Source organism: Trichoplax adhaerens, genomic scaffold, assembly GCF_000150275.1.
Source record: "Trichoplax adhaerens TRIADscaffold_2 genomic scaffold, whole genome shotgun sequence".
Lineage (NCBI taxonomy): Eukaryota > Metazoa > Placozoa > Uniplacotomia > Trichoplacea > Trichoplacidae > Trichoplax > Trichoplax adhaerens.
Window position 1 is genome coordinate 953091 of NW_002060944.1, and position 60948 is coordinate 1014038.

At 32.9% G+C, this 60948-nt stretch overlaps 8 protein-coding genes across 8 annotated transcripts; 4 read left to right on the forward strand and 4 right to left on the reverse strand.

The window, feature by feature from the left end:
• Window positions 1-1684: 1684 nt before the first annotated feature.
• Window positions 1685-7540, reverse strand: TRIADDRAFT_52953 (uncharacterized protein; the record flags this gene model as incomplete). Its single annotated transcript, XM_002109721.1, has 14 exons — window positions 1685-1975; window positions 3553-3750; window positions 3866-3918; window positions 4057-4135; window positions 4218-4350; window positions 4563-4594; window positions 4686-4907; window positions 4990-5232; window positions 5298-5490; window positions 5757-5839; window positions 6207-6402; window positions 6889-6930; window positions 7139-7205; window positions 7468-7540. 14 exons carry the CDS (start codon window positions 7538-7540, stop codon window positions 1685-1687), a joined length of 1905 nt encoding a protein of 634 aa, XP_002109757.1.
• A 2071-nt stretch (window positions 7541-9611) lies between these two features.
• On the forward strand, window positions 9612-15443 carry TRIADDRAFT_52954 (uncharacterized protein; the record flags this gene model as incomplete). Its single annotated transcript, XM_002109144.1, has 16 exons — window positions 9612-9664; window positions 10897-10933; window positions 11256-11357; window positions 11494-11570; window positions 12033-12144; window positions 12748-12818; window positions 12999-13104; window positions 13592-13660; window positions 13880-13961; window positions 14063-14190; window positions 14264-14311; window positions 14459-14537; window positions 14645-14726; window positions 14868-14948; window positions 15094-15222; window positions 15356-15443. The coding sequence occupies 16 exons, from the start codon at window positions 9612-9614 to the stop codon at window positions 15441-15443; spliced, it is 1344 nt and encodes a 447-aa protein (XP_002109180.1).
• Window positions 15444-21561: 6118 nt separating this feature from the next.
• On the forward strand, window positions 21562-22605 carry TRIADDRAFT_52955 (uncharacterized protein; the record flags this gene model as incomplete). Its single annotated transcript, XM_002109145.1, has 1 exon — window positions 21562-22605. One exon carries the CDS (start codon window positions 21562-21564, stop codon window positions 22603-22605), a length of 1044 nt encoding a protein of 347 aa, XP_002109181.1.
• Window positions 22606-29520: 6915 nt separating this feature from the next.
• TRIADDRAFT_8380 (uncharacterized protein) lies at window positions 29521-29847 on the forward strand (the record flags this gene model as incomplete). The annotated part of the gene is made up of 1 exon (XM_002109146.1): window positions 29521-29847. A coding segment is annotated over one exon (327 nt), but the record flags the coding sequence as incomplete, so codon positions are not given.
• Window positions 29848-32233: 2386 nt separating this feature from the next.
• Window positions 32234-33944, forward strand: TRIADDRAFT_52957 (uncharacterized protein; the record flags this gene model as incomplete). Its single annotated transcript, XM_002109147.1, has 2 exons — window positions 32234-33338; window positions 33835-33944. 2 exons carry the CDS (start codon window positions 32234-32236, stop codon window positions 33942-33944), a joined length of 1215 nt encoding a protein of 404 aa, XP_002109183.1.
• A 527-nt stretch (window positions 33945-34471) lies between these two features.
• TRIADDRAFT_52958 (uncharacterized protein) lies at window positions 34472-42943 on the reverse strand (the record flags this gene model as incomplete). Its single annotated transcript, XM_002109722.1, has 25 exons — window positions 34472-34499; window positions 34872-34969; window positions 35517-35598; window positions 36172-36219; window positions 36994-37088; window positions 37470-37526; window positions 37618-37762; window positions 37950-38053; window positions 38279-38316; window positions 38460-38565; window positions 38674-38710; window positions 38850-38911; window positions 39549-39643; window positions 39868-39951; window positions 40174-40294; window positions 40397-40498; window positions 40819-40889; window positions 41000-41192; window positions 41356-41405; window positions 41703-41782; window positions 42014-42133; window positions 42221-42315; window positions 42387-42464; window positions 42555-42693; window positions 42918-42943. 25 exons carry the CDS (start codon window positions 42941-42943, stop codon window positions 34472-34474), a joined length of 2154 nt encoding a protein of 717 aa, XP_002109758.1.
• Window positions 42944-43313: 370 nt separating this feature from the next.
• Window positions 43314-45312, reverse strand: TRIADDRAFT_52959 (uncharacterized protein; the record flags this gene model as incomplete). Its single annotated transcript, XM_002109723.1, has 9 exons — window positions 43314-43401; window positions 43515-43633; window positions 43743-43851; window positions 43990-44118; window positions 44293-44399; window positions 44482-44583; window positions 44680-44734; window positions 44998-45131; window positions 45265-45312. The coding sequence occupies 9 exons, from the start codon at window positions 45310-45312 to the stop codon at window positions 43314-43316; spliced, it is 891 nt and encodes a 296-aa protein (XP_002109759.1).
• Window positions 45313-56116: 10804 nt separating this feature from the next.
• Window positions 56117-56602, reverse strand: TRIADDRAFT_21755 (uncharacterized protein; the record flags this gene model as incomplete). The annotated part of the gene is made up of 1 exon (XM_002109724.1): window positions 56117-56602. A coding segment is annotated over one exon (486 nt), but the record flags the coding sequence as incomplete, so codon positions are not given.
• Between the last annotated feature and the right edge of the window lie 4346 nt (window positions 56603-60948).

Here is a 60948-nt window from a genome sequence, read left to right on the forward strand (position 1 = left end):
TTATTCTTAAGCGATTTGCATAATTGATAATATATTCCAATGGCCGGTCTCTAGGGAACCCCATACTTTCTCTGAGAATTAGTGAATGGATTCCAACTATAGCGTATTAGTAGCACATGACCAGACAGCAAGCAGAAAGAACTACACCACGGTATAAAAGTTATATATATTGGTAAATGAGCACTGTAATTACCATCTCACAAAGTGGATAAAATGCAAATTGCTCTCATACGGTACTCAGTACAATACTTTCTTTCCCAAATTTTTGTCCAGGAGTAACCAGTTCCATTGACCTTTTTTTGAAGTAGTCTTGTCGTGTAGTTACGCCACCAAATTGCGCCATTAGATCTTCGAGAAAGATGCAATTTACTGTAGTATAAAGTATCTGATTTTACATGATGCCAATCAAAATGATGAAAAGTTCGTCAAATCTTACTAGATAAATGTGGACAGCATGACCAAATCTTTATTTACTCTGGTTCTGGCATAACCAACATGGAAAGAATTATGCGCCATGGATAAGCGATTACTGTGGTAGATGCCTTTACTAATTAGGAATGGACTCCATTAAGGACTATTAATAACTGTCATGAGTATGACAATTGCTTCATTATCTGGATGCTTATTGTACTTTATAAATCTGACAATTATCATTGCATAGTCCTATATAATGATACTTTTGATGAACTACTTTCACAACAAGAGATTGCCCATGCAGTCGTAGATGATTATAATTCATCTAATTATTCCATGAAACACAGTATTTGATTTAGTATAGTAGATATTTCTGTAATAAAACCTAAGGAGAGTTAGCAACTACGGATTATTTCCTTTAAGGCTTTATAATTATAGTCACTTAGTGAAAGATTATGGATGTTACGGATATCTATTTAGTATAACCAAATATACTTCAGCCCTCTTTTATCGGGTGGGGGTTGGGATTATAAGTTATTCATAACTGGTGACCGTTTGCGTTGACGGATTATTTTATAGCTCATACTATGTTGTACTGTATAAATCTGATCATATGCAATTTCAGGAAGTGAAATGCTATATTTTATGGACTAGATAAAATAAATCATTAGTTTATACAGTACCATGCAGCTTTCATATAAGAATGTTTTGGAGGGCGTATTCAGTTACGAGAGATAGAGTATTGTAAATATCGTGAACTCCTAAATATTGGTGCATTACGCGTATTTCCATCGCATTATTAATTTTAGCCCTTTTAAATTAATACAGTATACTATCATTACACTATTATCGAAGCACAGTTTCCTGCTTAAACTTTACTTCCTGCTACTGTCTAGAAGTGGTAGCGGACACAATCGATGGCACACTGAGAAAATGTACGGGGTTAAATGCTAAGCGAGGAGCGATTGATAAAAGCTAACTATAATTTGCTAAAAAAAAGTGCTGATTATTGTCTAACAGGCATAGAAGCAACGCTAATGGTCGTCAATATTCTAACGACTAGCTTATATAGTATTCTAACGAGTCTTTTCCTTCTTTTGAGTATTTAACAACAATTTTTGGTACAGTACTGGTACTAGATATGAGAACACGCATATTCGGCAAAGAAAAAGTACGGCGCGAAAGTATTGTTTTAATTTCGGGATTACAATATAGTTTGAGGGATTTTTATCAATAGTAGCCGAAGCTTCTTGTTCTGATGGAAAATTAATCAAGGAGATTTTTTTAGTGTAAATCTATCAACTTGAGCTTCTGGAAGCTGACAGGTTCCTTCATTATCTGTACGATTTTGTATTACGAAAACTAAGAATGGTCGTTCCAATTCATGAGTATCACCGTGCATGCTTTCATTCTTTTCTTGCAGTGCTTTATGCGATTCATTTAAATGTCGCTGCCGAATACTATGCACCAGCATCACATCTATATTCAAAATCGAGATCATTTTCTTTACAGTTACAGGGATAACAGTTGCATCAATTGAAGCAAAATTGGAGCAATACAACTATAATAAAGACACCATCAGTTATTGAAGGGTTTGGATAGATTGAAAATTCAATAAAATAATTCTCCAGATTCTATTTTTTCAGTGCGTAAATAATATTATCACCATTTTTGACTGAAACTCAAATTGGTGAAAGTATTGCATGTTAAAGTTCATTTATGATATTCCTTACAACAGTATTGATTCCGTTTGAATAAAAAATATCCAACATATTTATGTTCTGGAATAAAGGTATCAACAAAATTTATAGTAAAAAAAAAGAAAAGATAATCATTCTAGTACCGAGAATTCGATAGCTATTGTTCACTATCGTTTGTCGCTCGCTTTATTCAAGACGGAAAGGATGCATTTAAACCCAAGTTCAGATTCCTGTATTGACTCGATATTGCAGATTCCAGCTATGATTTTAAGATTCTGATTCTGAACGGCCGTCGTCTTTTCGATTTTAAGATCAAATCAATGCTAGACATGATCATTATTAAAGTTCAGCCTCAAGTTATCATCGATATCGAAGAGTTACACAGCTTTACCTATAGAAATTATTTAATTTAGGTAAAATTATAGCGGTACGCTAGAGTCTGGCTTTGTAGCTAATGTATGAGACGAAAAATCAAGCGGAAGTACTATCCTACAGGATATTAGTCAACGTCATATCTTGAAAGTAAATAGTAGTGATAAGCGAATATCAATACGACACTAGCTGGATTACACGTCATGAAATATCTGTATTCTCTTGGTATTAAGAGTTATTATCCAATGATATTACTATATGGCGAGTTAACGCTCAAATCGCGGCTACTTGTATAGGAAATCGATGATGCTAATATAACAGAGGTTGCAGGTGAATGTTTTGTATAAATGAATTATATAGCAGGTGAAATGCTGTCCAAGATAAAACTAAACCTTGATATCACTCATGTTAATTAATACATTATAATAATTCAACGAACTCCACAGTCTGGCATAAATATTAGTTTAAACTTCCTGCTGTCTATTTAAAGCATAGCTTGCGAGAAATAAAATAACAAGCGAACATTTTGTAATCTATAAACTTCATTCATATAAAATATTTTTCAAGTTAACTTTGATGTTATCATACTACAGTAAGCAAGGATAAGATATCATTGTTATATTGTCTTATGATGTCCATGTTCAATTGTTCATGTTGTACTGTATATAAGTATATAATCTGGTTGAATATAAGCAATAATTGATTGCTTTGATTCGATTCATGTAATTATGTAGAATACTTTATGACAACGCTATAAAACTAAGATAAGATACAAATTTTAGAGAATAGCTTAATGAATCATAATTGACTTTTTATTGACAACCTTTCGCTATCAATAGCAATTATTCAATTCTACCTACAATTTATAATAGTGGCCATACACAGATTTAATTTGTTATATGAAATTTCCAATACGTAGGTTAATACTTTTAATAACTGACGCAATTCATCAATTAAGTGGTTGTATTATACAGTATTAAAATTAATGGACTTGAAACAATCTAAGACTTGGCAAAAACTGATAAAAATCTTGAGATTATGATTTACCCCATATCCAACCCCGTACCAAGCCACCAATACCACCGCTTTTCTTTTGTTCCATACGATGATCCAAAGATGGAAACTCCACGTAATTATTAGCAATGTCAAAGAAAAGAGGTTTACAAGGGATAGGTTCGAATTGCGGCGGAAATTCAACTAAATTTGGCTTGTCCGTCAATGTCGAAGGATCCGAATAATAAACATCTAATCTTTCGCTAAGAGGCTATGTGAATAGTAGGCAAAAAGTTTTAATTAGCAAAGTTACCAAGGTACTGTAAAATATCAGGAAAATAAAAATAAGTGCAATTCATATCGAGGACCAACACACTAATTCATACCTGTTGGCGTAACTGCTCGATCGACTCAATGGTACTTCCTTCTAAATCGTCACCTGGATGGTGATACGCGAATATAGCATTTCATAATGTTGAGATCATTAATATTCCTTACTTAAGTTAAAATCTTAAATATAATCATTCGTATTAAGTTATTAATCTTGCGCTACCGACGCTTACGCAAAAAACTGTACCTGATAGCAATTTTGCATGAGCTACACACTTTTGTCCACGCGCCATAGAAATAAATCGTTCAAGCCGCTGTAAATATAACTAGTGAGGATAATGGCTTATGATTAGAGATGGTATTAGAGCGATCCTGATTATCAAGTATTTGCATTGACAAGATTTTTACTTGGGATTTCCTTTCTTCGCATTCCTTGAATCTTTCAATAGCATCACTACACCGAGTTATAGTCTTTTCAAATAATGCCATAGCTTCGTGCCACTTATTAGCAAATACATAGGTCAATCCAACGTGGTAACACCTATATCCATCCAAAATAAATAAACGTAATTTATAAGATTATTGTTCCAGTTGATATAACTCATAAACTATGCAAAGTAATCACATTCCTAAAGGCCTTGAATGCCTGCGTTTCTGCCATAATACTCGACGCTAAAGTTTCATCATCTTCAACACCAGCAAGTTGCAATTTGTCTCCTAAAGTCTGAGTTAGAATATTTAAAGTATGCATACTTAGCAACTGTAGATGAGTATATCTTATCAATCTAATGCAAGATTAAGATAAGAGAAATGTCAATTAATCATTTCCGAATTCATAAAGGTAAAATTTTCGCTTTCATTATGGTAGTGCAATACCTGTAATGCAATATCATACAGCCTAACTAAATCGTCTGGTTTAGTCGGTTTATTTTTCGATTTACTAGAACCAGTACTTTCAGGTAGTTGCATACGCTCTTCCAGAGAATCAGCCATGACAATATTTCTCTCAATCGTTATGCAATATTTAAGGTGTGAAACGTATGATAAGAGGTCAAGAGCCTGGGATTCCCCTCTAGAATGAAAATTCTTTGCGGATGCCTAAAACGATGATTTCAATATCAGATATGTGCTGTTGGTTTAGTAGTTTAACTACTATTCTATTCTAAATCTATTAACCTACCGATGCGTCTGATTTTAGCGAATCTTTAAGTATTTGCAAAGCGTCTTTGCACTCCATCAAGATACCGTCATAGACATCAATTCTACTGTCATAATCTGTGGCTCTAGCCAATTCTTCCGAAAGACCATGATAACGGAGAACCAAAACACGAATTTCTTCAGAGACTATGGGAAGTTTCTTACCAAGCCATATCACTTCGTGAAGGGTAGCCGCTTGTTTTTCTCTTAATTGAGTAATAGTCCGCTGAAATAAACAATCAATGATTTCAGAGAAAGTTCATGCTTATGTCAAAGTACTTGCAGCCTTACGTTAATTTTAGCAGCTAATAGATCTGAGCCGCCAGGAGCATTCTTCAATTGCATTAATTCTTTAACATCAGCACTTGATTCATCTAAATTAAACAGGCAGTAGCGAATATTTGGTGCAACTTCGTTAGCACGCTGACTGTAGGTTGCAGCTTCACTTTCTATTAAAATTCCAGCCAATTCTTCATAGATTTTTCTAACAATTTCGTTGATTAATTAATTAAGCAATGAGAAGATTACTCCTGTGCAAGAAAAACTTGATATCGGCGATAAATAAGAACTACTGTACAACATGGATGACACAAAGAATGATTACTCCTATCGGCCAGCAAAATAGTTATTCTTAATCGTTAATTTCATTAACATATCTAATTGTCATGTAAAGGGTATAACGTAATGTCCTTGTAATTAATAAATCCTACCAAATTCATATTAAAAGCAAGAACTATCATTTCCACTTACTTTGCACGAGAGAAGAGTTCATATGACTTGTCCCATAATTGTAGTTCAAAGTTTAGGTTAGCTGCCATCCATGAGTAATAAGCCTACAAGTTTAAAACAGAAAGCTTGACTTTGAATAGTGAACAGGTTATACGAGGGTATGAAAATGCTCCCATAGCGGATTAGTCGCTGTATGTTAAGAATAAAGAATGTAGATCATCTTCATATTCCTATTTAAGAATCTGAAATGTAGTAATTATAATGATGTATGGCATTGAATATGGCCACTATCAATCGTGATCATGTACTGTAATATCGAAAATTATTCAATATGTATTCAATAATACGTCCAATTGAATCATAACTAGGCATGGACAAATTCTTATAAGACCGTTATCCTGAGGAATTAATACTGTAGTATCGTTGAGCAGCAAGACACTTCTTTTGATGATGGACGTGAAATCAGTTTACCTGAGCTTCTAGTTTGGTGCGAGCATCGTAGCCTTCATCATCGCTTAATTCGTGTAACATTTTAGCATAATAAACTGCTTTCTTCATTCGGCGAATCAAATGGAATCTTTTTCGTATTTCAGTATTGGATAACTGCTTCAACTCCATAGCATAACTCCAGGCGCGTTCGGCACACATTAGCGGCAAGTAAAGGTACCTAATTATACGATGACAGTTCATTGTAGTGAATTGTAGAAATGTTACTTTACTATGAGTAGGGCTTTCACACAATATTATAGATAACTACAACGGTGCAGCAATGGTAGTCATCTTTGATCCAATTCAGTCGGTTCGATGCGATGATTTTGGTCAACTAGTTACTACATAACGTGGTAATTTGTCAATTGGTCGTTTTACTTTCGGTTAACGACTACTATAAAATGTAGTAAGCTGTCGTGTGGCAGGAACAATTTTGTACCCGACGATCGTGATTGATGAACAAGTAAAACTATTTAATTTTAGTTGTGACTGAAATTTCAATGCATCCAATCAATAATATGCGGTATCCTATCATCCCAACTATGAGCAGAATGTATCGAATATCCTATTGACAACGTTTCCATTTGATCATTTGATATACGCTTGGATATTAGCTTTCATTCTGTATTGAATAAATGAACGCAGTAGCAGAGCATCATCTTACCGAACGTCTTTGGATGCAATTTCCGTGGTTATTGCCTTCTTCCTAAAATGATGGCGATTACCATTGACAAAATGTAACGATTTCCTAAGCCTCCGTATTCTTCTACTGCAGTATTGCCTAGATAAAGAGTAAGACATAACCATTATGAATATCCATTGGTTGTATCCTGGTCGTTGGTGATTATTAAGAACCCATTGAAAGTGGCCATTTTAACAGCCTAGCATAGGTTGCTGCAGTATGATGAATGTACCTGTATCGTTGGTAATCGCCATGGCGTAAACCGTGCTGATTTTGTGCATTTTTGATGACTAACAAAACTATATAGTATATTAAAAAAGAAAATATATTGGTTAGCAGTATAATAAATGGACATGCAGTCAACAAAGTGTATCGGCAAGTCATGGAATCATTTCTGTGCCATGCCCTTTCCCTTTGCATTCGCTGACGCTATCATGAGTGAACAAGGCTGTCGACTAATTTTGCTGTCTATCGCTTGTTTCTTACTCTTTTACTTTTTTTTATTGAAGTAAAAAGAATGACTAATAAGTAAGCTATCCATTTTTAAAGAAGATTAAGCACCTTCCAAAGGAACTTTAATGGCTTCATTGGCCAAATCGTCTTGGTGGGTCTCTTCCTTTCCACCGACAGTCATGATGGATGTCGCTTTCACGTTGAAACGGAATGGTTTGGTAGAAAGCGAGTTGTACTATACTGTCCTTACTGCGCAGTCGCTGGAGTACAGTACACAGTAAGAAGTGTACTATACTGTAGACTGTACTGTTACACTGTGGGGTACAGTACAGTACAGTTGTACAGTACAGTACAGCACAGTACTGTACAGTACAGCACAGTACTGTACACTGTACAGTACAGTACAGTGTACAGGAGAGTAAAGTACTGTAGACTCCAGTGTAAAGTACTGTACACTGGACTCCTGTACAGATATTCGAACATGCGCATGCTCTAGCATTGAGATGACGATATCAGCACAAATTAGATTAACAGCTTTAGTATGAGGAAAAAAGAGTGTCCCAAAATGTGGACCCATTTTTCATACAAAGCCAAATAAAATGTGTCCAGACTTTCCGGACGCCCTCAGTACAGTACAGTACAGTACAGTTATACACTGTACAGTACAGTATAATATACTGTACAGTGGGGTGGTCTACAGTACTGTACTGTTCGGTACTACAGTATATTGTACTTGTAAAGTTCCCTCCATGTGCTTCTCTATCAAAACCCTTCCAATTCAACGTACTGTATCATGGTGCTGCCTACTTCAGTCTGTCAATAAACTGGAAATAGGCACAGCAGGTACGAGAGATGTTGCTTACTCTGATCTCATTTGTAATAGTGACGTATAAAAATGAGCTGTATAAATCAATACTCTACTGTATCTACCCCAACTTGGATGGTTCACCAACTGCATGATCAGATTTGACAGTGACTTCTACAAAACTGTACAGTATACAGTACAGTACTGTACTGTACTGTACTATACTGTACAGTACGAAGCCGTACAGTATAGTGTACAGTACAGTAGTACTGTACTAGAGGAGCCAGAATGGACCTGAGACCCGCTCCGAGCACCGTGACACTTTTGTACTGTACAGTACTGTACTATAGTGGAGGAGAAACGCGAACCTCTCCTTCTCTTGCAGTCATGGACTTACGGACTACGGACCCGTGGTAGAGCCTGTGCCCTACTGTACGGTACTGGAATGTGGAGAACAAAGGCGAAGTCGCGAACCTCTCCTTCTAGCGCAGTCACGGACTAACGGACTACGGACCCTGGGTAGAGCCTGTGCTATCACTTTACTGGAGAAGTACAGTACAGTACTGTACTGTACTGTACTGTGCTGGAGAAGGCCGAACCTCGGCCTGGATCGCAGTCATGGACTGATGGACGTATAGTACTGGAATGTGGAGAACAAACGCCAACCTCTCCTTCTCTTGCAGTCATGGACTTACGGACTACGGACCCTTGGTAGAGCCTGTGCCCTATGGTACAGTATTGTGCTGGAATGTGCAGAACAAAGACGAACCTCTTCTTCTAGCGTAGTCACGGACTTACGGACTACGGACCCTGGATAGAGCCTGTACCCTACAGTACTGTACTGTACAGTACTGTACTGGAATGTGGAGAACAAAGGCGAACCTCTTCTTCTAGCGGTTCTAGCGCAGTCACGGACTTACGGACTACGGACCCTGGGTAGAGCCTGTGCTATCACTTTACTGGAGAAGGCGAACCTCTGCCGCGATCGCAGTCATGGACTTATGGACGACGGACCTTGGGCATAGACTCTGCTACAGGCCTTCAGGGCACCGTCCAGTACTGAGTGTTCAACACCGACTTGTACACAAGGGGTCGATAAAAAAGGTCTCCCACTGCCCCACCCTACTCTCCTATACTGACAAATAGAGGACGCAGTCCTGTCCCAGCGTCGATCAAGGCAATACTGCAAGAAGTGAAGAATCTTGATCAACTGCCATCATTAATTGAATGATCAATAATATCCACTTGCTACTTTGCAAAAGGGATATCTCTCCTTTGACGACCTTCAATCAACGCTATTGCCGTCTAGGATTGACTCCAATCTCCACAGTCACTTTTTCATACCAGCTTAGTCTACAAATAGAGTTGACCGATTGTTACATATAGTATTGGTAGTGCGCTTGTTGGAAGTGAAACACTCCCCACCCCCACGGTTTAGCCAAACACCATGAAGAAACAGTTTATGAGAGCTAAACAAATTGCTAATCAAAGCATTGGAAGGTAAATGGATAGTGTAAGATAATCTTGAATAGAGCTTTATTCATTGATCAGTGGTTATCGCCTAATGGTACGGCTGTATCATTTCATGCAAAAGGAGAAGGAGGGATGGATCAACATGATACTACAAACTTGACCTTGTGTATCTTTTCTCATCTGTACTGTATCTTGACAACGATTGCTATGCACTCTCTTAATGGATTAAATGGTAGCATCCTTCCGTTACCGTAGTCATCAAATCGTTCAATATTCCTCTATTCATTCATTGATAGTCATAACCATCTCTATACAGTTGTAGAAAAGAGATGCTCTCGCTTGATCAGTTTCCTTGTTTGCAAGCACTAAACCATCAACAGCAACATGATGGTCAAGGGGATAATTCAATCGATCCAAACATCATGCCATGTACATTGTACAATTGGTGTAGCTTAGACACTATCTAAATATCTATACTTTGACCATCAACAGCAATATGATGGTCAAGGCGATAATTCAATACATGATCATCGATCAATGGATCCAAACATCATGCCATGTACAATTTGTGTAGCTTAGACTTTATGTAAATATCGATACTTTGTAATGGTGTAAGTAAAGTAATATGCGTAATATTTATAGGTGCGATAGATGAAGTTTATATCAATTCAATTAGATACATTATCCCCATAATAATACAACTATTATTATAATTGTGCATATTATTTCCTCTTAAGAGCCTAATTTGCTGTTAACAATACAACTGGCCAGTGATTGGAACTGGTTTTCTGATGGCTATACGAGAAATGCAGATGCACCTGATTCATGCATTCATAGCTCTTCGATACAAAGGCCAACGATCCCTTGAATAGTTCTTAATAATATTAACTTAATTTTCTGTTTAACTTAGAGCTACAGTTCTGTTGCACTACTAATTTCTTTTATATCCAACATAGATATCAAATTTCACAATAATGCTATCATCTCATGTCTATACTCTATAATAGTCTCACGATATTGTCTAATGAAATACGAGTACGTTCTTGGACATTAGTTTATCTATCTATCTATCTAATCTGAATGCCAATCAATCTATATTGCTAGTATTGTACGTATAATAGAGGTTATCAATTAATTATTTTTCATATAGCACTAGGCACTAATGATGCAATGCATGAGAAACTGACGTTAATCTGATGACTAGAGAAACTTTGTCCAAAGTTTTTGACTAAAATAACAATCATTTCTTATCTTATTAGGGCAGAGAAAACAGAAATCTCAGATAAACTACAACAGGTTCGTATCAGGCACTTCTAAGAAGTTCCCGTATAAAAAATTATAGTAGTAGATAGTAGACACTGTACGCTTGAAGGACAGATTATAACTTACTGATAATTATCATTCAATGAACTACAGTAAAGCATTATCATACGAAGATGCGACATGTTTCAAAATATTATTCTAACGTTATGTAGTAATCTAGTCGACTCTATAAAATACAGGATTCAACTGACTGTTTTGTTTATCTGCTAACTAATTGAACCAAATTGCCTTTTCTTTATCCATTTTAATAAATATAAGATGTCATTTGTTTGAAAAATTATTATGACGTTAATAGATTGAAAAGAAATCGGAAGCAGCTAAAAAGTCATTATCGACTGTAGTTAAGGTCTTCGTACCTTATATTAACGGTACCGGAGTTGATAAAGAGAAACGACTAGTAAGTAATGCTGATTACACAAATTATCTTCCATCAGGCTTAAGAGAATGTACTGTTATAATTTTACTATAAATAATAGGATCAATGTAATACTTATTTGCACAATCTTTTTCTGCCTGTCTATACAAAATTGTAGCGAAAGAATCATGCAAGTCATTTAGGTCAAAGTTTACAGGATTGCACTGCAAATCTTCCCAGCGATAGCGTCCTAAAGTAAAAATCTGTCGTCTTAATAATCGCTTTAATTACCTTAATGAAATATACTCTATAGCTTTGAAAGTAGCTGATCAATAGCTGATACTAAAGATATAAGTAGATCTAATAGTTAGTGTAAGTTAAAAGTAGCTATCAATATCTTCAGAGAATCATCAATAATACTTCTCAATATCAAGCAAGGATATTAAATTAATGTTGGAGACTAAATTTTACTATACCTCTACAATGACATTTAAAGAGCTTCGTAAACTGTATTAAAAGGCTAAAGTGAAGATTATTATTTTATATGCTTGATTATAGCAATAGTTTGCTGTCTCAGTTGAATAGACCAGAAATTCTGTTACACTACAGTGTGGATATCATAAATAATCTATAATCTATGGCCATAATTTCATACCTGGTAATTTATTATAGACAATTCCTTAAGCCTAATAATCATTTTCGATCGATATATTGTAGGAGTGTTGTCATGGATTTAGGTACTGCTTTAAATGAAGTAGGAAAACTACAAGTGAATGCCGAAGCAAATATAGATGAAGATGTAGTCATTCCTATCAGTAACGTATTAGAGGTATAAAATCTTCACTGATATAATACTTAGGGATAATGAAATATGCAAAAGTTTTATTTCATAAGTCACAGTTGTACACAATGAGTAATAGTATATAGTAAATATCATAGGCGTTACTATTCCATTCTAAAATGGAATCATACCATATTCACTGCATGAAGTTTCTAGTTACCTATGAAATGTGAGCAAGTGCACAATATAAGACAATGACCGGACACATTATATGCAACAAGATTGATAGTATTAAATCACCTAATTCGCATAAATTACATTAAATTTCTATCAGTTTGGTGTACGACATATTATTGATTACAACACTTTTTCCGACTACATATTATGGTCGTAAGAAATGATAGCATTCTATTGATTAATCTTCGAAATAGCAATTAAAATAGTAAAAATCGAACGATCTATTTCAATCTGTCAACGTAGGGTAATAATTAATCTACATTCTTCTCTTAAACTTGTTTAAAATTGAAACTATTCTAAATTCATGATTATAGATTGGCAGCATTAGTATGGTTATTAATAAATTTCTTAATATTCTATTTTTAACAAATTAACATGAAATCCTACTTATTATCTTGGCACCTACTTATGAAGAATGATGGCGCTGCCAAAGCCAAAAAACGATTATCCGGTGCTAGACTAGATATGGACTCAGCTAAATCGAGGTAACTCTTTCTTTCTTACACTATGCAAACTGCTGGTAGTTTGAAAATGTGAATTAAAAGAATTATTACAACAATAATTAGTGAACGTAATTTGTTTATTCATGCATTATGATATTACAGATTAATCGCATTTAGTGAAAATGTATTTTGTACTTTTCTTCACAATGTTTTATTCATTAGACTAAACAAGGAAAAGGAACGCAGCAGTGGTAGTGTCAATATGGTCAAGTTAAAGACGTTAAATGATGAATACGAAAATAATGAAAAAATATTTAACCAAGCGCAAGTAAGTCCTATAAGTACAAGAAATTACATTCTTTTTGATTTCATCTTTAGCTTTACTTCATTACCTGTACTTAAGTAACTGATCAGTAAAGTAGTGGCTATACAGGTATAAAATTCAGTGAAGAAATTATGCTTGATTTTATTCAGCTAAGCGACATGATTCGTTTCACAATATCGGAAATTCAGATTTTACCATAACCCCTAGTACTATGCATCATTTCGTTGATACGTATTAGTTAATAATAAATAATATACATGATAGGTTCTGCAAGTCTAAATTGATTCGTGATTGAGACTAATTGTACTGTATCACAGCTTAGCTATTTGTAGATTTCGTATTCTCCTTGTGATCGTTAATTACTAACCTATCGTGGTATTGATAGCATTTATTGATAGCATTCGTAAGCTCAATCAAGTATACCTGAAAGCGTCTCATTTACTCCAGCTGACATCATGTCAACTAATTATCATTTAAATTTATTTCATAGGATGGCCTAGCTATCGAACATTTGCAATTTCTCTCCAATGAAACTATGGTAGCCTCATCCGTTTTAAACGTAAATACGTATATGTTTATTAATAATTCTGTTAAATTTAATAATTTCAGCACTATTTACTAAGACTGCTATCGCACATGACTAAAATTCATGTAGATTTAAAAATCTAACGGGGACAATCGTTATTAATAGTCTTCAGTAATTTGTCGTTTAGGAGATTATGGCATTATTCACTGTTACTTATATAGCATATATTATTTTTATTATCCATTCTTGTAGTTTGTGGACCATCAAATGCTGTACCTTAAAGAAGCAATTGCTGTTTACGAAGCATTTAGGCCATCCATACAAAAATCGATTGGTAATTTAATAGTTCTGATTGTGGTCTTAGTCTAACTGCTATATTGTGCCTATTGCTTTTACCGAATACTTTTATAATGGTTTACTTTTTTGATATTGTAGAACAATCCCCTCGAAAAAAAGTATTTGGCGTCACGTTAACAGAACATTTGCAAACGTTCAAGCGTGAAATTGCAGTGGTATTGGAAGAGTGTATAAAGTATATTACCGAGAATGCAATGGAAACTGAAGTACGTAAGTTGTTATTCTAAGAAGCTCGATATTCATCAAAATTAATTGTGAATGGTTTGCCAATGTTACTAGGGTTTATTCCGAATTACCGGAAGTGCTTCTCAAATGAAATTGCTTCGGGTATCTGATTGAACTTTTGTTGTATTAATTACTTTATTTGTGTCACGAATTTGCCCTATGATGGAGCTTAGTGTCTTGTTTAAATGGAAGGCATATATTATCAAGACGTCAACTCAACAGTCAATAAATGTAACCTTTATTATACAGGCTGCTTATGATGGAGTTGGTTCTATTGAGAGCATCCTTGACGAAAGGGATTTTATTCCTGGAATTCATTCTATTGCAGGTAGATAAAATAATGTCATCATCAAGCAAAATAGTTAAATTAACATTTATCGCAAGCATAATAGGTACCTTCTAATGTATAATTGTTATGTATACAATTTACCGAAGGTACACTAAAGCAGTATTTGAGAGAGTTACCTGAACCATTGATGACTCATGAATTCTATGACGAATGGATAGATGCTGCCAAGTATAGTATAGTAGCTTGCTATAATAAAGCGTTATATATGTATCCATATTTAACTCGCTGTAGTACATATTTGTATTATCGTATATGACGATAGTCCTTGTCTTTGATCTAATTATTATACTATCACGTAAATACCACCAGGATCACTGATCCCCAGGAGCGCTTGCAGGAGTTGTGGAGGGTAAATAGAAGCCTTCCGAAAGAAAATTATGAAAATCTAAAGTGAGAATATTTTAAATTATCAGTTCCGGCATAAAATTTAGACTTTATTTCCTGCTGTTTATATTTTGATTCATACTCTTCTTATAACTATCAATGAAATTGTCTCACGACCGCTTGATAAAATCATTTTTATGGCTCTATTCAGATTTTTGATAACATTCCTAGCCACCTTAGCAGAGAATGCGGAAATCAATAAAATGAGCAGTAGCAATCTTGCTTTAGTTATGGCACCAAATTTACTACAATCTTCACTACAAGGCTTAGAGAGTCCAACGTAAGACATTAATGCATTACTAGCTGTATACTAACTAGGTTATTGCAAAAATATTTATGTAAAATCTATCAATTATTGCTATAAAATGTAAGTATTCCGTTATATCATAATATGACTACCTACTGTTTCCTAGGAGTCAAGTACATTTCAATGAAATTACATCTGCCGTACAAAGTTTAATCGATCACTGTGAATGGTTTTTTCAGGAAGACTGCGTTTAATGTTTTGTATGTGTAAACTATGCTGATATTGAATTGTGTCTATCGAGGCATTCTTTACAAAATTTCGCCTATTTTTTATGCGCTGATGGTAGTGTGCATTTGAATAAGATAATGCAATTTATTATTATTATTATTACTTAAGAACTATTACGAACTATAATTATCATTTAGACTCGAAATATTAACTGAACTTACTATATGCAGCTATCCAATATTACGCAGCAAAACTAGTGATGCGGAGTTGATTTGCTATATTACTGTTATTCAATATTAAGTCATTTTTTACAGAATTATTGCAATCATCTTCTAATAGCTTCATAATTCAAAAGCATTGGATTATGGCATGCAGATATAGCCAATTATCGCCTATAATTAAAACCAGTACAACGTAGAATATTCTGCTGCATGATTTACTGACACTCAGTATGTATATCTCATTGACCCAGATTAGCTGTTTTTACGTTATTGATATCATGTCTTTAGCCATATTGCAAGAACATAAGAATCTTTTGTGACGAAAACATTATATGACGTTGTCCTAGCAGGATGACTTACTTCAGACATTGTATGATAAGCTGTTGAAAGCAGCATTTTACTCAGTTTTCTATTATTTCAATTCGAGATAGGTACACATTTTTCTCCGTTCTAGCGTAAGGTTGCTTTGCTGATTGGCTTACGTACATCATAGCGCTATACTTGTATTTGTATTTTACCCAATTGTACTTCAGTTTTGTAATAGAGCTATTGGTAACTTGTAGCGATAAGTGATCACTGTATGATAAAATTCGTAATCTTTATTCTATTAAAAGTAAAGATTTTGTAACTCGAATGGTATTTAATTTCGTAGTGGCAGAGTAAGAGATAATATCATTACCATGCTGGAATAAATAACTACTTTCAATTATGACACTAGGCTAATTAAATTGATATCTTAGCAATAAAACTTAATCGTTGATTAGACATTCTCCTACAAATACTACCCTACTACGCATGAAGGGGCAGCATTTGAATGCCTTAGCACTAGTTTATCGTCCCAGAAACAGTCGCTTTATTTTAGACACTATCATATCTTTCTAATTAAGGAAGATCTAAAGTATATAACATCTTTAGCTAAAGTAATTTCAGTAGTGTAAATGCTAAGCTTTTAATGAAACGCAATCTATGACCCTCAACAACCACCAAATCAATACAAGTAACAGACTCCATAACTGTCAGATATAAAATTTAATACGTGCACATATACGTGTAGTGTCCCAAACTTGTTTACTATTGGAAATACTAACTTTAAAACGTAAATTATAATGTATGTTTGCTTTAATCCGGCTTATATATGTTTATTATTTATTATTATTATTTACAATTTCTAATATTGTTATACTCAGTGTGATGGAGGGTTCAATATCTCAGAGGATTGAGATTTAGTGGCCATTTACAATTATTACAACAAAGGGTTTATAAAAGTTATGCTTTATTGTAGGTTAGTAATGTGAAGTACAGTGAGGTAGTTACGGTAGATCACCGTGCAAGCTGTCGTGAGTAACGAGTAGAAGTATTAGACTGTGAGAGACTAACTAGAAGACTAACTGAGAGGCTAACGAACTCTGAGGTAGAAATCGCCGGTATTTATAGTTTTAAAGATAGAGCACATGCAGAGAATAGGATTGTGAAATTAGATACAACATATACCATAACAGGTTACAAAATAGCAGATGATTGTAGAAAATAGCGAGTACCGTAATAACTAAATACAGTAGTCTATATATGAATGTAGAGTAAGCGGACTGTAGATCTGTCTAAATATAAGAGCAATACAACATGTCTATATTTAAGAGTGGAATATAGTTACAATATATTCTAAATACATTACACTCAGGAATGAGACTTGTCTGTACAGTATATAGAGGAAAGAATTACAGAGAAGGAAGTATTGCTTAGTCTAGTTAGATTCCAGAACTTGTGAAAGTATAGAGTTGTCACTGGTTGAAAATTTAAAAAATAGGGAATAAAAGTATCTACATTGATTAAATATATTTAAGGTTTATAAAGTTTGCTCGTGTAAAAAATAGTCAGATTACCTATACTAATCCTTACTCACACTAATCCTCCAGTAAACGAAGTACGTAACAATCTTCACGCCTCTAAATCTTCCCTTTTCCGTTAATGATCACGCAAATTGTAATAGGTGTAAAATCATGAAATGGCATTATAGGATTGGATTTCCTACATAGAAGAATTATTTTTATCAATTCTAATATGCACTCATGATTTATAATGGATTAAGTCGTTCTTTGAGACAACAGCAATGATTGTCATAACTTGAGTAATTATAAATTTATTCGTATTCTTTATATGATTTTATTAAAGGATAATTTTTATTGGACCAGAGTTACGGTAAATCATAAATGAATTACGAACACCTACTAAGAAACTGACATTAATCAAATTTGCGATGATTAAAAATCGTTTTAAGCTCCAGTCGATTTTTCCACTGTATGCTTGGTATTAATTGAATGCGATACTATTCTAGCTGTAGGTACTAGAGAACAGATAGAGAGCTCAATCTGTCCACAACGAATATTAGAAAATCCTTACTCTAACATCGTACATGGTACACTAATAAAGGACTTTGTGTGTAGGTATTAACCAATCACATAATCCTTTAAAAACACTACAGTTATTCTTAATAAGTACCTCAAATTTTTGACATAGAATGCCAGGTACATCATTATAAAGTATAGACTGATTTAGCGACTGGTATGCTCACGTAATATAATTTAGCATTGGCATCATAGATTATTTACTATGTTTAGTATTGTGACGGAGGGTTCAATATCTCGGAGGATTAAGATTTAGTTGCCATTTACAATTAGTACACCAAAGGTTGTATAAAAGCTATACTTTATTTTAAGTAGTAAAGTAAGTACAGTGGGGTAGTTGCGGTAGATCAGCGTGCAAGCTGTCGTGAATAACGTATGAAGACTAACCAAGAAACCAAAGATTTCTGAGGTGGAAATCGGCGGTATTTATAGTTTTAAATATAGAGCACATGCAGAGAATAGGATTGTAGAATTAGGTGCAACATATACCATAACTGGTTACAACATAGCTGATGATTGTAGCAAACAGCGAGTACTGTAATAACTAAATATTGTACAGTAGCCTATATATGAATGTGAAGTAAGCGGACTGTAGATATGTCTAAATATAAGAGCAATACAACATGTCTATATTTAAGAGTAGAATATAGTTACAAATTTTCTAAATACACTACAAGTATGATGTAGCACGATAGCGTAGTTTCTATATTTATCATAAGGCATATTTCCGAACTCATGCGGGAAGTAAAAATAGACACTTAACTTATATATTAGGATATAGATAGTTCGTTATCATTTGGCTAGTCGAAAAATAATATCTGCGTAAGTACGATAGCTGTATAGCGTATTGGATTCGAAGCGTAGATGCTTCATTGTAAGATTTTGTTGTTTATATAATTTAAATATTTATAAAAATAAGGTAGAATATTGGTATGCGGATTGAATTACTACGAAAAGCATTTAGGCAGGCAACTTTGGATTATTATTAGTTCTTTCCGGAAGTCAATTCTAGTTGTTATATTCGGCTACAGTAGAGCTATTTGCAGATTATCTTTCAATAAAAATCGAATAAAGTTCTAATTTTCTGCAAATTTTAAAATTTCGTGATCAGATCTATCACAGTTCATTGTAAGAGTCTTTATTCAATTATTTTGAATATAGGGATTCACATGCTATTTAAGTTATTCTGCTTTGTATCATATTCTAACTGCTTTTCGAATACTTTTCGGAAATGAGGACAAAAATTGATTTTCAAGATTCTGTACGCAACTCTCTACCTTCGTTATCACAATATCAAAACATCTGTTATGCTGAATGTTTTGTTAAATAGTATAATTCAATTCAATACCGTTTGACTGCTTTTATTATCATAATTAAGAAACATTTCTATATTTGATGTGCCAGTAAACAACTCAATTTAATATCATATTATTAGTTTCATCGTCGTAATCCAGAATTAGATCCTTGCGTTAGGTATTGATCCGTCATCAGATAATTCAGTCTAAGATCATGCTAATACCTATTTCGTCCAAGGCACTATCAAATTAATATATTATTATCATATCTTTACCTTCAGAATTATAAATGCAGAAAGTTTTTCATGCATGATACGGTTACTGATTTATCATCAAATAATTCACCTTAAAATCGTATTGTTACTTCATTATAGTAATAACGTTTCATAATTTAATTATCTTGTTTTGAAACTAAAGCTTAGAATTTCACGCAAGCAATGTCCATCTATGATACAATAAAAATTATTTATTAAGATGTTATATAGCAAATCTATAATGATGATCGCAGCCAACATTAATTTAATTTATTTGCTATCCAAAAATTATAATCGAACTATAACTGTAGGTCAATTCTTGTGAAATTCGCTGTAGATGGAATAGAAAATATTCTATTCGTGTTCTTGATATAAAGAGCAGCGCTACGTACCTTAGGTCATCTTAAACTACCTTAAACTGGCTTAAGCTAATAGTCATACTTTAGGTATCTAATATGAATTGTTATTACTTTAACTTACTTGGCTTTAAAATCATTTAATAATATCAAAATCATTTCGTCAGCATAATAAATTTAGAATGGTAAGACCTATTTTTATAGGTGTCTATTCCATGTTCAAGATTGACAGTCGCTGACTATATGTATTTTTTTAAGCACTAGTGCAAACTCCCGTCGCTTTGCTGACGGTTTACGATAATGTGCTCATTTAACAAATAGTATTACCATTTGATAGACCTATCAGAGGTTCAGTAACTTTTTACCGTGTACTCTGTACTGTTTCCATTTTTGGTAGTGACTAATGCTTGTCGGTGTATTTTCTGTTCAAGTGAATTTCTGTTGTATTAAAATTCGTACTACGGTAGTACTTATGTATCAATATTGAAGTGATTCTTATTTATTAGTTTCTTCCCTTTCAATATCACCACAAATGCATTAGCATCATCACGTGCCTAGCTGCAGATAATGTAGAAAGCGACTATAAATACTTGGTATACGTAGGAAATTTGGGAAAATTACTTATACGAGTAATCATAACTCTATAGGCTTAGTCAAGAAATTAAAAGGCCGACAGATCTTCATTTCATCATCTAACTTACGAATTAAGGTTGTAGTAATACAGTAGCGACTACGATATATCTGGATTAAGGCGTTGGCTATCACTGGATTCAGTTTGATAAATATAAAATATTGACTCATTGGCAATCAAGATCTCAATATTAGTGGATAAGTCTTCAAATATCAGATTTAAGGCATCCTCCTATCTACTACTATTACAGGGTTAGCTCGAATAATCTAAGGCAAAAATTGGTTCATTAGAGTTCGAATTCCCAATAATAATAGATTATCACTAAATAGTCGACTATATTTATCCTAAAGTATGTCACTATTAATTAATAATTAATATAAGGACCATTATTAAGTTCAACTCACGGAATATAAAAAATTATCTTAGAAACCTTTAAATTCCTAAATAAATCATTTCAGTTATTATTAGATTCAGCTCAACGGATGTTGAGAATACTATATTACCTCATTAGTTTCATACTTTCAAATATACCTTTTCAATTATTTATCGCTAAATTCGGTTCGACGAAGATATATGATTGTCTTATTAGTGCAGTCTTCAAATTCTCAAAGTACGCCTTAATTATTAATTATTAGATTCAGCTAGAGGAAAGATAAATAATTGTCTCATTAGCACAGTCTTCAAATTCCTAATTTTAGTGGATTAATCAACAAAAATAAGTATCATTTGCCAGTCAACATTGCACAATTATGATCAGATTCGACGAGTGAAATCCCTTGTTAGTCTTTAAATTCCGATATATACAGATGAGGACTTGGTAGCTGATTATTTAGTGTACACGCAGACCTTTGAATATACAAACATTTATAAATGGCTTTAACTCAATAAACATAAAGTTTTCCTCCTTAATCTTCAAATTCTGAAGTTTTAAGGGATTAATAATCGTATAGCCGATTACCTTTATCGATCTTCTCTCTTTCGAAGCATGAATATCAGCAACAATACTACAACGCCAATAAGTATAAATGCCACAGCATCTGCTGGATTTCAATACATAGGTGGCGTTGTAACTCAAGTATTATTTGGAATAATTGCAATCCTATCGATTGTCGGTAATGCCTTGGTTTTAGCGCTCTTCTCATACAGTAAACAACTTCGAAACTACTCCCATGGGATTTTAATATGGAATTTAGCTTTAGTAGATCTCTTAACCGGTATCTTTATTATTGTTACACCAGCACATATTATTCGTGAAGCTTATCCCGATCCGCCACCAGGTTTAGCTGGAAGTTTATTTTGTAAACTGATTGGTGTTGAAACATTTACCTTTAGCTTTGGTGTGATTTCCATGTCCATTTTAGCTATCTTGAGTCTAGAGCGACGTTATGGCGTTGTCAAGCCATATCTTCATGCACGTTATTTCCGTAGGAATCGTACTAAGATCATGATTGTATTTGCTTGGATTTGGGGGATTATCTTAAATGTGACGAATATAATTCAAGGAGTACATCATCAAGGCAGCCAACCTCCGTGTGGATGGGAGAGCTTAGCTGGTGGACCGATTGTGCAGAAGACAGTTTATGGCATTTTGTTTGTCTTGCGATTTCTGCTGCCTTTGCTATGCATCGTTATCTGCTATGCCAATATATTAGCCCACATGAGATCAACTATTCGTGATTTAACCGAAGCAATGGATAAAAAAGAGACGGTAACCTATAAGATTGCCAAGAAAGTAACCATAACATGCGCTGTAACATCGCTGGCCTTTCTACTGTGTTGGCTACCAAATCAAATTTATTTTACTTTAATTAATTTTCAAGCGGCAACGATCAATTCCGATATTCACTTTGTAACCAAATTATTGATTCTATTCAATTCCTGTATCAATCCCTTCATTTACGTCAGTATAAATCATTATTATCGTCAAGAATTTATAAAAATGATGAGGTTAAATAATTATTCAGGATATAAATCTCGAGCAGCGATGATGTCATTATCACTTGCAAATACGAATAGCCCGACAGAATAGAAAAATATTTCTTATCTTACTCTACCATAAGCTTAGAAAATTCGAATGGATATCTATGTAGTTATTATTTATTTAATGTACTGTACTTGTATCTGTATAACTTAGTGTGTTACTAATCCATGATTTATACGATAGATAAGCAATCCAACGCGATATGAGTAATACTTTTGCATTTCACATTGACTACCTGCCGTATTTTCCCTTTGAGTTGGTTGTTGATTACGAGGCATTTATGGTACTTTTACTATTATTAATAATAAGAATATATATTTTAAAATTATAGATAAAATATGTTAGTATATAGCAAATTGGCGGTAACTTGTACACAATTGGTTAGAAATCACTTATTCGTAGCGCATAAAATTGTTAATCCTTGCTTACAAGTACAAATCATCTGAATATATCTACTACAAAACTTAATCACAAGCACTTTTACAAATCCGATCATTAGCATATATATTGCTAATATATGAAATATCGCCAATTTATTTTGTAAATCTGTAGACTTTAAGTTATATTTTTACTTAAATTCTTTGTCATTAAGATAGTCCTATACATTATATATTTTTACTTGTCGAATAGCTGTAATGCGAGGTATTTGTTTCACAGTTATTACGATAATAGAATCACATTTTACTTTCGATATCGCTGTATTTGTAGACTTGAACCCTTCTGCTTTTAAGTTTATTTGCTCAAGAATTAAATACTTCTATCATGAAATACATTTATTAATAGTGGCAGGATACACATACTTTAAATAAAATCACATTTTTACTTTCGATATCGCTGTATTTGTAAACTTAAGTTCTTCACCTTTAAGTTTACTTGCTCATGAATTTAATACTCTTATGATGAAATACATCCATTAAATTAATAGTGATAGAGTATAACCTTGCATTAATAAAATCATATTTTGCTTTCGATATCGTGGTACATGTAGACTAAAGTCCTTTACCTCTAAGTTTATTCGCTCAAGAAATTACTCCTATGATGAAACCATGAAAAACTAGATAGTATATCTAGTATCACATAAATGAAACACATCTATTAATATTAGTAGTTTGCCATTGCATTTGAAAAACGTACGATATGTCTTGGAGTGGAATCCTGTACGATTATTAAACATAAATCACTGCAAATTTTCTCTAATGATAACGTGCGATATATATGCTGTGTTATACTTGAATTTACTTATCAGCACGATGTTCATCTACTCGATTTGCTAAATTTTTTATTTTCTATTTTCCGGTAATCAACTTTTTAACTTGAAAGATCTATCAAAAGTTCTAAAGCCCTATGTTAATCCATACAATCCTTTAGATACATCAATTTTAAACAGTACAGTATATATAAAATAAGGCCAAAGGAAGCTAAGTAATAGATTTTCTTTCTAAATTTCGATATCAACTGAAATTATGTATACTATTTTTGCGAATATGCTTAAATGATAGCATTACACATACACATATACTAATTAAAGAAGATCTGTAACATTTTCACAGTACGCTATACTCAAGAATAATATCTATTACTTTACCCTCGGCTGTTTCTTTAATTGAAATACATTTATAATCCTTTTGCAAAAACATCTCTGCAAAACGAAAATTGATATTACAAATTGTATTCAGTATCACCATTTTAAACGCTGTGACTTAGCAAAAAATGTAGTGCTGCAACACATATAACACACTCTAATTTACAAAAACATGTAAGGTATCGTATAATTAAAGTTAAAAATTTTAGACCAGTTGAAAGCGACCTAGAGTATGATACTATACATCTTCGATTAACTTAGATTAAGATATGTATAAATATATTCTTCCAATTTGAAAAATATTTGTAAATTCTATGATAAAATTTCCAATTATTATATCAACTACCTACCCAAACAGTTTATGATTTCTACTTTTTCAAACGTTATTGCAGGATCGACACGCTATTCATAAAAGGCATATAATCCATTTGAAATAGTTATACTTGTTTAACGCTATCAAAAGCAATTTCATAACGTTATTTATAACTAATTAATGCCATTACAATTCGCTCAGTTACTCAACTAATATAAATATCTGTAGTCAAAAAATTTGGGGCAGCAAACTCTGAATTACTATGCCCACTGCTGCAACTGTCTAGTTAATGGTGCTTTATTCTAATATTTAGCGTACTGTAAGTGAGATTTCAAACTAGATTCTGTCCAAAGCTGACAATCCTTAAATTTTTTTTATTGACTAATTCTCTAGATAAAAGTGTTCATAGTTTAGCAATTACTATTAACTTAAGTGATGTTGACAGCTCGACTTCTTTAACTCGTTGAAAGGGATAGTAGAATTGCTACCAGTTTCAGTAAAATATCACTAGGCGATTTGCGGTACGTACGTACTGGAAATATCTTCCGTAGTCAGAACCACAATCGACTGGTCTAGACAATAAATTAAGTGTTCAACTTAAAATGAAACCATAAATCTAATTTATTAACCGAATCGGTAATCGTTCAAATAGCTATTTTGACGTTATTTATCGGTGATATTCCATCCAAAATGTTCCATTTAGGACTTCTCTAAACTCTAATCTAGTCCTATTAAATGCAGAATTAATTTGGAAGATATCCCCGATCATCCTTAATTCTTATCTAACACATTTAATATGTATAAGATTTTAATCTAGAATATTCAAAATTTTATTTACAAAATTACCAATCGGGTTTATAATATATCAGCAGATAATATTAGCATCTGCTAAACTACTTCCTTACATCTATATTCAGAAATCTACCGCTAAATCTAGGAATTATCATCTTAAGGGAATAGTATCTATCTACTTAAGGTTATAGCTTTATAACGTCAATATTGCTATGACCGATCTTGGTCATACTGCATGTATTTAAACTATATTTAGCAGTAGAATAATATAAGAACCTGGATGGAAGTCTTCATCCCGCTAAATCTACATATTTGCATAAATTGACTCCTCACAGTAATTTAGCCCCGTGACAAACGTCAATAATTGATCGCTTTAGGTATACAGCCAGCCAGTACATATGGTGGTTTGACAAATGTTGTAAATTAAATACTTATGCGTGGAATGATTGCTTCACAGGTTACTATATGAGAAGTACCTTAGTACCCTGTATAAGATTTAATGGCTATATCTTTAAAAATATCAGTTATAAGGTAAGAATCGAGTATCTTATCCTATCCTTAGAAATCAATCCGTTTTCATCAACTGCAAAATTACTTAATTGATATTTACTAAACGACAAGCATGTAGAATATGAATTTTGCTAGGCTATCATCATGTGTCACAACTGAAGTTACTAATACATTCAATATAGTGCTGCATTTTAGTAAAGTATAATATCAGGGTAAAGATTCAATGGGCAAAAACAAAAATCGAGGTAAAGAAGTAAGATAATAAAGTTTAGTTTTGGGGGTAAGTAATGAGGTTTCTAACATACGCGTAAATCTTATTGTTACAACTGTCAATATTAACAATGAAATTCCACACTCTGTGGAGATTTGTGGCTATTGAAATACCTTCTGAACAACCTTTGGATATACCAATTTAATAATCAAAAATAGCCATGCCGTTACTGTATTTGATAATTAATTAATAGCTTAATTAATGATGTAATTAGTCGGATAATGGCTCATAGTATCACTGTTGAAATTATAGCAATATCGAGACTATCTTATCATAATTATTACGCAATTATGAAGGTTTTTCTGATAAATTTGATGAATTACAAAAGTATTACGTAAGATCTAATTAAAGTTTCTATTGAATCTTAAATTTTAATGCTTTTTTTTCTTCTAAAATAGATTAGCCTATTAATAGGCGCCATGGATGATATTAATTAATTATTTACGTTTCATATGGATAAAGTACTCATTTTAATCTTACAAGATACCCTATTTCATTATTTGAACCCAATTAAGGTCAAAGCGATGTATTTTAGGAAATAGTTGTAGTAAATCTCTTACATATATTTGCATTTCAAATTTTATCGTTGCTTTTTGCGTATGAAAATTAAACTTGCATATCGTTTATTAGCCAATATTTTTAGACAGCTGCTACAGGTATCTCCAATTCGCAACCTGAATCCAATTATATCTACCATCGCATTTAATTAAAATGCTAAAGCATAGCACAATAATATATTCAATACCAATCAGTAAAATCGCCATATTCATAGATTAGGGATATCGCAGATTAGAATAAGTGTAATTTTTTATTTGTAAATACTATAAATTTATTATATAACTAATCATTTTAAGTTGATAATGGAAAATATTAATAAAATATTCAAATGCTTTACATATTGTTTACGTGCGATACGAAATAATTTTTCTGTTTCAGTCACGTAATTAATCATACCTGGAACTAGCAAAGAGTACAAGATTATAATAGATATTTTCTTTCTGAATGCTGCATAAGCTATCATTAACTTGAATTATAGATCTTGTTTGCATCATTGAAAGTAGTTAAGAGCTTATAAGTGCACAAGAAGCAGCACATACAAAATATTACAAATATAATAGATCTGTTTACTAAGTTGGCATGCCTTTGCTAAGCCTTTCTACAAGCCAAATTCAACTTTATAAACTAAATTTTATATTATGTAACCATGTTTAATAATTATTAATTCATGGAACTATTTCCATTTCTCTGATATTATTTCTATTATCTGAAGCTGCTATCGGAAAATCCTACTATCCACACATTCGCACGTCATTGCGTATCATTTTGATGGTAAGAATTTCAGATATGACCATGCTAAGGAGTCTACTGTTAAAGAAATGTATTTAATTAAATTAATAATTGAAAAGGTTATTGCCACAGAAGTAAAATCATCAAATTCAAGAAACTTATCATGTGAAGTAAACCATATCCTTAATGCCCCTCTAATTATATATATCAAGGTTGTTCTTTTGATCATCAAAGTAATACCTTTATAAAACAATTTTAAATTTGCTAATGGCGTAGACGACTTTATTTTCCTTAGACATTAGATTAATTGACAGAAGATTGTTCGATTGTGAATAGTTAACCAAAATTTTACTATATTTCAATTACGATACTCGCCATCCTGTTTTGCCTACGGGCTTTTCTGTCATAATTAACACATTATAATTCAACACGATTACCTTATATCAAACTAATCTTTTCTAATCTATTCAAATAGGCTAATACATTTTTCTGTATTAGGATATATTGTTAAATTGATCAGCAGTGAAAATAAAGGCCAAACATGTAATAAATTATTAATATCATTAATTGGTATTGACCCTATGAATAATTAATCTATTATTAATAACGGAATATGAAATGGCGCCTGTTCAATTCTAGCAAGTTGCACTGTTCACTGCTAGAAAATTTATTCTATATAGACCCTTGCATATCTTTCTTGCTATAGATCTTTTACAGAGTTTCCTTAGAAGTTGATCATTACTTGAAGTCTCCATCCAATGTTGGCAATGTTTGCAGCAGTTGTAAATGGAATGACAACTTAGATAATGTTAATTGACAATAAGACATAAAAAATTTCTTTCATTCTTTTATCGTCTAGAATTTTGTATAATAGGTATAAAAAGATCGCAAATTATCATCAGAGCCGCAACCAAGCTATCAATTTATACCAAGGTTTCTTTTGCAATTTCGTAAACATATCGATATAGGAACTATAATAAAATTAGCAAAATTAATTAATATGTGCAATTATTTTTTGTTGCAGTGCTATAAATTATGATTTAATTAGACGATACTTATATGCACAAATATAAAACTCCCACGGGACTATCCAAAGATCATATTGTCTAAAGTATGCTAGTACTTGGCTCCATACATGTGTAAAAGCAATATATCGCGTTATAATTACTAAAAAATTTCATTTAACTGCTAATTCACCTAATATTACATACTTGCCAAGACTAGACTAAGGTTTCATTAAAGGACATCGTATCGGAATAGTTCAAGGCTAATATTTAATTTTCTCAAGCAAATATTTGTTTATATCATGCCTGCCCTAACTTAATGCTCTTTTTCTTATTGTATCGTCCAATTTAATATCCGATTTAAACTATCTGTTTTCTGATTAATCAACGCTCATTCCGATTGCAATTATTACCATCTGTAAAATAAATAGCGATATTAATTTAGCTATCTATGGCTACAACATATGAAAATTTAATCGCTCGGACTAAGGCTTTAATAAAATACACTGTATCGAAATGGTTCAATGCTAATATTTAGTTCTCTCAATCAAATACTTATTTATATCATTGTATATCTTAAATTAGCAGTCTTTTCTTATTGAATATTCGATTTTAACTGTCTATTTTCCAAAATTGATCATACTCATTTCTATTATAGTTCTTAACATCCGCAAAATAGCGACATTAATTTAACTATCTATAGCTACAACATTTCAAAATTTATCCTAATACAATTCTATCAAACAATTATTTATTTATACTCGTATCATTACCTGTCCTAACTTAGCGGTCTTTTTCTTATTCAACAAATGAAAATTGATCAACCAATTTCTATATCATGATGAATTTAACCAATTTTTCCGCTATTCCTAGCAATGCTACACAGTTGCCATCATCTGGCAATTATTCCAGTGGTCATAATTATCTCGGTGGACTAGCGACGCAAATTTTCTTCGGAATTATTGCAATATTGTCAATCCTCGGTAATATAATCGTATTTGTCGTCTTCTTATACAGCCCAAGGTTAAAGAATCGTTCTCATGGCATCTTAATTGGAAATTTAGCTCTTGTTGATATGCTAACTGGCGTTTGTATTATCATTACGCCAGTTCATATTATCCGTGAAAATTTTCATCATCCACCACCTGGCATTGGTGGTACTATCTTCTGTAAAATTATCGGCTCAGAAATGATGACATTTAGCTTTGGTTTTATATCTATATATACATTAGCTGTGTTGAGCCTTGAAAGACGATATGCTGTGGTCCGACCTCCGCTTCATCGAAAGTATTTTTCGATTCGAAATAGTAAATTTCTAGTAGTACTCGTTTGGATCTTGGGAATTGCTGTTAATATCGCCAATGTTTTACAAGCTTATTATAAAGGCGATAGCAATCCACCTTGTGGTTGGAAGTATCTCGTCGATTCTGAATTCAGCATGATCCTTTATGGAATATTGTTATGTTTACGCTTCATATTCCCCATATTATGTGTCATTATTTGCTACTATGATATACTACGCTATATCCAACGAAAAGTACATCATTTGTTGCATTCCGTTCATAGGAAGGAATTTGCCGCCTATAAAATGAGAAAAAAAATCACAATTACGTGTGCTATAACGTCGATGGCATTTTTAGTATGTTGGTTACCCAATCAAGTTTATTTTTCATTTATCAGCTTTCGTGCTATTACTAGAAACAATGAAATTCATTTAATAACAAAGTTACTAATTTATTTTAATTCTTGTATTAACCCATTTATTTATGCAAGTACTAATCCCTATTATAGACGTGAATTTATTGATCTGTTCCATTTAAAATATAAATTTTGTTGCATTGATTGCAGCAAGCAAAGCGCATTATGGAATTTTTCACGAGACTCTCATCGTAAAACCGACAACGACGAAAATGAATTGCACATGGACAAAACTTATTCCGCAAAATCATTAAGGATCAGTCCATTCAGGGTCGAAGAAGCTAAAAGGATATAAATACCTGGCTATTGATAGTCAATGATGAAATCTGTCTCTAGTTTTCCATACTGTAATGTACAAAGGAGTAAAATTGAAGTAGACTTTAAATGGATTATCGTATCTCATTATCCTGCTATCAGTAGAAATTGAACTAAATCCTTCTGGTTTGACTAATTCTATTAGTCGAGCGTCAAGATATTTATTTGAACTTGTTCTACTAGCTTTTCTTTTCTTAAAATACCAATAAAATACCATGATACCTTATTAGCGACACTTTGTTATGAACAGAGTTATTGGAAAGCTTTTAATGTAGCAAAAGCCGCCATAATCAATTTTAGCGTTGTCATCTCGATAGCTAGATGAAGAAATTCTTCTTCCTTTACGTATATTCTTACTCTACCATTTTAAAACATATTATGGCAATAGATTACTTTCTCTCAAAATTTCATCATTACTACAGAAATAGACTGTAGAATTATAAGTCTCCATATATAAATTAATTCTATATTTAACATCCACTCTCTTCTATGTTACGGCTTTCACGATTTAAAATATATCTGTATAGCATTACATTAAAAACGTCATTGTTCCAATATTCAATGTTTAATAATATAGTGTAGTTTTAATTTGCTTAACTATACTATGATAGGCTGTAAGCCCTTTTTAGGTCCAAGGTATTTCAGATATCATAACGTTTACAATTATACAATAATAAACAGTGACAAATTGTTAACTTAATTAAGAGCAATAATAAAGGATAATAGCCAAATAAACCTTTCATATCCTTGATTGATTTGGACTTATTAGCGTAATTAATCCATTATTTATAACAGGATATGAGATGATCCCTATTCTATTCGTAGTAAGCTACAATATTCAATGTTAGGAGTTATTTTTCTATATGGACCATGGCAAATAGTCTATGTTACCAGTTATATGAAAGTTTCCTGAAAATTGAATCGAAACCTTTAAGTTAGTATCTAAATATAAATTTTAGTATAAATGAAGTAACAATCTAGATATAGTTAATTCAGAAGTTAAACTTAAGTATTCTTCTATTTTTATTGCATGTAATTATATATGGATAAGAGGTAGTAAAAGAGATCGCGAAAATCAAATTAGTATTGGTACCGAAAACAAGCTATCGATTCTTGTTTGAGCAAGCTGCCTTCAGAGGTTTTCTGTCAATTATGTACATATATCGATATAAAATTGTGATAAATTAAGAAGAATCAATTTCTAGAATATTACTCTTTTTCTCTAAAATGTTTTTCCTTTCAATTTCGTATTAATACTGATATAAAATTGCATTAAATTAAGAAGAATTCATTACTATTATTTCATTTCTTTTTCTCCATAAGCTCTTATTCCTTCAATTTCGTACACATATTGATATGAAATTGTAACAAATTAAGAAGAATCAATTAATGGGATAGTGTGCCTTTTTCTCTATGACATCGGAAAATAGGCTCATCTACGAAATTTTAGCCAGCCGGTCCTAAAATTTATACTATTTAATGTATTCTAAGGATTTTATACGATATATAAGAGCAGTTTAACTTTCATAATTACAAGAATAATTGATTTGACTAGGAATTCAGACAATATTACCATAAATTGAATCCAAATGGGACTAAATTAAGGATTGATTATAAACCAAAGTACTTGCATATACGGAAGCTGCAATTAATTCTCTCATTCAAGCATTTATTTACACCATTGGCTGTTGAACTTAAAACTGCTTTCCTAATTTTATCATTCTGTTAGATACTCGAATTCAATAGAACTATCTACATTATTTTTAAAGGCTGAACAACATTTATTTTTTTCTTAAATATCTTCAAATAACATTTTTACGTCATTATATGCTGCTAAAATATGCTATTAATAAGATAGAATTATCATATAGCTCAATTGAAAATTTTCAGTGAACTATTCTATCATGATCTACTTGACCAATTTTACCGTTATTCCTACCAATATCACGCAGCTGCTTTTACCTGGAAATTATTCTAGCAGTCATGATTATTATGGTGGACTAGTAACACAAATTGTTTTAGGTATTATAGCTGTGTTGTCTATTGTAGGTAATATGTTCGTATTTGTCGTCTTTTTATACAGTCCAAGATTAAAAAATTTATCTCACGGTATCTTAATTGGGAATTTAGCTCTTGTGGATATGCTGACTGGTGTGAGTATTATTATTACACCAGCGTATATTATCCGCGAAAATTATCATCACCCACCACCTGGCATTGGTGGTTCAATCTTTTGCAAAATTATTGGCTCAGAATTAATGCCATTTAGCTTCGGCTTTATATCGATGTATACATTAGCTGTACTCAGCCTTGAAAGACGATATGCTATAGTCCGACCAATGCTTCATCGAAGGTATTTTACCATTCAACGAAGTAAATTTGTAGTAGTGCTGGTTTGGATTTTAGGAATTGCTGTCAATATTACCAATATTTTACAAAGTTATTATCAAGAAAATGCTAATCCACCTTGTGATTGGCGACTATTAGTGGGTCCTCAATTTAGTATGGCCCTTTATGGAATTCTACTATTTTTGCGCGTCGTTTTCCCTATGGTATGTGTCATCGTTTGCTACTATGATATATTGCGTTATATTCGGCAAAAAGTTCGTAATCTATTGCGATCCATTGATAAAACAGAATCTGCAGCCTATAGGATAAAATCTAAAATCACATTGACTTGTGCTATAACATCATTGGCCTTTTTAATATGTTGGCTGCCCAATCAAGCTTATTTCACGTATATTAGTTTTCATGCTTCAAAAATAAATGACGATTTACATTTAACTACCAAATTATTAATTTTTTTTAATTCTTGTATTAATCCATTCATTTATGCAAGTACCAATCTGTATTATCGCCGTGAATTTGTGGCTATATTCCACTTAAAATGGCAATTTTGTTGCGCTGATTGCCACAGACAAGGCTCAATATGGAATTTTTCACGAGACTCTCATCATAAATCTGACAACGACGAACTTAAATTATCCATGGACAACATTACTAACAAAGGTAATTCCACAAAATCAATAAAGCCCAATCTATTTCTGGTCGAAGAAGCCAAAACGTCATAAACTTTAATATCTAATTTTAGTATCAATCTCTGATTAACATTACTACCCGAAGTAGTAAAATTGAAGTATGCCCAGAATTGGCGCATTATAAAATCGTCCTGCCATCAGATATTTAGCAAAGTGCCGATCACTCGATTAATTAATAGCGGCAGAAAATTAATTATAGCTTAATCGCCTATCTTTCCTTCTGTTAAAATGCTACTACAATACCATGATACTTCTAGAGGGATGTTATTGGCTATAAATTGAGACACTAGAAAAAACTTTTCATGTAGTAAATTTATAATATTATTACTTCAATAAATTTCTCGGTATAATCACAACAGTTAGTTAGTTCCTTCTCTTTAGTATGCCATTACTTCACTATTTTAAAATACCCATGTAACATATATAATGATAAAACATCATTTTATGCGAAATTCTAAATATTATAGAAATTACCGAAATAGACTGTATGATTATGGTCTCCACATGGAACAGATCATTTATGCCTTTTTCACTAATTGGAATTTTCGTTATTTTAAAATCTACACCTGTACAATAATAAAGCAGCAGAATACTGAATAAAATAATGTCATGGACAAGTATTCTATATTTAGGAATAGAACCTAAAAGTTTAGATTAGCTTTACTGTTTCATCATTTGTTATTAGCTCTCTTCAGTTTCAAATAGTTCATGAATTACTATTTTCAGCCATATTACCTTGCTTATAAGCGCCAATATGATAAATCTGATTCCGACATCAAATTATGACTGTAAAAATTGGGATATTTGGACTCTCTATTGCAAATTTTTTTAAGATTGATATCTATATCATTTATATATATATAATTCTGATGCTTTATTTATTAACAATAACATTCTTATACTAATACCATTTTATATTATGCGTTTGAATATTCAGTCAAAACATATACGCGCATTTCAGTTAGATCGTACATAGAACACTAGAGCATTCTTTATAATATAAAATTGCCGTTTTTGCAATATTTAAGTAGAAGATAACAGCCTAAATGATACAAAGATTTGCTTCTAAGAATCAAATCAATAAATCGCTGTCTTGCTTCTAGCCTAGCTTTTGTTGGGTGATCGAAGTTTCCTATAAGGATAGAGAAGAATATGGAGACTTTCGAATTTAATTTAATCTACATAATTTTATCCGATATTATTATAGTTTCTATGACATACTATAGCATAAATTATAAGTACAATTTAAAGAAGATTAATAAAGTAGAGTCGAATAATATCATCTCAATACTGTGTACCTAATTGCTATCATCTAGTGGAATTGACTTCTTAATTTAATCGAAAGTTATCCACTACCATTAACTACCGCATATTTTAGTTTTTAATACCTTTAAAATTTTTAGCTTGCTTATATACAGTATGTGTTAAAGCTTGCGAGTGAAATTCATCAGCTACGATATATTTTAATTCTTATTAATGTCTTTAAAATTTTTAGCTTGCTTACATGTGTGTAGAAGCTTGCAAGTGAAATTCTTTCGCTAGCATTATTTCACGCAGCAGTTTTTTAGCATCGTCACTTGGGTAGGTAGATATTATTTCATTCTAAATGGAATTAAAAAGTTAAAGAAGTCAAATTTTTTATGCATCGAGCATACTTTATTCTTCTATTTGAGTTTGCATTTAATTGCATCAGTTGCAGATATCGTGCAAAATTATAAAAATTAGCATGTGACGGAAAATCAAAAGATGGCAATAATATCTTTCTGAATTATTTTATAATGCACGGAAAACAGTTTTCCATCTTTGTAATTTTGGCGTATACCCAATGTCGAATAGGAGACAGTATCCTACTTCGTTAGTGAGAATTTTATGTTTAATTAGAAGCTCTAAAAGTTCATTACTTATTCATTCACAATTATTGTTTTAGTTATTTGCCAATCACTCGGTTTTTATCGTAAATTTGTTATTCTTCAATATTTTAAGTATTGCTATTGTTACGCGCAAAGCGGTATTTTTACTGGTATTATTATGGTAAATTGCTATTGATTCATATTTATGAAGCAGCCTTTCTGTGTGTTGCCAGCATTATTCTGTGAAACTACCAGCTGTTACATCTGTTATACGTGATGTTGTGATAGATATTACATACCTCATTGATGTTGTAATTATTATCCGCAAGCTGATTAACAATTTCTAAGTTGTTCTTCATATTAGGATTATATTCATGATACCTAATTTGGAATGGATTACATTTAAGGTTTATATGTAATCTGGTAGTTAGAGATTAAAATATATTCATAAAATATCCTCTAATTACCGTCACTAAACCATGTCCCATATTTAACTAGCTATCTACGGCTATTAGAATATTTAAACTCTACCATAAAATGCTCTTGTTTAGAAGTGTACAGTAAGATAGAACGTAGGGTAGCTAGAGATTATACAAATTTTATACGACAGTTGTATGAGATAATTGTACCGCCAAGATTTTAAGTTCTTTAACAAATTATTAGAATATCTAAAAACTATCATAAGCTGGTCCTGCTTGGAGGTGTTTAGTATAAAAATGTACGGTAGGCTAGAAATTATACAAATTTTGTACAAGATAGTTACATGAGATAATTACACTTCCAAATTTTTGAATTTTTGAATAAAAATAGCCGCAACTAGCTTATTTTACGCTTTGTAACCACATATAAAATCAGGATAAAATTAAATAACATAGCATGGCACACCAGTATGGGTCTACTGAAACGCCCGTTGTTACATAGAATAAAGAATAAGATTTAAGACAGAATGCTTACCTTCCATTATTTTGATGAGCTAATTGCCGTAAGAACTCAGTTGCAGATCTTAAGAGAATAAATTTTTATAGAAGTAAATCTTTACGAGATAAAAAAACAAAGCATCTAGAATACATTAGTTATAACAAATGAATGCGTAGTGATTATATACTGCATTATGCTAGTTAATTGTTAACTGTCAATCAGATCTATAGCTTGAAATAAAATTAGTAAAGTTTATTAAACTTTTTCTATAACTTCTGCAATGAAATATTTGTAATATATAAGCGATAATTCGTACTGGTATTTCACTATCTATATATATTCCTTTCTTCAGGGTGAATAAAAAAACGTACAATATACGATGCTAAGAGTGTTATTTGTCTTATTTGGATATTGTTAATGAATATGATGATAAATAAATCCTAGTCATTATACCGACAGTTTGGACTATGTTTAGAATATACGAGTAATAGTTGGATTAAAATGAGCTGTGTCATGCGATAATTTTATTATTAAATATTTTACGCAATATAAAGTTATTAAAAAACATATACAGTACAAGCATTTTGGCATTAGGCTTTATGAGATAAAGAGTATAAGCAAAAGTACAGTATATGGCTATAATTAGTGTCATGAAGTTTTTGGTAGAGCTTGGTGTGACTTTTTCGTTTGAAATAAAATACTACTATAGTAGCTCTTGTGCTAGTTTGTGATAGTGCTAATATTGAAATATCTTAGGAGGTAGATTCTGTATCTAAATCATCAACATCATCGCAGTTTCATAAAGTATCTATGGAATTTGCACGTATGTCACAAACACTGTTTATAAAATTTTCTGACCTTTTTTCACAACAGTATGCGATCGTATGAATCGCGACAGGCTTTTGGCTTCTCCACTCCTTCACTTTACGTAGGATCATATTTGAAGGCTTATCCTGTTATTTAATACCGACAAGAACATAATATAAAGTGAAAATTTAAGCCAGAGTCATAGTTTTAACGATATACATGCATCTAGATTAATAACATGAACAAATGTGTTATTCAGCTAAATTACTTATGATGGAAGTAAAGATGACTTGGTTAGCAAATTTGATTGATATACAGATTTATAATGTCACAACCGATAGATCACGATTACACCACACAACGGCTTCACAATCTATCATCGTCAGCTAGTGCTTTAACATTTGCATACCAAATATCTTAAAGTACTGGTTACGTACAAGTATTCTGAAGATTGCGAACATGAAAATATTAAAATACCCTCTTTAATTAAATTACAGCCACGATACAACATGATATAAATTACTTACAGTCATGCCATCGCTTATTATATATATAGCTTCTATTTGATCTTGTTTAAACGTATACTGAAAGAACAAATGATTTCAATGTCAGATTTACTAACTTTATTTGAGATTCAAGATTGAGGGTAGTACAATAACGAAGGTATCCTCTAACCTCTAAGGCGTCCAATATATTTGTATTACCGATAGCGTTCAATTTTGAGATCCAATTACAAGCATTCATACATGTGTTATCGTCAGCCGTGGTTATTCTAGATTTCCAAGAATTGATCTCGTTCGAAAACTGGACGATATTAAAGCTAGTATCGAAATAGATATAAAATTATTAGAAAAATACTTCATCGTTGAGGCAGGAAGCTTCTACTTAATTACAGTAGTCAGTAGCGTTATATAGCAGATATACAGTATCATCTTGAGTTGTTGAAGTAGCTGACTGACGCGAGACGCCTAAATTAACGACTGAAAGATCGTGAATCGTTTTCATACCATTTTCGATGCATCATTTGTTCCCAGATTAGCATCATTAATGCCTGCTTTAGCTGCTTAAAATACGATTCCATCGATCCAGAAGCATCAAGTAGAATGGTCATCTACGTGTATAGAAAGCGGTAATTATTGTCATTCTCAACGAATCTAATTTTTATAGCTATCCTGAAGTATTAGTTGACTTTAGTAAATAAATTTATACTATTATTTTAATCATATTGTAGCTTTATTACGAATTTAAATTATAGCTATTAAATAAATCTTAAAAATTACATAATCATCTGCTATAGAATTAACTCAGCCTATTTTTAGGCATTTTATAATCTTACATTTTTTTCCATAATGACTCCAAAAACCCTACGACTACCTTGAATACATAATATTAAATTATAAAATGAGAACATTATCGGCAATATTATAAGTCTTAAAGCTCGTCATTAACACAATCAAGCATACCAATTTTTATAGCATCATTAAGCAATAGCGAGTAGTCAAATAGTACATAATTACCTGTAAGTAGCCAATTTAGTCTGGTAAGGTATCGCTTAAATACCTTTGCGATTATTGCTTGATAATTCTTTAGTTCCACTAATGTAAGAGAAACAGTACATTGATCCTATGGTAAAGGACAGAAATATAAGTTGCGTTACTTTTCTCGGGTTCAGGTCCAGAAGTCCATGAATTATATAGCACTCGATCAATTGGTGATAAATTGTCAGCAAACCTGGCTAACTTTAGCGGCATTCGATGATTTTGTTTTCCTTAATAATATATTAAATTTATCAAAATTACTATAATAAACTACGTATAAATGCTAGCTCGTAGTACAACATGCTGTCTACACTACAGTATCAAGGTCTTCTATTATAAGAGTTTATCCTATGTTTAAATGATACACACCTTTTAATAACCCATTTATCGAAATCGAGATACAATTTTGACAAACTGTATTTCTTTAACCACTAAGATATAAAAGTTTAATCATCAAAGAAAGTCTATTTGATAAATTCTTTAACAGTTTTGATTAATGGCGTTGACTGGTCGATATAACGCTATAGAAATTGAGATATCCTCCGGATAAAAGCGTATTTCTCGTATTTCAGTAGCTCATTATGCATTATTAATAAAATCTCTGCAGTAACTTGAATATTTTTAATTTAGTAAAGTTGCTTAGTCTATATATATTGTTAGCAAGATTGAGATATATTTTGGATTAAGCTGCATTTCTTCTGTCACTTATTGAGAATTGGTAAATAAAATCTATGTAGCCACTCTTAACATTTTTAACTTAATATAGAGATATAAAAACTCTTTTTATAATATTTGAACTATAATCAACATTAAGATATATCTAGATATACTGTATTTCTTCAGTCAATCGATACGAATCATTAATTAAATCTGTTCAATCGATTTAAACACTTTTAATTTAATACAGATTTGTCTAATTTTTATTATCGAAGTTGAGATGTGATGCGGATAAAATGTATTTTCTCTTGCTCGATATGAATTATGAAATTTTCTTAGCTGAGACTTTTAACATTTTTAATAGAATAACGCCAGCAAAATCAAGTAAACAAGCATTAAAGTGTAAATTACCTCTTTTGAGCTTAATGATTCTTCTTCATTGGGTATATTACAAGCGAAATTTTTTCCTTCTTTATGTGTATCTGGATACTTAACATAGACATAGCCTAACAAGAGGTAATAAATACCAATAGCAAAGCGGAAGTTATTTCTGAATCTGTATATATCAAATTTAACCAATACTTGATGTTATAGCTGTATTACAACAGGCAATACTATTGTATCTACGAGCATTCAGCAAATAGATCATACAGTTAGCCATAATGCTAACATATTACATATTCGGTCTATCTATCAAAGAAACGTTAAAGAGTAATAGAGCGTAATTTACCGATATCTTTTTTATCTTTCTGGCTCCCAATATAAAAGGGCTGCAACTGAGCCTTTTTAGTTTTTTTACCGGAAAACCATTCAGCTACAAAGCAGTTTAGAGATTAAAGATAAAATATTAACCAAGATATGATCATCATATTCGTATATCTTTTACGTGCATTAAACAGATTCCTAATAACTGTTTAATAGATTTCTTATAGAAGATTTCGTATAAATGATTGAATATCATTGTATTATTGAAAACCATTTATGGTCATTTTAGTATTAATCAATAACGACTATCAGTAATCAAATTTAGGCTTACGATAATTCTGGTATGCAGGGTCCGATGGACCAGATGGCTTCCATGGCTTTACTTTAGCCGTTTGATTCTGACGTTTTGCTTTGCTGGATGTATTCTTACTAGTAGATGGAGTTTTACTTGACTAGAATCATGTATTATAAAATCATATCAGAAACATTAATAAGAAATTGAAATGAATTTTAAGATAGGAGGGGACTAATAGTAGAAATTTCACAACTTTTACCGATATTTTAGAAGGCGCACTTTTTATTCGTTTAGGTAAGGTGTTTGTCTTTGATTTTTCATTGACTTCAGTATAATTTATTGCTGAACTTCGAAAACCAGCCTTTAATAGGACCAAAGATTTATTATGGTTCAAAATATAGAAAAATCTAAAATTAAATTCTATATATAAATCGGCTACTATCTAGCTAGAGTCATTTACTCTTTTGGTATTCACTTTATCCATAGTGTATTGTAATAGATATTCGGCCTAAAAAATAAATATGTATAAAGTGAAAACAACCAATAAAAGCAACTTGCTTTCATGAAAAGATGACTGGCTACAAACATTATTGCCACAAATTGAATATACTTTCTTCTATCGATAATGAAGCAATCACTGATACTAGATCTAATAGCAATTTACTTTCATGAAAAAGATACCTTTTCGCAAAAATCATTGGTCTGTTCTATTTCTTTTCTAATTATTTCCACATCATCTCCTTCCACGACATCTAGGAAAATTTGTAGAGCAATTTAAGATTATAAAATATCATTCTACGAAATCAAAATTAAAATCGCACTTTATGACAAGGGTTTTGCGTATCTTTACTATTTCACTTACCTTGATCTCTCCTATAGACATGAAATCTGCCTGTTGTAGCATGGGCTAAATTGCATAAAACTTTATCTGCCATAGAAATTTTACTGATATTGCCGATAATCGATTCTGTCTCCTGGCTAATATCATAATAGATGCAATGTAGCGGTAACGTTTGAAATAGTAAACGTTGCTGAAGGTATGACATAACTAATTCCTAACAGAGGTAAAGAATATGATAGTTCAATAAGCCTGCTGTTTAAGAATAAATCTGTTAAATTGCCTTCAGAAGTATTGATAGCAATAGCGTGATATTTTTGGATACAGTTTTAACCTCTTCAAGAATAAGAAGAGAAGTTGATAGAAAATTTTATACTCACAATCGGTTGATCTGGCTTGGAACAAGCTATTAAGTACATGCCAGAAGTATCTATGGGAAATTTGAATTTATGTTTGTTATTTATTTCTACAAGTTTAGCTTACAAGTGGTTGTTAAGTCATAATTGATTCAACAAGATCTACTCTAACAGGTCTTCTTGTACTAATTATTGATTAAGCATTGGTCTTAACAACTATTCAAGTTAAAAATATTGGTCATGGCAGTGATAGACTGTGCACATTTATGGCGTAATATCTGTAATTTTGACATCCCTATTCTTAATGATTCTCTTTAGCGGTCCTTATTGAAGTTTTTATTAACTAAATACATTTTATTTATTATCTATACCTAATAAATGCAATTCTATTGTAAACTTTAAACCCTCCAATAGATTCAGGCGTCCATGACATTCTTGAGTTGTTATCCACCTTAGAAGTAGATTAGTATGATTATCAACCTTATTGGCTAAAACTCCTTTGCTAACTGAAAATAAGTAAGTACCTATAACACTCTTGCAAGCTTTTTTTTGATGTTTCGACCATTTTCGTTGTCCAAGCACGAACTTTGCTGCCAATACTATTCATGAGCACATATAAAAATAGTCAATGGCGAATACCAACAACGATTTGACTATAACGTTCATTAGACCAACTATTTACCAGATAACGTTAAAGGCATGTGTATGGATTAATTGTTCTTCAAAGAGTAACTTTAAATCTTTCTTTAATCGATTGAATGATTTAGCCATTTCAGTGGATGTTTCAATAAATATAGTGACTCTATTCAATAGGATTTAGTCATTAAGAATCAGCAAATAATCATCAAGGCAAAGATCCTATAAAAATTCATCTTGATTTTTCCAGAACCTTTTTTCAGCTATAACACCCAGAGTTTTTCTGCTGCCAGATCTCAACCATAGTTCTCTCAATTTGAACAGGTCTGCTGCCTTCTGTAAACTTGCCTATATATTCATGTGAAATATCGCTCTATAATTTCGTGTTAGAGTGATAGGTCTATCGAAGACTTTCTTACTGTATAGTCTGTAAATGTTGCAGGATCAATATGAACACGCCTTTCGGATCCATCTGGCCATTGAAATTTAATCATAGACTACAGATATGCGGTGGAAGGTAAAAGTCCAAATGTGAAGAAGTAATAATGAGAATTAAGTAGCATAAACGTTCAAGAAATTGAACTTACATCATAAACATGAGCTCTAATTTCCTTCTTAAGGATAGGAACGTATGTTACAGTAGGTTGAAATGAATTTGGTTCAAGAAGTTGATAAATTGATAGTTTTTGAGCTGAGAAAGCAACAATATCATAAAAGTTAGACTTCCTATAACGGAATATTACAAATCATTGCAAATATGGAAGAGAATATCAGCCATTTTATGAATTATCGTAACACAGTAAGTGTAAGAAGAATTATAAATTCAATTTAATATCAGTACAATTACTAAATTAACAATTATTAAATTAGCCATGATAGACATAAAAATTGGCCATCCATGTGTGATTTAGCACACATAATTACTCGAAATGAATATCGCTGGCATTTACCTCTTAGGCCATTCTCTTTTAGCCATTCCCTACTGCTCTTCGTATTTGTTGAACTGTTCGAATTAAAGCTAAGCGCATCACTAGCAATAAGATTAAGATTCAGAACTTAGAGAGTTACATAAATGTTTTAGGCTTTAAGTACGAGTTATAAATCAGAAAAAATTTCAAATCATACGCGGTAGAATCGCTTGTCGCGGCTACAAGAGTTGATAACTGATCGTACATTGACATACAATAAACAACAAATTAAAATCGTTAGTACAATAATCTGTTAGGATGTTGTTACTACATTGAAGGGGTATACTCTAACGTAATTTCTGAAATTTTATAAATGCAATTAATCACTTATCTACTAAAGTAAAAATTTATATTTCTTCAGAATAAAGTAGGTCTGCGTTAATAAACCTTGTTAATATTCTCCTCCAAAGCATCACTTAATAGACCGGCTTGCATAGACTTCATGCTCATCATTACCTCTACACCTCTAGATATTAACACAAAACAGAGCAAGATTAAATTACCACAGTAACAAGATAATTTGCTGGAGTTGCCCTTATATCAAATAAAATACTATTTCAAAAGTGAAGATTAAATTACCTATCTAATTCCTGTTTAAGTAAAGCAATATCTGTACTGACAAATATTTCCTCTTCATGCCTTGACGAATAGCAATGATAGCGACCTTTTGAAACTTCTGCTATTTGTTGCAACATGTCCTATTTGTATTTATTTCATATAGCATTATTTCTTGATTTGTAGTCGTATTATAATCTTACTGATCAATATATATGTATGTTTTCATAAACTATATAGGAGGCAACGTACACAGCATTCATCCTGTATACAATCGAAAGCAACAACATGTAGAGGCAGCTCAAGGCCAACTACGGCTTGCGATATATAATCGGAAACGCGTTCAAGAGGTTGATCAGGGCTTTTGTGAGAGGATAACGTTCGTACATTTTAAAAAGTTTCGTAGCAAAATGGATTCATGACTTAAACATTACTAATTTATCCTTAGGTACGGATGAATATTAACACTATAATTATGACACTGTATCATTCTTCTAACCTTCCACCTAAGATTATGATGATTGAATCAAATTGTTTCCTTTTCTTTAGAACTAATTTCAAAGCTCCGATTAGATTACAACCTCCCAGAGGTTGCAGCTGTTTTACGAATTGTCGAGTATCATCTAAGCTAAAATTGTACAGTTGTTACATACTCGTATTTAAATAAATTTGAAAATCCAAGATTGAATTGAATACACATCAGAGTATATTACACGATTATATAGATCTTATATAGTATAAGTCGTATAACGACTACATAAGCCACAACATGTGCTGTATGCAAGAATGAGAGTTTTAGTACCTCCTATGATTTACGCTGCGTATATTTCTAAATTGCGGTCTTGGATATGTTCCGAATGGCATGATATAAAATCCTTCTCTCGATGTTAACTGTTCATCAATTAATTTCTAATGATAATGGAATATGGTGAGAAGTTAGGTCTAGTCAAGAATTTATTGCAGGAACTCGCATAAACGAATTTAAGCGTACCAGCAGAGAGTCCTGTAGGGTAACTAATCGACCACAGCTACAATTATTGTCAGACATATCTATCAAGATAGCTATATTTTGACCATGAACTAGACCAAATAGCTATTTAGAATGTGTTCAATTTAGAAAGTGTAGCTCTAGATAGCAGAAATTAATTCTAAGAAACGAATGGTTAAATAAAATGAGACCTATCATCACCTTTCTACTCCCTGTTAATAACCATTCTGTTCGCCTATGATAATTGCCAATACATCTAAGTAAAATTTTAGATTATTAATTTACATTTACCAGACTGTTTAACATATTTAATTCGTATTAATTCTGTGGCTAACTCCATCAATTTCGTTCCAAAGCCCAACAATTTCTTGTGGTCACTGGTTCCAGTTTCAGAGAGGTCTCCTTCTGTCTTATACCTTAGTTTATACAGATACAGACTTGTCAATGCAAACATTGAATAATTCTTAAAGCCATTATAGTACGCAATATTTTCGTTAACTCAATCAATATAAGTGCAACCTCTCTTTTTCACGAGCAAAATCGGCTAAAGTTAGTTTTTGCGCTTCCAGCCCATATACCTTCAGCCAATCATCAGTTATTTTATGGACGTGATTTTCGTAAATTTTTCGCTCACCTGTATTATCACGTACAGCCTAATTTATCGTTAATAGAGAAATTTATCATCATTCATCTATTTTTAGTCAATAACATTGTTAACATTTCCATTTCGACAGCTATAATTACAGCATAACAACATTTAGACCCGTAACTATAAGTTCAACTGACCCATTGATCATAATGTTGCTTAACGGAGGTTATCTGCGAGTATTCCATGACTAATTATCCGGTTTAATTATCTGAAATAGAATAGAAGCTTGCTCATGAAACCAGAATTCTAAAACAGTAAGCAAACATTTTCGTAATGATGATTGTAACGTCATGTACTACACCAACGTGTTCTGTTTTATAGATGAAGAATAAAGTTGATATGAAAGATAACCAAAATGTTATTTTGGATTAAATTACAAGTTGATAAATCTAGCATGGTTGCAGAGAACATCGTAGATTCCATTGATTTAATTAGGGCAATTAAACGATATACTAATGCTAGAGCTAGGCTGACTTGAATCTTATTGTGTAGTACAGTATTAGTAGATAATAGTTCAGTTTTAGTTATCGATAATTTGTGACGCAGCATCGATGAAAATGAATTACGTATTTAATATAGTAAAGTCTAAAGTCAATTTCTCCAGATAAAATACTCGTATATAAATTGAATAAAATGACTGTTGCTTACTAAAAATGGAATCAGTTGCGATAATAAGAAGACCTACCTACTTATGAGCACTATCTTGTAAAGTAATTACCTAGTGAGTTTTCCATATCATGATGATCAGTACAAATGTTAAAATAATTCAATGGACCTTGAAAAATTGCTGTAATCCTTTTCCGGCATACGAGTACGTACACAAGTAATGCCTATAAATTCCTGATCGATAGTTTAGTCGATTTACTTGTACAATTACCGCTGTCAATCTTGACTACAAGTTTTATTCCTTTATAAACTTTGCTATGATAAAGATTGCTTCTCAATGCTAACTTGAATAAGGTCAGTAAGTGGTCAGTTATCCAATTGGTGAGTATTCTTACATTAGCGTAATGATTGTGTTGTCATTTAGGCTATTCGTGTAGAATCCTACGAATGCTCAGTAGTGCTTATGAGTATAGCATAAGCACATTCACAGTACTTTGCCGTACTACCTATTCTACTGGGACAATCTATACGGTATGTAAATCTTGCATAGGTCAACTACAGTACAATATTCTTTTATACCTACTTTGTGCAACTCTTTCTATTTATATTGATCATGCCAATTCGTCCTCTGTTTTCAATATGTGGCTGCTTTTATATAGACACATGTCACGTATTCTAGTACTGCTGGAAACTGTAGCTTGCGTTGCCAACCCACGGTGCATTCATTAGCCGTAGTAAAGTGCACAAAACGTCGATAGAGATTGGTCATAGATGAAATACAAGCAATGCAAATTCCTCTACACTAAGCTCTCCATTTACAGCGGCAAATGTGGAAGAATGTTGCCATGGTTACGAAAGGAAATGTTGATGAGTAAACGAACGCCTCTGATTCTGCGCATACTGCACGGCCATGATTGGAGTAAGCAAATTCATTCTGTCCAACCTGCATATCACACTATCATTTTCAGTCAAAGTTCTGTACAGCGAACAGTGGTCACAGTAGGAGTACTGCATCAATTCAATTTTTAGAGTGTCTGGTTGAAAATAGCTCTCCAGTACTCTGGCGCCATTTCCAGTCAAAGTTCTGCACTCTGGCACTCTCGAGAGCAGGATTATAAGCCAGATATCGCGTTGCAGTTTTAGTCCAAGTTCTATCACCTAAAGTGGATAACTAGCGAGGAAAGAAGTTGGAATAGCTACTGCAGCAGCACAGCCTAGCAATAATAGTTATAATTATTACCCGCATTGGTTATAGATTACGTAGTATATGCAGTCTGTATGGACGTCCTTGTATTTTTTTACTTTACCTCATGTATCCTGCAGCATTCTGGAGTTATTTACAGCCAAAGTTACTCGTAAGAACAGGATTATAAGCCAGATATCGCGTTGCAGTTTTAGTCCAAGTTTTATCACCTAAAGTGGACAACTAGCGAGGAAAGAAGTTGGAATAGCTACTGCAGCAGCACAGCCTAGCAATAATAATTATAATTATTACCCGCATTGGTTATATATTGCGTAGTATATACAGTCTGTATGGACGTCCTTGTATTTTTTTACTTTACCTCATGTATCCTGCAGCATTCTAGAGTTATTTACAGTCAAAGTTACTCGTAAGAACAGGATTATAAGCCGGTATCGCGTTGCAGTTTTAGTCCAAGTTCTATCACCTAAAGTGGACGACTGGCGAGGAAAGAAGTTGGAATAGCTACTACAGTAGCACAGCCTAGCAATAATAATTATAATTACTACCCACATTGGTTATATATATTGCGTAGTATATGCAGTCTGTATGTATGTACTTCCTTGTATTTTTTTACTTTACCTCATGTATCCTGCAGCATTCTGGTGTTATTTACAGTCAAAGTTACTCGTAAGAGCAGGATTATAGGCCAGTAACGCGTTGCAGTTTTAGACTAAGTTCTATCACCTAAAGTGGACTACTAGCGAGGAAAGAAGTTGGAATAGCTACTACAGCAGCACAGCCTAGCGATAATAATTAATTATAATTACTAGTAGAACCTACGTTGGTTATATATTGCGTAGTATATGCAGTCTGTATGTACGTACTTGTATTTTTTACTTTACCTCAGGTATCCTGCAGCATTCTGGTGTTATTTATAGTCAAAGTTCGGTACACAGGCACTCGTAAGGGCAGGATAATGCTCTAGTACCGAGGAACTTCGGCTGAAATCAGTTCTTCAGCCCAGCAGTACCCCCCCCCCCTATCGCGATGCACTTTTAGTCAAAGTTCTATCACCTAAGGTGAATAACTAGCAAGGATAGAAATTAAAATGACCACTTGGCATTAAATGTAATAATAATAATTACTAGTAGTCTGTATGGACGTACTTGCATTTTTTTTTACTTTACCTAATGTGCCTTGCAGCATTCTGGTGCTGTTTCCAGTCCAAGTTCTGTACGCTTTGGCATTCTTAAGAAAAGGATTTTGTGCTAATACTGCAGAAACTTATGGGAAAAATCAGTTCTGCGATCCAATACTTTGCCTATGGTACCCTGCAGCGTTCTGGTGCTATTTCTAGTCAAAGTTCTGTATATTGGCACTCGTAAGAGCAGTGTTGAATTGCTCGACGCCAGGTTTTCAACGCTTGTGTGAACGTACAATATGCGGCAGTCATGACGGAACCTGCGGGGAAAATCATTTCTGCAGTCTAGCATGATTAGCATCCCTTTTTCGCGATACACTTTTAGTCAAAGTTCTATCATCTAAAGTGAACAACGAGCGAAGAAAGAAGTTGGAAAGACTACTACAGCAGCATAGTTTGACAATAATAATAGCCCTGTGTATATCATACTGCCATCATTTTTTGTAGTTACTGGGAGCTGGGCGATGCATTCGTCAGTAAGTGAACCTTGAAAGTGCCATTTTCAATCAAAGTTATACGCTGTTGCATTTCCAGTCGTCCCTGTTCGAGTAATATCTACCTCCTCTGGTCATTCTGCTGGTATAAAGTACATGAAGTTAACGAGCTAGAACTACACCGATGGAATCGACGCTAGGTCGACTTATTTCAGTACCTCGCAGATCATTCTATTTGGGCCATTTTTGCACTCTACTCTCAGTTGGGGGCAGATGCCATGACTCCATCAATCAATCATATAGTATGATGGAAGAAGCTCGACGGCGCCAGTGAGTACTAGGGTCTCATAGGAGTACAACACTCGACACTTTTTTTTACACTCCAGTCATTACTTATTGACTCATCGCTGGAAGTTCCTAGCCTTCATATTGGTAGTTAGCGCATTGGTGTAGTGGAGCGCTGTTCCGGGTTTTTTTATGCAGCAAGCAGCGTAGGATAGTAGAAGAGGATAGTAAAGACTCGTCGATCATATGCTAGTCACGAAACTACTATTGTTCCCCTCACCTTGCAGTTCATCGTGAGAACTACATTGATACAGTAGACATCGCTAGCTGTTCATGAGTTTCGATTTTGTGTTTAAAGCTGAGAATTTGAAGGCATCCAAGCAATCGCTTCCTTATCGACTGACTCAGATCGTAAACATCCTCAATCCATCAGACATACGCGTACACTTGTACGTAAATGGATTAGCGGTAGATGAAACGATACTGTTCCATGGTGAGACTTGACATATGATTTTAAGCTTCTTGTAAATATAATGAATCGCTTTCTATGTTGAATATAGCTAGCTAGGCTATTAACCTTCACAAGCACTAAGGATGCGCGTAACTCATAAGCCTTTTAAAGGAAATACCGTCGTTTTTTTTAAATTTACGTTTCAACGAGTCGATGCTCGAGGATGATATCGAATGTAAAGTCTAATCGGATACCGTAAACTGGATAGAGTAGAAACAGTTACTGCTATTCAATATTCAGAACTGAACTTTCAGTCGATTATCCCGTTTGAGTAAGAGTGTTATAGCATCGGCCGGGTAGGATAGGACTCATGGGGTTAGCCAACGAACATGGCATCCTGATAAGTAGCAGGCAAATAGTCACAGGCGCAAACAAAATATGATGTTATATAATATTTTCACATTGAAATCATGACTATAAGAAATATGTACGGTATATCAGTATTGGCCACGGGTATTACTCTCAAACTACATGCGTCCAAGCCGTTCACAAAAATGAAATTAAAGTTGAAACAGTAAGATACAAGAACGTACAGATTCCATTTCTATAATCAAGTACATTAGCAAGCTTTCAGCGAATACAGCGTAATGCTGTGAACGCCTATGATGATTGCTAGCAATATTGTAAAGGTATTTAAGCTTTGTATTACGGAGATGTAGCAGTATATCTTTATCGCCACAATAAAACTCTAAACTTCCAGCTTATGCTTCTGTAAATATTAACTGATATTAAAGGATACACTCTCATCGTCGCTTGTGCCGTACATAAGGATTACAAGCATATGCAAGCCTGGTAATGATATAAATGTCAGTGCTCCACGCATAAAGTAGCCTTATACTCATTGAAACGATCAAATGGCTAAACTACTTAGAAGAATCCCTTCGAATTTCTCCTCCACTTTTTCGTTCAGATTTTACAGCATTATAATGCTCAAAATCTGTACCCTAACATTATTTGTGCCATATGCAACTTTTTATATATCTACAATATACAGAATAAACCCCTACCAAAAAAGCAGGCAATAAACACTCTCATATCCTTTAAAGTAATTTATATATAAATGCTGTATGGTAATGATTGCCATTTCGTGTAAATCTCTCAAATGTTAATTTACTCAACACGATTCAATTACCAATCCGTTTTGGATCAAGAGTAAGGTTTTATCCGATCTTAATGGCGACAAGCTGCTTCACTTCACTTCTATTGCTCCCATTAAATTATAATCACGTTTCGTGGACAGAGAGAATTAATTAATTTGTAAATTTCAATTTGTTTACTAGCATTAATTATTTCCCTGAAAAGAGGTATGGCACCCTGGTGAGAGAAATACGTATGGTTTGTTTAAAGGATGAGATATAGACTTCCCACACCCCCTCTACCACTGTCCAAATTTAGAAAAGTAAGTTTGTGATCGCCCGCGCGACTTGTTGACGTCCCCTAAAAGTAAATATTGCGTTGGCAATTAATGCACCTGACGGTGTTGATTTTATTCGGAGTATACATTCTCATCAGTGAGAGGACTGCTACCACCGTGGTGTGTATATTAATGTTTGTTAAAGAATTTAGCATTAGCGAGTAAGATTATATGTATAGTTTTTATTATTATTATTAAACTATTTGTCTAGTCGTATCTTGTACAAGTTGTCCTTACGACATAAAGGCTAGCACCTTACAATGGAGACAGCTTTAATAACCTAGAATAGGTACAAAATGCGAACTACATTATTGTACACTGTACAGTAAGGAGTCGCTTTGATGTGTCAGTACAGTATGAAGAAAAATTCGTATCGTAGATCTACTAGCCGTAAAGACTAGAAGAAATCTCACTGATTCTCTTCTACGATATCATCGATATGGATAGTATAATTGAGTTTGACACGATCAATCCCCATTGGATAATATTGTCCCATGGAAGGATCGAATAAATCACATTGACTATCATCATCCTAGCAAACATGAAAGTCTTTCGTAATGATGAACATCGTATGATATTTTAATCACTCTGTTGAAAAAGATATTGTCCATTCTATGTTATACTATCGATGCAGTCCTTAGCAACCCAGTGAAAATAATATCAGCTGTCGTTTGATATTATAATACAAGAATTTAAAAGTTATAGAAATTCACTCTTAAAGGGTTAACTGGACTACTGCGGTTATGATCAAGAACTCTACGACAGTATCACTACCATATAAAAAGTCATGAACGACGTTGTAGTTTTCACTAAAAGAAATTGATACTATTCGACTTAAAATACTAAGTTATACAAGGAAATGGACAGCATTGCTAGGCATTCTTTCGTCAATGTGATGAAATAATTTCGAAAATATTGCTCTGATTGGATATCCTACATTGCGGGTGTATTTTCTGCCATAATCCGATATAATGGTCTGATACCCAAGTCAATACATACATCGATTGAAATGATATTTTCATATATTTAAATTAATTTATAGAAAAGTAAAAGTATATCCATTAATTATTCATTTATGAGTGGTTTAATATTGCGGCATCTTTTCAAATTATTATACCAATTGTATTGATTGCAATTGTCTCCGTGGTAAAGAAAGCCATCAAAGCATGTTGCAGATGCCGAAATGTATTCACATGCAAATGATCGAAAAGATCAAAGGCTGTATGAAATATAGATATATAGATATAAACAATCTGTCAATCATTTCCCATGAAAGCAATTTACATTTAATAGTTTACGGTATGGTTTAGCCGTTTAAAAATTCTTTATTCATTTTCATTCATCGTCAAGATATTGATTGATGGTATACCGGCTTAGATTAAAGTTAGCAAACATCGTCGAGAAATAATGATTGCGATCGTAGCTGCAGGACATAAAAAATTAATAACTGTCACGATCTCAAAAATAGCACTCGTCAATTTATCCATCGGTGATCAAATTTTTTTCCCATTACTTGAAGCAAGAAAAAAATAAGCTGATATTACGCATAAACTGTTCATAACTATTCGTCGATTATCAACAAGATCGAGAGTTATAACAGGAATAAAAAAATCTTCTCTCATGATAGAGACTGTGGATCCATTAAATAATAAAATGATAACACAATCGAAACTAAATACGAACGGTAACTGGCAGAAGCATTTAATTCCAGCGAAACTAAGCATTCTTTTCTACGTATAACAACATCCCATAAACTAATTATGCTCGTACAAGATGCCGTATGTTGATACTAGATCGATGTGTATTCATGATGTGAATCATCATGATAAGTGTAGAATGGTAGAATAGGGGATTACACTTAATTTTATGTAATCTGACACGCCAAAAGTATGAAATACGAACATTTAATTAAATAAATTAGATTCACGTAGTATGTACCAGTATGTCATGATTCATGTTTATTTGTTAAGCTATAGTCCTCCCTCAATTTAATATTCAACAGATTGACAGCGATAACTTGATGATGCACTACCCCAAAGTAAAATCCCGTGACATCATCTTAATATTTAATAAAACAGTCAATATTGCTTGTAATTTATTACTTTCCCATTGCTTGAATACATCTATAGCGACGATTAAATACGTGCATAGCCCACATGCCAATATTTTTTACATCATTTTATTTTACAATGGACCAATCATTTGTAGTCTATTTCCAATAGCATATTTCTTATTTGTTTACTAGATAGAATACAAATTGTGCTGTTTATGATTGTACCAGCGATCATTAAAGCTTCCATAATAATAACAGTAAGCGTAAATAGAATGGCGAAATGCTATTACGACCCAGTGGAAAAATTAATTAATTTCTCTGGGATGAGTGCTCTACTTTAATCGGCATCATTGGCCGATCCAATCATTTAATTTTGAATCGGCCCTTGGTACTTTTCTATCACCCGTAGAAATTGCATTCTTTAGGAAATGATGGTATCTAATTTGCCTCCAGCCTAAGAACAAGAAAATAGTAATACGTATCTCACGAAAGCTATAAATAATTATTACAGTAAAAATACTTTAAATCTTGCCCTTTGGTATTGTTATTTCTATTGAAATGATTAGTCACTACATGAACCCTACGTATGATTATGTACCAATCTGCCTAAGAAGGAAAACATTATTTCCGGCACTCTATAAAATTATCTTAATCATTATCTTGTCTTACTGGAGTGCTTCATTAAAAAAAAAAAGATTCTATTCAGTTTTCTACAGTAATTTACTCGTACATTAAAAATTGGATGGCTAAATGGTAATATTAGTAATCAAAAATAAATTACTGTAATAACTTAATAGCAACTTGATTTCCCTCTTGTATGATACAAAGTTCCCATCATCAGGAAAATACAACAATAACTACACAATTTTTATTTTTAAAGAGTTATTTTTATTTGGTATATCTGCAATACAGTGTGCGGCCTCTACGTTTTTCATATCGTGACCATTAAAATTATTTACAACAATTGATCAAAGTGGCATAGAGAAGAAGTTAGTTTAAACTTTTTCATTTGTCGACTTGATCGTTCTCTATGGCAAAAAGAATTCTACAGAGATAAAATTAAAACAACTTGTATCATTATGAGGTACCGGTTATGAAAATAGAACATCAGTACCATGATGATGCTAGACATTGCTGCAATGATATTTATAAATATAACTGCAAAGATAAAATGCGATGGAGTGTTACAACTGAAAATTCTAAATTATAGAATCGATTTTTCAATATCATCTTATAGGCTGTTTATAGTCATACAAATCACGTTATCAGTGTAAATAAGGCCCATCTAGATTACAACTATCATCATTACTTCCAATTAATATTATATGCTATTACCATCATGATGAAATAAAATTAATATTTTAAACATATCCTTAGTGGCTATAACTTTTACTTTGACGCTAAAAATGAACAAGTTAAAACTTGATATCAAGCTACAGTTAAAATATCTCCGTATGTCATAAGCGTGACAATATTATAAATCTTTATCCTATTCTCTCTATAAATAAAACAGACAGAATATTTTATCCAGTGCAATCACAAATTTATAATCCAATCAATACTTTAAAATGGATGGAGTTCCAAAAGTTTATACAACATTTTTTTCAATGCAAAAACTTTCTCCATCGCCAACATGTCCTTCTACTAACCGTAGATTGATCATTTATAGAGTCAATACAATACATTTTGTTAACTTCTTATTACAGAAAAAGTACAGGAACGATTATGGAACCATCGCTTAGCTAGCTTCGGCTAAGCCAAAGATGGTTTTCTTGTTGCTTAATGTTAGCAAGATACGAAACAAAATCAATTTTCAATCATCCAAATGAGATTGAATGTAGAGTTAAGTTAGACGTAAACTATTAGGCTTAGAAATCAAAGCTTAGTACGGCTAAAATGATGCATTTTTAAATGTGTCATTTTAATGCCTTTACCATCTATACAGATGGCCAACCAGTTTCATTGAGTTCAAAACAATACTTAGTAATCAAGTCGAATATCAATTTGAAATATTGAACTTCACTACATCGGTACTGTCTCAAATAATACATGTTTACAAGCAGTCGCTTTCTAGAGAATAGTAGAATTGAGGATTGTATTTATCGTAAGTTATACTTATTATTACATTAATAAAATAAAATAGTCTAAGATTAAAATCGCTGTAGCCAATTTCGAATTTGAACGATAAGAAAAGAAAGAGTTGTGAAGAAGAGATACGAGAGAGTGAACGGCAGAGAAAAAAAGAAAAAAAGACCGAAGCAAAGTATAACATTAGCAATAAGTTAAATCAAAACAACAGCAAGGTGGATGTTTGTATCATAACAATTCGCTATCGTTGCTTGTACTACCTATAGAGTAGTCTATTTTCTTTTTTTCTTTCACCTCATCGGATGAAGAGGATCAGATTGGGTTGTTTCAATCTTTTTATTTCTATTCTTCCTTGCCTCATTTTTTCATGGCTTCTTTTTTTTTTTAGCTGTGTCATTCTTTACGATCAACGTGTTTAATAAGAGAAAGCAATTTTTTTTTCTTCTTTTCATTTGAAAACAACTTGATCGCTATGGTTCAGGAAGAAAAAGAACATTAGAGTGCCAATCTTTTCTTTGAACTATGCAACCATGACAGTGTTGAATCGTTAGCCATGATAAAGAATTGTAAATTAAATTGTGTAGTGTATTCTTCTTCTTCACCAACTAGTATTTATCGCCTTGAAGTTAAATTGACTGGCTGTAAGCTTCACCAAAGTTAGCATACAATGAATTTCTGGTAAAGCTTTCCAAGTTATTGACATGAGGTGAACACTTGACTGCAGATGGGATATTCATGTAAGTATGTTGCAATGATTGTTGTCGGCCATTTTGAAACGGCTGTTGATGATATCCACTACAATTGATTGGATGATTATTAGCTTGCCACGCATCAACGCTCGTGATTGGCACTCCATTAATCAACTGGGCTTTGTTTGCAAATGTGTTATGTAAGCTAGCCGTAGTAGTAGCGGTGTGATGATTGCTGTCAACATATTCCCAATCCTCTTGATAGGACTGTTGTTTACTAGGTGGAAAGTATTGGTTGAGTTCACCAGGATCGACATTACAACTAGTGAATTCATTCAATAAATCGCTAAATTCATTTTTTGACATATTGACCGAGTTGGCTTGACATGAAGGTAGCGATCGTTGCTGTTGTTGACTTGGTAATGGCTGTTCCGGCTGTTGTGGAGGAGAATGTTCGACAGAATCGGTACTAGCGCAACGCTTGATGGCGGTTGTTGGATAGAGAGTTGTGGTTTCATTGCGTAAAGCTTTAAAAATTTCACTGGCTGGTATTTCTTGTGGTTCATCATCACCACTGGAAACAGAACCAGCTCTTTTTTGTTTATTTTTACGACGTGGTTGGTATTTGTAGTCGGGGTGATCCATTTTATGCTTGATCCTTAAACGTTCCGCTTCTTCGATAAAGGGTTGCTTCTGTTCATCGCCTAACAATTTCCACAATTTGCCCAACGTTTTACTTAATTCAGCGTTGTGTAAGTTGGGATATTGTTCGGAGATTTTTTGACGAGCGGCTTGTGCCCATACCATAAAAGCATTCATGGGGCGTTTAATGTGTTGTCGACTACGTTGGCTAGTATGTAACTTGATCGACATAGGCACCGAACTCCAATCGTAATCTTGAAGGACGTAGGAGACGGCACTTTTAACTTTCTTGCTGATATTTTCATTGTTGACAGGATTGATATCCAAGCAAGGCTTGATGTTAACGTTGTGGACTTTAGTATTAGACATGATGAAAAAAACGATCGATCCGAAGAGAGAGAGAAGGAGGGAAAAAATGTAGGTTAGTCTTGATAGACGAGGATTCTTTTCTTGGCTTGAAAAATAGCCTTCCAAAGTAATTGATGGCTGAAGAAAAGGATTTTCGATCCGAATCGTACGGATAGATCCAAAATAGAAGAGGGGGGCAAAAAAATGGAGTGATCCACTATAGGAAAAAAAAGAAAACTAACTCGAATCAACGTCCCAAATGTTGAGAAAAAGTTGTTCACACGATAGAATAGGATTTTCCTGCTCCCAGTAGCTAAGCAAGTAGACTAAGAGGAAAACAACGTTCAAGTTGGAAACAAGATCGCAAAAAAGGAAGAGGAAAAAACCGGCGTTTGAATTGTCAATTGGAAATAGAGTGCAGTAGAAACAGCAGACAAAGCTCAAATACGAGTGCACTTGGTACAAGTACGCCAACCTTGTGTTGTCAGATGAAATGGATTGCAATAAACTGAAGAAGAAATTGGATGTTTGGCATTTATATAGAGATTGGGATTGTTTACGGCGCTAGGAATTATTATGATAAATTGTAATAGCCTACGCCTTGCTGATTGATTGAATTGATTATTGGTTGATTTGAGAGTGACATTTGTCATCTTGGGGGTCGATGATGATTGGTAGAAAAGTTGTAAAAAACATGTTTTTTATCCATGGACATACACAAGACATGTCAAGCTGTCAATCAAACGCGGCATCCAAGACAAGTTAATTAAATTTTTAAATTGAAGGATGCAATATGTCACTTTTCTTCTGATGCTTGATCCAATCAATCTAAACAATACTACTCCAATTTATATTGTCATTTCTTCTGGTAACAATTGTTAACATGGCCAAGCATCATTGCTTATCTGTAGCTAATATTTCAAGTAAAAGAGGAATATAATCGCCGGCTGTATTCTGTCGGGGTGTGTAACTCGATTGAATGTAAATTGGCACGATACCCTTAATGATGGTAATAGGTGAAAATAAAGCCCATCCAAAGCGTGCAGTCATGACACTAGCGTAATTAATTGTACGAAGAGTTGGCTAGCCTTACAAACTACCATAACAATACAGGAAATGAAACGATAAAATTATACACTCCATACAATAGGACAGTGGATCAAGTTAAATCAGATCTCAACATTATTTTGATGTCGGTAGTACAGTAGTGCCACTGTTCAACTATTTAAAGGCAAGGAGGGATGTAAAAATAAAATAAGTAATCAATCAAAAAAAAAATTAAAATATGTAAAATAAATAATGTACTCAAAGACATGATCATGATTATGTTAGAATAAGGGGGGGGGGAGAAAAAAAAAAATTACTTTTATTTATTTGTATCATTACGGCTACTCACTAGGTAGGTAACCCTAGAAAATTATACTGTTTATCTAGTAGAGTTCAATTAAATTCAGTCAATCAAAACTTTACTGTAATATGCTCAAGCTTTGACCTTATTGTATTGAATATAAGCCAGCGGTAGAGAGAGGCCAAATATTGTGGGGGGAAAAAAAAAGATGATGACTATCGTATCCATAGATATTTATTCTGATGGAATACAACATTTCCATCACGATCATCAACAGATTACAACGATAATGATATCTCTTTTAATGATACAACATCAGGCGATGTGAGTAGGCAATGAACGCTTCCTCTTCCGAACACTCCATGCAGTGTAATTATTTTGCTAGAGTATTATTGAAATAGTATGCCTTGATTCATTCCATAGGCGTGTACGTAAAAACATCATTTCCCTGACTAAGGGATTTAACATGCGGTGACGGTCTAGTGTAGATCATTTTTTAAGGAGAACCAAATTGGCGTCAGAAATATTGACGTAGTTGAAACATCACGCTCTGGTGTCTATGCCAGACTAACTACAGTCTAGTACATAAGAAGGGCTTCTACAATACAAGTATGTTGAATGATAGCAGTGAAGATGATAATATTCAAGTTGGACATGGGGTGTACATGATGAGTGTATTCTTTTCATACTTGGGGGTAAGCCCACAACTGATTACTATCAGGATGGGGATAATAATACTATTGGTTGTATGGAAAAACATGGAATATGCTGTCTTCATCGAAGAGAAAAATCAATAACGTCGACGAGAAAAAAAGTATCATCATAATTGAAGATTGCGTATGATACGTGAATAAATAAAGTAAATGGTGAATAAAGTCAATAAGGTATTGAAAATACTGGCTACACTCGAATGATCAAAATAAGGGGGCAGTTCCACCTTCGTATTTGTTGTACCCACCATCCTGAACATTACTCTACTCTACTACTATTGAGTGATGTTACACACATGCATAGCACACTATGTACACCAAAGCTTATAGATGCACATTCTATCGACATCCATTCCACAACTGGAGCGATTACTCTCTATAAGATCGGTCAACATTGTTGCCGCCATGATTGTATCCAACCCCCTTGTTCCTACATAAAAGCCAATCGATTTGTGTATCTACTGGACAAATAATAATATTGAAATAATACCGTATGGACTAGCACTCACCTCATGTTACCTATTGTCTTGACGGCCTTTTTCATACTATTGTTGCACTTATTCTACGATACAATATACTAATTAAAATGCTTCTTTCATCTGCCGATCCCCATCAATATTATAGCCCATATTAAGTTGACGATACATCCAATATCGAAGGGATAGTAAACAAATATTTTAAGGCTATTCTATCGGCTAGGGAATAATGATATCTAGATAATTGATCGGATAAACATATCCTCTAAATCATTACGTCTTAGCTAAGCTTGAAGCGCTGCCAATTAGTTCAGTCCGGAGGCATTCGGTAATATCCACTATCGAAATAATAGCCATGGCTAAAATTACATTGGCAAAATGAACTAATTAATCTATATTTAAAAGGATAATTTCTTGACCATCCATGTAATTTTCTACAGTTGTATATTTTCTATTGCTAGCCTCGGCTATGGACGCGTATACGTATACAATAAAAAAAAACCCAAATGTCTGCTTAATTGTATATCATTGTATTGTTCCATGTTAAAATTGGATGCTTAACATTGAATTATTTTGTTTTCGTTATAATCCTTCTGACATGAAACTTATTGAGAAATTAATGAATATATACATATATAATCTATTCAAATGCCGATCCCAGGACATACTTTCTCTCTGTTACCAACTTCAATAATAATTGTTAATAACGACTCAGTTGAATACACGCCGCAATCTCTTCCTCATTTTCTATCTTGAATAAATAGTTATTTTTATCTGCTTACTGTAAAGCAATTTAATAGAATGACCTCAATTCTGCCATTCAATACTTAAGGTACTGTTAGTCCATGCGATACATTCGCCTTTTCCAAATTAAAATATAAAATTACCAATATTGCAATGCGTCATCGCAACTATCTCGTCATACAATTTATCAATTCTCCTTTCATACAGCTTAATGAATCATCATTTAACGGCATCGATTATAATGAATAAATCCAAAAGTGTTTATTCTAGATTAAAGAAATCATCTGTAGTTCAGTCTTTCCCTTTCAATAAAATAGGATCGATTCACAACAGAAACATTAGCTAAGTGACTAATTTACTATTAGCTATAACATAGAGAAACATACCTACTTTGATTAGACTCGATCCACGTAAAATAATATAAATAATGTTTTACTGCAATCAGAATTTAGAATATCACCGGTATTCGAGTTTAAAGCCATTAGCGTGTGATACTCTATCACTATTTATTTTACTACTATCATCGATCATGAATGAGTTTACTGAGTTACTATCTCAATACAATTGCAAAACACATTTTGCCAAGTTTTTATTATGCTTCCGTAAATTGTAGTTTTCAGAGTTAAGTCCCGTTAGCTAGTTTATTTTCATAGCTTAGATAATTCAAAGGATGCTTTCATGATTTTACTAATGATGTTGTGTAACACTTTGTTAAACCTAACGAATGAAATTTTTATGTCCATCTAGCCATTTGCAAGAATGCGGCATTAATATGAGTGATGATTACACTTTGCAAAGCTGACTATGATAGACGTGATACAAGCAGCATGTGCAGTGCTAAAATACAATAAACAACTCATCGCTCTCAAACTAGTTAGACAGCTCTCTTTCTTTTATTGATACCAAAGTTATACAAAATGGTTAGTTGTAGTGTTTGCAATTCGATGAAGGAAAGTTGTATTCTTATTCTAGTTCAATTCGGTCCTGTTTTATAGCCATCTAAGTAATTCAATGATTGCTTTAGCGAGATAAAGCTAAATTTTCACTCTTGGTGAGTAAAGTTCTATTAAATAGGAAGACCATGATTAA